Genomic DNA, 72,089 nt, shown 5'->3' with positions numbered 1-72,089 from the left:
AGAATGGATTATGAGTGTGTGAAGCTATCTTTAATTGCTACATTCAGGAAGACCCCTTCCCAGTACCTTGAGAGGTTTAATACCCTCAAAAAGCATGATGGTTCCCCTTGGGCTACCTGGGTATGTGACTGTTTGAAAAACGTAGATGGTTGGATTAAGGGTTACAGAGTAAACACTTATGAAGGAATGAGAAATCTTGTAATGTTGGAGTCTATTTTTGATGTCTGCTCTTCTGAGCTCTGACAGCACTTGGCTGATTCTAAGGAGATAGATCCAAAGAAGCGAGCTAAGGCTGCTGACTTGTGGGTTGCCAACAGGGCTACTCACAAGTATTTTGGTGCTACTCTGAAAAAGGATGAGGCGAAACAGCCAAAGAAAGACAACAAAGAGAATTCTAATACCTCAAATCAAAAAGAGGGCCACAAACAACAATATAAGGGTAAACCACAAGGAAAACCAAATCAGGGTAGTGCACCATCTGGACCCAAACCAGATGGAGGTCAGAACAAACCCCCATTCATGAAGACATTTGGGAAACGTTATGTTTGTGGGTCAACTGACCATGTGAAAAGGGATCCCAGATGCAAGGGTAAACCTTCAGGGGTCCACACTGTCCCCTTAGCCTTCTCCCCAGAGGAAGAAGTACCTATGGCAAGTGGAAACCTTCACCTACTGGCTGACAAACCCATGCGAGTCTCAGCTAGTGTTTCTTTAGTGTCCCTGGGCGTGTGGGAACAACAGAATTTAGATGTCTATAATTCCATCCCAGATAATACTAAAGAGTATTCTTGTGAATGGTCAGGAAACCCCTGCCATCAGAGACACTAGAGCCAACATAACTGTGGTGGATTGATCATTTTTCAGGGTGGATGATGTTGTTAAGGCACCTAAAGACCTCACCAAGTTAGCTGTAGACCCTGTGCAAATGCTTCCCCACTTGCCAGCTCTTATCCAGTGTAATTATATGACTGTCAAAATACCTGTTAGTGTGAAGAGTGAAGTGCCTGGGAGAGCCCTGTTGGACAATGACCTGAAAACTCTTGGAGTTGTGTCAAGCACACACAGGCTTCCCAGTAAAAGGAAACAGGAGCTCACTAGGTCTGCAAGGGAGAGAACCTCGAGAGGCTCTCCAGAGGAGTTGACAGAGGAAACTATCACCCCCACTCCACAGGAGTTGCTCACTACTATTTCTAAGAAACCAGAGGCAAAGGGGAAACCCAAGGCCTCCAGGAAAAAGACAGACAGCACCCATGTGCTACCAACATAGACATCACTGAGATTGTCCAAGATCACACCTGTGATCCCTCCACCTGCTGAGGCAGAGTGTGAGGTGCAACCTTGTGTGGTTGAGCCAGCTTCTGAAGAATCAGATCTGGAAGAAGACACTGTCTTAGTTGGGGATCTTGACCTTGTTGACCATCCTGAGCTGCAGTCTTTACTGGCAGAAGGTGGACGCAACAGGGCAGACTTCAGTAAAGGACAGAGAGGGTGTCCTACTCTTGAAGGTCTTCGACAACCTGCTGCTAACCAACTTGATGGGCAAGAAATTGGAAAGCACAGGTTAAGCTGGGAAGTTGGCCTCTTCTACAGTAAACCGACTGAGTCTACCCCTGGGGACTGCAAAAGACTTGTAGTGCCCCTTGCTAACAGACACCAGTTCCTAGAGTTAGCCCACGAGGTACCTTTGGCGGGTCACTTGAGTTTCAAAAAGACCAAGGAAAGGCACTCCCTTTACTTCTACTGGCCTAAAATGGGTTCAGAAGTTGACAAATTCTGATTGACATTGCCAGTGCCCTTTACCCTCCCACATCTTCAGGGAACAGGTTTATCCTGGTTGTAGTAGACCATGCTACAAGATACCCAGAAGCCATACCTATGAAGACTGCTATGGCTCAGGCTGCGGCTAAGGCTCTACTTGGTATTATTACCAGAGTAGGGTTTCTTAAGGAAGTGATATCCAACAGGGGATCCAATTTTAGTCTCACTACATGCAGGCCATGTGGAATAACTGTGGTATCACTTACAAGTTCTCTACAGCCTACCATCCACAGACAAATAGACTGGTAGAGAGGTTTAATTGTACTATGAAGAACATGATAGGTGCTTTGGAAGAACCCATTAAGATAAAGTGGGACCTTCTACTGCCATGCCTTCTCTTTGCATATAGAGAAGTCCCTCAGGAGGGAGTTGGTTACAGTCCCTTTGAACGTCTCTATGGACATCCAGTCAGAGGTCCATTGGCCCTGATCAAGGAGGGGTTGGAGAGTGTTCCTTCCCCCAAGCCAGCCAGAGTGACTGACTATGTGATAGGTCTCCAGAGGAGAATGTCACACATGATGGCAGAAGCAAGTAATAACTTGAAAGCAGGTCAAGCTCTGGTCAAACATTGGCACTACCAGAAGGCCAGCATGGTTGTGTTTACTCAAGACCAGCTTGTACTAGTTATGTTGCCAACAAGGTAGAGGGCCTTGCAGGACAAGTGGATAGGACCCTTCAAGGTTGTGGGCAAACTTGGAGAGGTGAACTCTTTGGTGGACTTAGGCAGACCTAAGGAGGCTCCCATAGACTTCCACACCAACTGTTTAAAGGCTTATGTCTCGAGACCAGAAGTGGGAGCTTTGCTTCTAGTTTCATCTCAAGAGGAAGAGGAGAGTGAACCGCTACCTGACCTCCTCAGAGGCCAACCTTTAGATGAAAACATAGAAGGAGTTAATCTATCTTCTCAGCTGACTTCTGAACAACAGGAGGAGTGCAAAGTTCTGTTGAATCAGTTTGCCTCCCTGTTTTCACTATCACCAGGCTTGACCCCTTGGGGCCAGCATGATATTCTCACTGGTGACTGTTTACCTGTGAAAAGCAGAGGTTACAGAATGTCAGAACATGTGAGATCCCACATCAAAGGCGAGGTCAACAAGATACTTGATATCAGTTTTATAGAGCCATCTACAAGTCCATGGTCTAGTCCAGTTGTTCTAGTACCAAAGGCAGGATCCAAAGAGTTGAGATTCTGTGTGGACTATAGAGCTATAAATGCAGTCACTAAGACTGATGCCCATCCTTTGCCAAGGACAGATGAACAGGTGGACAGACTTGGTTCAGCCAAGTACCTCAGTACATGTGACCTAACCTCAGGCTATTGGCAAATAGCACTGACAGACCATGCCAAGGAGAAAACTGCATTCTCCACCCCAGCAGGCCTCTACCAGTTTAAGGCTATACCTTTTGGATTAAAAAATGCACCTGCTACATTTCGAAGGATGGTTAACCAAGTTCTGAATGGGATGTAGGACTTCTGCATGGCATACTTGGATGAAATTGCAGTGTACAGCCCTACATGGAAAGAACATATTGATCACCTGGGATATGTTTTGCAGGCTCGTGAGCAGGCCCATCTGACCATAAAGGCAAGCAAATGTCAAATTGGTCCGAGTAAAGTGGTCTACCTTGGTCATGAGGTGAAATAAGGCCATTGCCCAGCAAAGTACAAGCTGTCCAAAACGGGGCCACCCCTACTACTCAAACCCAAGTGAAAGCTTTCCTAGGTCTCACTGGGTACTACAGGAATTTCATAGAGAACTATGGGTCCATTGCTTCCCCTTTGAATGTGATCTATTCTCCAAAATTCCCTAAAAAAAGTTAGATGGAATGAGGAGTGCTCTCAAGCCTTTGAAAACCTGAAAAAAGCCCTTTGTCAAACTCCAGTCATAAAAGCTCCTGATAACTACCAACACATCATTGTGCAGACAGATGCCTCCAACATAGGTATAGGTGCAGTCCTTAGTCAACTGGATGAGAAAGGTAGGGAGCACCCCATTTGCTTCATCAGTAGGAAACTGAAGGACCCAGAAACAAGGTGGGCAACCATAGAGCGTGAATGTTTTCGCCATTGTGTGGGCTCTGAAGAGGTTTAGACCATACTTGTATGGATCTACCGTTGTGACAGACTGCCAACCCTTGAGATGGTTAATGCACATGAAAGGGGAGAACCCAAAAAAAAAAAGATGGTAAATCTGTCTGCAAGGGTTTAATTTCACCATTGAGCACAGAGCAGGATGTCACCACAAAAATGCTGATGGTCTCTCTAGGATGTTTTTAACCAACTAGAGGTAGTGATTCACCCAGGAGTGGATTAAATCCTCCTGTCCCTTAGTCTGGGGTGGGCAGGGGCGAGTGTTAGAGAGAATTCTCATATGGCTAACTTTCCTTACCTTCTGAGTCCCTCAGCAGCTTTGCTGGATTTCTAGGGTTTACTTTTTTCACCTGGTAAGAGTGTGAAGTTTTTTCCCACTCTTACATGTGTTTTGCTCTGTGTATTTCTACTTTTTGTGTGATCTTGGGCACTGGAGCCTCACCTACTCCAGGGCACCATATTTTTCATGTGTGTTACACAGCTCCTTCAGTGCAATGACACAGAGTTGTCTTTTAGACTTCCCACTGACTCCATTTTCTGGGGCTGACTACTGTCCCCCAGAAAAGATAAAGTTGCCATTAACTTTATAATAGTCACTTTGACCACAGACCCAGTACAGCCCCTCTTACATGGAGTATTGGAAAGGGTTCATTTGTATCCCTTTTTGTCTGTGTCCCTTGGAGCATTGTTTCGCTCCATTTACACTAAGACTTGGCTGGTGGCAGTGGTATCTACCCTATTATTTATACCGCGGTTATCTTAAATAACCTTGGTATTGTTTTAGGCTATTATATTAGCCTCAAACACAAACCCGCTTGTCCATATATGTTTTATTAAGGTTCCGGCTGGGTTTATTCGCCATTTCTTTTTTGTAAATGTCTTTCTCGTGTTTTACTCTGCATGCCAAACCAGGTTTGGTCCCTTTGTTCGCTGTCTTTTCGAGGGCTTCTGCACAGAAGCCCTCCTTAAGGCGCCTGAAAATCTGGGTAGGCAGGATGTGAGGGAGAGGTCTTAGGACCCATGCCATGGGTTCCCTTGGCAACCCAAGTTGCACTCCTGTTTGATTGGCTGGGTGACTGTCCTTGCCAGGACAGCCACCCTGCTGTGTGATTGACAGCCAGGCTGTATGAATGGGGGAAAACTGCATAAATAGCAGGTGTCTGGGACTGGAAGAGCAGAGTCACGACTGGAACAAAAGAACCAATGAGGAACTGATGGAAAAGGACCCCTACAACAACTGAACCTCCCGGTGAAGCCCTGCTGCAGGTCGGAACCTTCAGAATCCGACGACAGAGAAGATCCTCCAGGACACTTCTTCCCTTGAGCTGGTGGGAGCAACCAGTTCGCCCAAACTACAAGCCAGGGCCCCTCCTTTGGTTGAATTTGCTGTACAGAGCTGCAGTGAGCCAGATAGCCAGGAAGGTCGGACCCTGCTTGGGTTTTAAGGAGCATACCTTTTATTCGTTGCTTTGCTCAGCTGCTGGATTCTTCCCTGGGTAGTGCAGGACCCTCCAGTCTTCCTACATCTGATCAGTCCGACAGTCACTTCAGGAACCGTGAGCCTGCAGGAACTATCAGGAACGTTTGACTCAGCTACAGCTCTCTCTCTCTCCGTTTTAAGGTACTGTGCAAATCCGGTTGTTCGTTTCATTCAGCTGCGGTGAAAGTGTTTGAAATCTTTCTCCAATCCAAGGGCTTGTCCTTCTCTTCTCTTTGAACTAACTTTTCTACCAACCAACCTCATACGGAATCCGTGGCATGAACTTTACCGTGAACTACACTGAACTGTTTTATCTTGAGCAAAACACTTTTGACCTATTGACTTTGGCCTTAAGCCTTTTCTATCTGATTTTATCATTGCAGTCTCTCTTGTTCAATTGCCCTGAGTACACCTGTTGGTGTGATTCAATTTCTCTTAATGTTGTCTTTCCCTCCCTTTTAAATTGCTGGAGTGCATTTTGCTCCCTCTTCATTTTTGTGAGCGTAACTTGTCTGGAATTTAAGGGAAGTGGTGTGGTGTATTAAGAGTGTGATTTTTAATCTGCTTATAATAGTGTAATGTTATACAACTGAAGAGTGAAATAAATGTATATTCTTTTACTTGAAAACCTCGAGTCAGTGTTTGCCTGAATCATAGTAATTGCTGTCCTTTCAGTAACTATTTGATACTGCTCACTTACTCTTGAGATAAGTTTGACTGCTCAGCCACTGCTACCACTTTATCTCTGTAGTACAGGCTTGTACCAAATGTGAAATTGTACAATCACTTGTAGTCTTAATTGTGTGTGGTGTTCCCAAAGGGTAAAAATATAATTCTGCCTAACACTCTTGTTCAAAGGAGGTTTGTCTGGCATTTTGGTGCTGGACTGCCTTGTGTGCAGGACAAAGTATGATATGCAAATGGAATATTCCTCCTTTTTGAAAAGTACAGTGAGCAAAAATCGATGGCTGCGGACTCTCAAAGTGGGAAAAAACCACATAACAGGTTATCATGCCATGTTCTTTCGAGAGACGGGCGCCTGCTACCTTTTTTACATGTATCTGGTGACAGTTCATTCACTTCTACCCATTTTCTATTGGGGGTTGAGTTCATTTTACATAGAGTTCCTTTCTGGTCTGCTGATGTTAAGGTTTTCCTTTGGCACTTGCTTTTCAATGTGGATGTGGCCACACTACATTCCCTGGTATAGGTATTTTGCATTGTGGGTGTTGAGGAGGGATGTAGCCTGATTGTGGTTGAGTGGGCTACACTCATCACCTGTGCACTCAATGGTGGATGAATGTATCCCTCCCAATGTATGGCCACCCTCCCATACACATCTGCAGTCAGCGGCTACATGCTCTTATATTGTGCTTCACCTATGTCACTGGAATGCAGCGAAGTGCCATGATTAATTGTTTGCTGTAGCTGGACACATTATCAGTCTCCTTGACTCGCACCCTCTCTGACAGCATTCACATTGCCCAACCACAAGCCTGTACTACTTTGGTCTCTACCAGGGTCTTAGCCACCTCTATCTACACACCTTTCTACTGGATAAAATACACACACACATGACTCAGACAAATCTTTGAATCCTCAGACCGAGGCCCTTACAAAGGCATTCACCTACAGCGCTTTGATGCCATTGCAATGGCAAAAAGGCACAATTGCATTACTTTGAATTACAATGTCACACATACATGGAGTGGTTAAAGAGTAGCTGGTGTAACAGTATGCTGTCCTGTTGATATGCAGCTGTGTGTGGTCACCAGGGAGTCATGGAACACGCTATGTTCCTGGATTCAATGTCAGTGCTCCTAATTATTCAAATTTGAGGAACATATGTGGCAGGTGTACTTCATGCTGGAGTCAGGCCAAAGGAGTAGAGGTGGGTTGTTGGTACACATTGGATTGGTAGGAAAGCGGACTAGCAGGGGACTAACAGGGGCTTCAGTGGGCTGCCTTGGTGTTTTGGTGTGGGGGTTAATAGGGGTAGTGGGAGGAGGTGGGACTTGAGGGGGATGCCTGTGGTTGGGGGCAGTTCGGGAAGAGGTCAGTGTAGGTGGTTGGAGGAGGGAAGACTAGCAGGGGGCCAGCTGGGGTTGGTGCAGAGATCAGTGTGTAGTGGGAAGAAGGCAGACTAGGAGGGTGCGGAATGAGGTTTGTGCAGAGGTTAGTGGGGGAAGCAGGAGGTGGCAGGACTTGAGGGGGCTGCCTTGTGTTGGGGCAGAAATCAGTGGGGTTAGCAGGAGGAGGGCAAACCAGGAGGGTGCTGTCTGGGGTTGGGGTTAAGGGCAGTGTGCATGGTGGGATGTGGTAGGACTTGAGGTGGCTGCCTGGGGGTTGGGTCAGATGTCAGTGGGGTGATGGGAGGAGACCGTTTTTTTTTTCTTCTTGGGGCAGGGGTCAGAGGGGTGGTGGGAGGAGACACGACTTGAGGGGGCTGTCTGTGTTTTGGGGCAGAGGTCAGTGGAGGGTGGACTACCAGGGAGCTTTCTGGGACTGAGGTGGAGGTTAGTGGGGGTAGCTGGAGGTGGCAGGCCTTAAGGGGTCGGCCTGGGGTTGTGGCAGTGGTTAGTGTGATAGTGGGAGGAGGGCTGAATAGAAGGGGGATATATGGAGTTGGGGTGGAGGACAGTGGGGGTGGTTGGAGGTGACACAACTTCAGGGGGCTACCTGGGGATTAGGGTAGAGATCAGTGGGAGTAGTGAGAGAAGGCACGACCTGAGGGTGCTACCTGGGGTTGAGGGTGCAAGTCAGTGGGAGTAGTGGGAGGAGGGTGGATTAGAAAGGAGGTTAAGGGGGTTGAGGAGGAGGTCAGTTGGGGTTGTGGGAGATGGCAGGGCTTGAAGGGGTGCCCTGGGGTTAGGGCAAAGGTAAATGACAAAGTGGGTGGTGGCAAGATTTGAGGGGGCAACCTCGGGTTGGTTCAGAGGTCAGTAGGGGTAGTGGGAGGAGGGTAGACTAGTAGGTTGGCTGTCTGGGGTTGGTGCAGAAGTCAGTGGGAGTAGTCGGGGGTGGCTGGACTAGAGGGGGCTGGATTGGGTTGGGCAGAGATCAGTGGGGGCTTTGGAGGGGGTGTACTAGTAGGGACTGGCTGGGGTGGTGTGGAGTTAAGGCAAAGGTAAATGAGGAAGTGGGTGATGGCAAGATTTGAGGGGGCAGCCTCGGGTTGGTTCAGAGGTCAGTAGGGGAAGTGGGAGGAGGGTAGAATAGCAGGCAGCTGTCTGGGGTTGGTGAAGAAGTCAGTGGGAGTAGTCGGGGGTGGCTGGACTAGAGGGGGCTGGATTGGGTTGGGCAGAGATCAGTGGGGGGTTTGGAGGGGGTACACTAGTATGGCCTGGCTGGGGTTCTGTGGAGTTCTTTTAGGGGAAGTGGGAGGAGGGTGGATGAGCAGGGTACTCCCTTGGGTTGGGGCAGAGGTCAGTGGTGGTAGTGGGAGATGGCAGGACTTGAGTGGTGTAAGTGATTTCAACCCGGCACTCCACCTAAGTCAATGCCTTGCATGTGATGCACAATTGAAACCCTTAATTATTTGTTTATGTCTATAAGTTCTTTTATTTCTGAATGCTGTACCCTTATATCATGCCCCTCTCTTTGAATCCACTGCGGTCACACTGAACCAGGAAGCAGGCTGTTTTGCAAAGTAAACAAATATTTATGTTAGGTATTTCACAATATATACATATATATCACACTACTTTACTGATTATACAATGATCACCAATGGAGTGATGTCACAATAAATCTCTTTAATCACACGGAGTAATGATAGGAAAAGTAATGCAGCATAGAATAATACTTTGTGTGGGTTCAATCAAAATGCATTGTGATTACTCTATCCCCCTGCACACTACTCAATCCCCCACTATGCAATATAAAGAGAAGGAAGGAGAGAAGGTTTCAGTAATACAGAATTCAACAAAGGAGTATCAATCCCAATTCCCCCCAGCAAACACAGAGAGAGAAACAGGAATGATTGCAAACGGATCAAAATGGTTTTAAATTGTGGCTTTGCATGAATGTTAAAAACACTGAACATGGATTTAATTCACTAAAATGGTTTCAATAGTAGTGGGAGTCGCTTGGGATGGTTTCAGACAAACACTAGCAATAATTATTGAGTAACTTGCAAGTTGAACACTTAAATCTGAGGTCGGGTGCAATGAACAGCTATTTCATACGTTATAGATTTGAGCCAAATGGAAAATTTGCAGCAAACTTTTCCACACACGGTAAGTGCAATTGCGGAATAACTATGCAGTTTTCGGTTAGTTGGAAAGCTGGGGATGTTAGCCTCAATTAGACACTTAAATTCCGTTCCTAGCATAAATGGTGAAGAAGTTATGAAGGTTTTTGTGGAGGTTTTTTTTTCCAGAAAGAGGCAACATTGCAAAACAAGAATGCACTTTTTAAACAAACATGATTTTTTTGCACTAAGGGAGACTATGAAGATGCAAACTACATGACAACGCAGCCACCAGCCCGGGATATCATTGGTTGATTTGGCCTGCCGAGACGGTCGCCTTTCTTCAGAAAATATATCAGCGCAAAAACGATTTTAACACTACTGTTACCAAGAACTATAGGGTAAGAGTTCAGCAAGACAAAATATTCTAACAATGCAGTTCTGGATATAAGAGAATGGGTTGGATATGGATGTCTTATGGACAATACATATGCTAGTGACAATCCTATGCTATGGATACTCACTACCAATGTTTGGAATGAACCCGTCAGGAATCTGGTCAGGGATACTTTCTGGACAGGAATTCTGCTAGCACACCGGACTGTACTCAAGGCGCTCTGGTTCTGCAATCAGCAAGGCACTCTGGACACCGCACGGTGGGACTGGACTGGATCTGACGGGTTCTGCTTCGCAGCTATCTGGTCACAGTACGGCTCTATTGGGTTGGATCTTTGGATTCTGGCAATAGTTCTTAGCAAGAAAGCAGCACAGCACAGCCAGGCTGTTCTTTTGTTCCCCTTAGAGGTCCGGGGTAAAATCTAGTTTGTGGATTTTTAAAGGCCAAGCTGAGAATGGTTCAGCATTGGAAATGGGCCTTTCTGCTTTCAAAGATCCGGAGTCTGGAGTCTGGAATATGGAATATGGATTTCTCTTTTAAAGTGCTCTGTCAGCAATCAGTTGGTGGATTAATGTGTGTGTGTTTTTCTAGGTCCTAACCTGTCTCTATTTATGTATTTCCTAAAGGGGTAGGTATGCTGAATTATACTAGGTAAACCCCTAGGTATTCTATTGGTTAGGGTCTTACCTCTCTCTTGATTTGAGAAGAAGAGTGTCATCATGACGATGTGTTTTATGATCCAGGGAAAACCTCCCCTATGAGTTTGCACATGAAATCTACTTTGCATACAAGACATATTTACGATTTTACAAACTTGATAGCAATAGCATATTTATATCACAGAGTCTGTGGAGCAAGTATTCATCCAAGCCCCATCGCGGTGAGAGCTTGGGTCTAGATTTGGCAATTTTTCGCACCTTTGGTCCAGTACCCAATGTCAGATTTGTCCCCTATTTTACACATATGTGCGCATGAGATCTGGGAATGATCATATGAAATCTCATGTTACTGGCATCAATCCAATTGCTACAAAACCACTCTGAGTACTTTTAAAACATGACCAAAAATTCCACATCAACAATACTGTCATTTTACAATGTTTACAAATTTGCACAGTCCTTTGTCAGTCCTTTTCAAAAATATACTTTTCTGTGCTTTAAGAATAAACAAAACTGTCTGTTCCCGCCCCCAAAGTTTTTCGTGGCTCAGGAGCAATCACCGCCTCTTTCCTTTGACATGGGCTTCTGTTGACACTTGCATCTGCATATCTTTTCAATCAAGGAAGTCCTTTGTCTCTCCCATGAGCAGCAGCTCAAATCTCATCCCCTCTTCATTAACACCTGAATGTGAGTTCCTGGGCCAGAGAGCAGAAGGGAGGTGCCTTTTGTTGGGCAAGCTGTGGAATTTGCTATGTAGTTTTGGCTGGCATCAGGCTGCCTTTAAAAATCACTTTGTTTAAATTTTTCTTTGATTAAAATAAACTTACATTTTCAAAACAGGCAAACAGAACTCTAATTCCAGTCTTTTAAAACATAGAGATTAAATAGTTGCAACCTATAATACTTTTGAAGGCAAGTCACTTAATTCCAACCATTTGATTTTAACTGCATAAGTTTAAGCTTCTAATGTACTTAAATGACGGCTGTCATGCAGGCGGCCAGTGGTACTGCGCCCATATTTTGACAGATTTTCCCAGGCAAGCACATTTTTTAATGTGGATGTTCTGCTGATAGCTTCTGTTTTTCCTGACATTGTGTGCTCATGTGGATTCCTTAAATAAGGTGACAGGTAACACCCAGCAGGGATGTTGGATATTTTCTGATGTGAACCATTATTTTGTAATTTCAGCAACCAAGGAAAAAGGTATTTCATAGCACTTCTGGGTTTCCTTGCATTAAAGCACCACCTTTCATGTAGTTTCCATTTTCACTCTGTGGGTAACCCAGTGACAGGTTTCAGCAGTGTGGTCTCCTGTTCCACCACTGACACAGGCAAAGTAGATTGGCAGCCATCTTTTCCGGTTTCACTGCATAGTTTTCAGAGGTTTAGTGCGCTTAGGGCTTTTTGCGGCCATTTTGCTGGTTCTGGTGCCACCAGCACACAGTGATGTCGCAGGGCAGAGCCTAGTGGGTCAGTACATCCCACAGTGGGCTGCCTGGGGTTGGGGTGCAGATCAATGGGATTGGTGGGAGGTGGGCAGACTATCAGGGGGCTTTCTGGTATTGGGGTGGAGGTTAGTGGGGGTAGTGGGAGGTACCAGGCCTTTAGGGGGCTGCCTGGGGTTGGGGCATAGGTCAGTGGGATAGTGGGAGGAGGGCGGACCAGAAGGGGGCTGTCTGGAGTTGGGGTGGAGGACAGTGTGGGCGATGGGAGGTGAGAAGACATGAGTGGGCTACCTGAGGATTGTGGCAGATGTCAGTGGGGGTAGTGAGAGGAGTAAGAGCCTGTGGGTGCTACTTGGGGTCTTGGCAGAGGTCAGTGGGGGTAGTAGGAGGAGGGTGGACTAGCTTGGGGCTTTCTGGGTTTGGTGTAGAAGTCAGTGGGAGTAGTGAGAGGTGGTAGCACTAGAGGGGGCTGGTTTGGTTTGGGACAGAGGTCAGTGGGGGTGTTTGTAGAAGGGTGGGCTAGAAGGGGCTGGCTGGGGTTGGGTGGAGTTTAGTGAGGGGAAGTTGCAGGAGGCCGGCCGAGCAGGATGCTGTCTTGGGTTGAGGCAGAGGACAGTGAGGTTGGTGGGAGGTGTCAGGACTTGAATGGGCTGCCTAGGATTGGGGCAGAGATCAGTGGGGGTGGTGGGAGGAGGGAAGAATAGAAGGGGGCTGCTGTGGCTGGGGCAGAGTTCAATGGGGGTATGGGAAGGTGGCAGTACTTGATGCGGCTGCCTGTGGTTGAGGCAGAGTTCAGTGGTGGTGGTAGGAGGAGGCAGGACTTGAAACGGCTGCCTGGGGTCGGGGCAGAGGTCAGTGGAGGTAGTGGGAGGAGGGCAGACAAGCAGGGGTCTGGCTGGTGTTGGTGAAGAGGCCAGTGGGTGTAGTGGGAGGAGGGCAGACTAGCAGGGTGGTGTCTAGGGTTGGGGCAGGGTTAAGTGTGGATAGTGGGAGGAGGCAGGACCTCAGGGTGCTACCTGGTGTTGGAGCAGAGGTCAGTGGGGGTAGTGGGAGGAGGGTGGACTAGCAGGGGGACTAAGGGTGTTGAGGAGGAGGTCAGTGGGGGATGTGAGGTGACAGGACTTGAATCGTCATCCTGTGGTTAGGGCAGAAGTCCTTGGGGGTAGTGGGAAGTGGCAGGATTTGAGAGGGAGGCCTCTGTTTCGTGCAGAGATCAGTGGAGGAAGTGGGAGGAGGGCAGACTAGCATGGGTCTGGGTAGGGTTGGGGCAGAGGACAGTTGTGTTACTCGGAGGAGGGCGGACAAGTGGGGGGGCTGTCTGGGGCTGGTGTAGAAGTCAATGAGAGTCGTGGGATGTGGCAGGACTAGAGGGGGCTGGCTTGGGTTGTGGCGGAGGTGAGTGGGGGTGGTTGTAGTAGGGTGGACAAACAGGTGGCTGTCTGGGGTTAGGGTGAAGATCAGTGGGGTGGTGGGAGGAGGGCAGACTAGCAGGAGACCGGCTGGTGTTGGGGCAGAGTTCAGTGGGGGTAGTGGGAGGAGGACAGAGTAGCAGGGTGCTTTCTGGTGTTGGGGTGAAGCTAATAGGGTGTAGTGGGAGGTGGCAGGACTTGTAGGTTGCCTGTGGTTGGGGTGAAGTTCAGTGGTGGGATGCATGGAGGGACGAGTTTTAGGGGGATAGTTGTGGTGGGGCAGAGGTCAGTGGGGGTAGTGGGAGGAGGGTAGGCTAGCAGGGGGCTGGCTGGGCTTGGGACAGAGGTCAGTGTGGGCAGTGGGAGGTGGCTGACTTGAAGGGGCTGTGCGGGGGTTGGGTTGGAGGTCAAGGGGGGTGGTGGGAGGAGGGCAGACTAGCACAGGGCAGTCTGCAGTTGGGTCTGAGGTATGTGGGGGTGGGAGGAGAAGACAAGACTTGAGGGGTCTGCGTGAGCATTGGGGTGGAGGTCAGTGGGGGTTGTGGGAGGAAAATGGACTAGCAGGGCATGTCTGGGGTTGGGGAGGTCAATGCAGTAGAAGGAGGTGGCAGGACTTGAGGGGTCTGGCTGGGGTTGACGTAGAGGTCAGTGTTGGTGGTGGGAGGAGGGGAGACAAGCAGGGGACCTGCTGGGATTGTAGCGGATGTCAGTGGGTGTAGCGGAAGGTGGCAGGACTTGAAGGGGCTGCCTATGGTTGGTGACAGGATCAATGGGGGTGGTGGGAGGAAGCAGAACTTGAGGATGCTGGTTGGGATTGGGGCAGAGGTCAGTGGGGTGTTGGGGAAGGGCAGACCTGCATGAGGCTGGCTGGGGTTGGTGGTGGAGGTCAATGGGGGTGGTGGTGGGAGAAGGCATGTTTTGAGGGTTCTAGCTGTGGTTGGGGCAGAGGTCAGTGGGGGTGGTGGGGAGAGCAGACTAGCAGGTGGCTGGCTAGGGTTGGGGTGGAGGTCAGCGGGGGTAGTGGGAAGTGACAGGACATAAAGGGGCTGCCTAAGGTTGGGAAGGACATCATTGGGGGTGGTGGGAGGATGTAGGATTTAAGGGGGCTGCCTATGTTTGGGTCAGAGGTTAGTGGTGGTGGTGGGAGGAGGCAGGACTTGAGGGGCGAACTGTATTGGGGCTGAAGTCATTGAGGGTAGTGGGAGGAGGGCGGACGAGCAGGGGGCTTGAGGGGTTTGGGTCAGAGGTTAGTAGGGGTAGTGGGAGAATGGCAGACTTGCAGGGGCTGGAAAGGGGTTGTGCAGTGGCAGTGGTGGGAGGAAGCAGGACTTAAGTGGGCTGCCTGGAGTTCAGAGGTGGAGGTCATTGGGAGCACTTGGAAGAGGGGGGACTAGCATGGGGTTAAAGGGGTTTGGGGCAGAGGTCAGTGTGCCAGTGGGAAGTGGCAGGACTTAAGAGGGTTGACAGGGGATGGGGCACACATCAGTGGGGGTGGTGGGAGGAGGCATAACTTGAGGGAGCTGACTTGGGGTGGGAGCAGAGGTCAGTTGCGGAAGTTGGAGGAGGGCAGAATAGCAGGGTGCTCCCTGGTGTTTGAGCAGAGGTCAGTTGGGGTTGTGGGATTTGACAGGACTTGAGGTGGCTGCCTAGGGTTGGGGAGGAGATTAGTGGTAATAGTGGAAGGAGGTAGGACTTGAGAGAGATGCCTAGGGTTGGGGAGGATATCAGTAAGGGTGGTGGTAGGAGGTTGCACTTGAGGGTGCTGTGTGGGGTTGGGTCAATGGGGTGATGGGAGGTGGTAGAACTTGAGGGGGCTGCCTTGGGTTGTGGGCAGAAGCCAGTGAAGGTAGTGGGAGGAGAACAGACTAGCAGGGGGGTTACTGGGGTTGGGGCAGTGGTCAGTTGTGTGGGGGGAGGTAGGAATTGATGGGGCTGCCTGGGGTTGGGGGAAGAGGTCAGTGGGAGCAGTGGGAGGAGGGAAGACTAGCACTAGGATTGGGGCAGAGGTCAGTGAGGGTAGTGAGAGTTGGTAGGACTTGAGGGGCTGCCAGGGGTTGGGGCAGAAATCTGTGGGGATGGTGGAGAAGGCCCAACTTGAGGGCCCTGCCTGGGGTTGGGGTGGATGTCAGGGGTAGTTGTGGGATGAGGGCGAACTTGAATGTGCTGCGGGGATGGGCTGCAGTTTGGATGGGGTTCTGCTCTGATTTGGGGGGGGGGACAATGTACAGTTTCTCCGGGGTGCTGCATTGAGTTAGGGGCACAGGTGTCAGTTTATCCACAGTGCTGCTTTGCAATAGGGGGTTCAGCCGCAAGTTTCGCTGGGGTGCTGTTTTGAGATACGGGGGGAGGGCCGCAGTTTAATCAGGTTTTGCTTTGAGTTGGGGGGATGAAGCACAGTTTCGCCGGGGTGCTGCTTTGAGTTAGGGGGGACAATGCATAGTTTCGCCCGAGTGCTGCTTTGAGTTACTTGGCACAGGACGCAGTTTTGCCTGGTGCTGCTTTGAATTTGGCGGTACGGGCCACAGTTTTGCAGTGGTGCTGCTTTGAATTTGGGGGTACGGGCCACAGTTTTGCAGTGGTGCAGCTTTGACTCAGGAGTACAAGCTGCAGTTTCACCAGGTTGTTGCTTTGAGTTAGGGGGTACGGGCTGCAGCTTTTCTCCAGGGTGCTGCTTTCACTTAGGGGGTACAGGAAGCAGTTTCACCAGAATATTGCTTTGAGTTAGGGGATACGGGCCGCAGTTTCACCATGGGGGTTGCTTTGACGCAGGGGGTAACGGCTGCAGTTTCGCCCGGGTGTTGCTTTGAGTAAGGGTGATAGTGAACACAGTTTTGCTGGGGTTCTGGATAGTGGTGTAATGGTGTAATGTTGATTACTTGTTTATATTTACCCAACGCAAAGGTTGATTGATGGCACTCGTTTTTGCTTGCTTGGGGTGTGCTGTGGACGTTCACTGCGCAACACTTTTTTTTGGCACTGCAGGTTATTTTGTACTTTAGAATCCATGAATCAATGCCCAATGCTAAACATGTTGCACACTCAATAATCTTTATAGCATAAAGTAGTTAGCACAGACTTTGCGATTTTTGTATTTATCGGCCCCTTCATCTTTTTAAATTTAGGGACAGTTCCAAGCCACTCTGAAGCAGAGCACAAAGATTGATATTGTTGAAATGGCTGGAAATGGAATAATAGGCTAGGTTAATTAATAGGATCTCTTTCCTGGACAGGGAGCCAGTGCAGACACTTATGGCACGTGACTGACTCTGGCCCAGTCCCCCCAGCTTTTTATGCCATGCTTCTGTGCATGTAGTCTGCAGCCCAACGACTAGCCTCTAGATTGCTGCGAGGATCTGTATGTGTTTTAAATCATTTTAAATTAATTGTGCATATGGTATGTTTATTTATATTTCTTTGTTATAATGTTTGTACTTTACTAGATTCAACCGACTCATCCTATCAGTCTGTCAAAATCCATACAAAGAGTTGCATATTTTTGGCCAGTACAAACACCTATGATGAGTACAACTATTTAGTTTGCCTGTTGCACCAAAGAAATGGTCACTTCCAATTGCTTCTATTCTTGGCCATAGTTTATCGTTTGGGTGATTGAACTGTTTTCCTCATACATGTACCATCACTTCTTTAAGCGGGCTACACATGTTCTTATTTTGTATTTGTGGACGTGTTGAACTTGGGTTGTAGGGGTAAAGACTCCTATTGAATCGATTCCCTGCAAAGCTTTTGAAAGGTGTCAGCTATGAATCTAAACCCCCGTGGAAGGTATTTTCTTAAGAGCTCCGAAAACAAGGGTTCTGAAAGTTATGATATGATGATTGCAAGGCCAGGAACCCAGAAAATGGCAACTTAATGAAGGTTTAATCTTCAAGGGAATACAGAGCCCCAGACTGTAAATTTAACGGCATGGCGCTACATTGTCCTGTCAGACCAAGGCCTATGAGTGCCAGCGAGCTGTACATTTAGCAGCGGGGAGACCCTGTGTCTAAACTGGCTATTTATAATCTTAAAAGGCCGCTTATGATGGCTGGGGAAAGCTAAGAGCTACTCCTGCTTCAAGGGTTCACTTCTGCTGACAGATTTATTGAGGAGTATCTTGGATATTTCTATTGCAATGCCTGGGGCTGGAGGTCTGCCAGGAGAGACCCCGGTGGATTAAGCCATGAGGACTGAAACACGAAACGCGAATACTGGAAGCATAGATAACACACATACCAAACAGGACTCACATACCAACCAGGACTGCTACTCTGTGCCCTGATCAAAACATGCCTGTTGTTTATATGTTGTCAACACTGGAGTGACTCCTCCCTGTGCAATTTCACACGCGTCTGCATGCTCCACAAAGACCTCTACAGCATCTGTCAACCATCTGAGGTTTCTAACCAGCACTAAATCCATCAGGTTACGTGTGTTGCTTGTTCATAGTGTTACTTTACAGGACCTAGTTCTTATCCATTGGTCAAGACCGATAAGATTAAATCCATGTATTATAACGGTTTGAAGAACAAATCACCAATAGGGTGAGGAAGGCTTGTCACTTTGACGGCCATGCTGGGTTACGGCAGACAGTTGAGGTGTGATCCATATCAAATGTTCCATATGAGTTGCTTGAGGGCCTGGTAATCCTAAATCCCTTCCACCTCATTTCTATTACCGAACACTGTTGATAACGTGATATTATGTCTGGCGCCATCGTGAGCAGTGCGAGGTGGAATGGCTGTGTCATTCAGTTTGCAAACATTTCTTGCTGGAGTGGGAAAGGTGATTATGACAAAAGGGATATTTGATTTGAATGTCTGCAGCTTAGGAAAATGGAAGGTGAAGTTGTGACTGATCGATGTGCATCCTCAATTGACCAGGTATTCAACATAGATTAATTACTTTCTACTGAACTTTAAATAATTTAATATTTTCAGGACTTCAGACATGCAGAACAGAATGACTAGTTAAGGATATGGAGGTTCATTTTGGGATGGTCGAATTTCTGACCATATTTCATTATGTGAGGGTCAGGATGCTAGGCTTGCATTGACACCAGTGCACTTGTGGGGTTAGGAATGGAATATTGTGATGGCTGACGAAACAAATCAATGATCATAAGCCATTGAAATCCATTCTCAGCTGAACCCAAGTAGTGACATGTCGTGTGCACTCCTCTATATAAAGAAGAAGTACACAGGTGCAGAGTGTTCTGGTTTCAACCCCCAGACTGACAATACTGACTGAGAGTCATGAGGAAATGAGCTTGATGACAGAAACTCTGAGCTGATTGAAGACAAAGATGGATACTAGTCTAAGTAATACAGTAGTTGCTTCTGCGAGACCCATTTTATATTAATACATTTTGACGCACATGTAGTTGGGGGGGTTGGGTTTAGATATAATTTAACGTGGGGGTGGTGCAGGCGTTGTGTGGAGTCTCCCGCTGCCCGGACATATGTTAAAAAAATAAGTAAATTCGAACAAATAGGCCTTGAGCAAATTGCTGCTAGGAAACCTCCTAGATCTTGACATTCACTCTGACCAACTAGAACTAGGCACCTTTTTTTATAGAGTAATTGCGTTGCATTTCCTTGAGAGGATTGTTCCATAGATCCTGACATTTAAGCAATGTAGCCATGTTTCTAAGATGGACCTAAAAGAAGACAATGCATGTTCTATCTTGAGAATCAGTATTGGTGTAAGAAATTGCCACCTGGTGAGGGTGTGAAATCCCTACCTTTATTGATTTTCTATTTAATAATATGAGAATTCAACCTCAGAAAAGCGTGGTCTTCTAATCATATCCCACCTTTAAGAATCTCCATGCCAAAAGCATAGTGTACACCGTGCCCTGCCACATCAGTCTCCCTAATCTGCAGCTCCTGCAGTCATTCTGTTCTCAGGTTCAGGGGTCACGGGTGCTCTGTTTGGCAGCTGACTGCAGCTGAAGGCAGATCCATTGTAGAGAGATTGCATTTCAATCCGAACCTCTGTTTCAAAACAAAATAATTATGATATACTATCACCTGGTGGCAGGATAATCTTGAAATATAATCCATACCTAAGTTCTGGTATGGTCGCAGGTTGTTCATATAATTATTAAAGCCACATACTATTTGTAGCATACCAGTGGCAGCTCTGTGAGCTCAGAGCAGTTCTGAAAATCCTTGAGAATTCCAAGCAGTCTGACTGTCTAAATTCCAGTGAATAAGACAAAAGGCAGGATGCCTACCCCTGTTGAATCTCTGGGAGGAATGGAAACTCCTCCATGCCAGGCCTGTTTGGTCCCACAAGAAAATCACTTGGGGGCCTGACTTCAAAAAGGACATTTTGTTTGAAAGGCCTGATTTACACAAGAGGGCTGTACTACAAAGAGTGTTTAAAGGTGATGGCTTGTGAGAGGGACAGATTTAGGGCAGTCAGAGAGGGGGATTGATTAAGCATTCATCTTTCTTGTTTATTAGTGGGATTCACTCTCCTTACTGCCCCCTCCGCTTCCTGTGAAACAAGGCACTATTGATATGACATCAAGCGGCAAAAGTAATTCGTCTCTGTGACAGGGTTTGGACTCTTGGTCATCTTCAACCTCTCTGCTATTTTGAACATGACTGACTACCTCACACTAGTCAGCTTGCTTACAAACAAAATGAGCTTCTCTGGTGCAATTTACTTCTCAGACACCAAGCTGTCCAGGCAGTCAACTTCATGTCTGACTGCTGCATGCTCACCCGCAGAGTCCACAAGGTATATTATGAGTACTGGTAATCTTTAAACTATATATGGAGCAGTGGGGAAAATGTCATAATGACCCCAACCTCTCACTCCATAAATATGCAGACAATACCCAATTATACTTAAAGGGCAGTGGTACCCACAATGGCTCATGCTTCAGGAATTGTATCACCAACATATACTCCTGGAAGACAAGCACATACCTGAAGTTTAATAACAGAAACATGTCTCAATTTGTTACTTGGTCAACCATCTAAGCAGGATATCATTCAATGGGGGCTAAACCTCATGCCATACATCTAAATGTCTCTCCTGGCCTTCACTTCCAAATCACTTATGTTCACTATAAACAACACTTTCGCCACCCAGGAAGATACCACCAAAAACGCTATGTGAACCTTCCTCTGGGAGGTATAATGCTTAGTTTCACCCCTAGACTTCAGAACCACAGTCCAACCGTGGTAATTTCTCACTTAGATGGGGGGCACTCCCTCCTCACTGCCAATCCAATGACATGCCTTGCCCAAATAAGAACCACCTCACATACTGCGGCACCACTCATAAAAGGAAATTAGAAAGCAATCCATATGTCTCCCAATCTAAGGGAGCTGAACTGTCTTCCTAAACCGGCTAGAATTTTCTGTATGACTGCCTATATCACCTATAAGGCAACCACTTCTAAGACACTCGTCTTCCTCACTGCAAACCTAGACCAGGTAGGTTGCAATCCCTCAGGAGTCAGGCCCTTGATAGGGGTGAGATGACTGTGGCGTTCAAGGAAGAAAATAGGAATCATGTCTTCGCTTGCTACACCACTGTTTTATGAACTCTCTAACAGGTGACAATTTGGTGCATGCCAACGCTGTTGAGATTCATGAAGGAACTCAAGACATTAAACTTTAGTCAATACCCTGGTGCCACCTTAGTTCCTTGCATTTCCACATTACATCCTGCTCAGCATTTTTGAATGTTTTGATATTGGCTCACGCAGATGTGATGTGCAAATCTAAAGTTCTAATTTATACAGCCCCACCCCCAAATATGGGTAAGGATCATACAGTAAGGTATTCAAAAATTAAAATGTATTTCAAAGGAGAAAATAATCTTAAGAAACTGTGTCTCCAGTTTAACCCTGGTATGTATACAAAACAAATACTTACCAAAACCGCATTTTACCTGTCTATATCAACCTCACTATTTTAAGTCCACAAAGGAATTATTTTCAATTATGCAGTCCTCTTAATATGATGGTAATCTGAAAGGCACTAGACGTTCTAACGTTTCTGCTTAGCATTGCTTTATTTATAAACATATACTAATTTTTCAATGAAACCATTTCACATAATGCATTAATGCAAGTATGGTTAAAACCTTGGATGTTCTCCACCCTCAAGACAAGTAAGTACTGAAGAAATTTAATGGAAAACATAATGATCAAGTTAATTTTACACTCCACAAACCCCGCCCTATGCAGGCGTAGAATGTATTAACTCTGTAGAGGCCACTTGACATATAGACAATGACCAGCTAGCATGGAACTTTGGGTTCAGTCATGTACATGCAAAAGGTAACTTATTTGCACTGGCTCATGTAAGTTTGAATTCACAGGTAATGTCTTTGGAAATGTATATGTTCTGATCTGAGCCCAAAGATATCCTATATGTTCTGGATATGTGGGCGCAACTGTCAAAACATGTGTGTATGTGGCTTTCATTAAACATACATTTGCTTATTTTTCTTTATTGGTGTGTGTGTGTGTTTGTGTGTGCGTATGTGTCTGTGAATGCAGTGTTTCTTTATGTATTCCTTCAATTCTAGATGCATAACAGTTTTCAAAGGGCCTGCATATAATGCTTTTAGTCTCTTGGATTTCTGGGCTGGAGATAGAGTATTCTCCAGTATCAGATAAAAAAACGTATTGTAGGACCCCCTTCCATCCCATATTATACTCGACTTTGACTTAGCACTGAAAGACAGGGGAATGTATGTCACATGGTTCTTAATGAATAGAAAACGTTTCTTTAAGCATTGCATTCCATTGCACAAACATACAGTCTAAACTGTGGCTCTTCCTGGCTGTGTTAAATTCATGATATTATCCCAGACAATAGTACTTGCCATTGAACTATGATCCACTGCAACTCTGAAACAGATTAAAACACTACGTACATTTTAAACAACACTTAACTTTACAAAAACAATTCCACTTTTCATTGACAGGCAAAAGACTTTCAGATTTGGATTGTGTTTTTCAAAGCAAAGTGGACTGGGTCTAAAAGAAATCACATCTCACTTTGTATTTGATATAAATGAGAAACACATGGCATTGGGATATTAGCACCTGTGTCCCTGTTTTCAAATTGCCCCTCCCTGCATTCCTAGTCCTTTTGTCTTCTCAGACTTTACCGTAATCAAATTAGTTAATTTTGTGGTTGGGGTGGATTTACCTTTCCAGATGTAACTTCTGGTTTCAGGAAAAACAACAGAGACCCCAATTTGCTGGACATCATCCCTAGAGCAAACCCTCTTTTCAAGTAGCTTCTTTCAAAATCAATCCTCCTAGTGCCACTGGTCTTCCTTCTATGGGCTGTTCTCGCCATTTTTCTCTCAATGGACAAGTCTGCTCTTCTACTCTTCAATGACCAGTTTGCTCCTCTTCTGAATTTATCCCGCCCAATATTTCATTATAATTTTCTGTTCTATATGTATACAATATTTACTGTATTTGCCCCTCTTCTGCCTTATGACACAGTGCTGATTACCAAGCTGTAAGGAGAGAGTGAAAGCACTCCTGTTAAAAAGATGTTAATTTAGTTTTTTCAATAACTTTTGAATTATATGCGTTACCCTGATTTTATACTCTCAGCTTCTACAGTTCGGGGCAAACCCCTATAGGTGTCAATAGATATTGTGCCTTTAAATGAGACAATTTCGCATGTTTTTACTATTCTCTGACAATTTGAACATGATGACATGTACTGAACTAAGTTGTGCATCACAGTGCAAGGTCGGATTAACACCAGATTCGGATAGTTTATAGATAAGAGTGACCTCAATCACAATCTTTAGATGTATAGATAGTTTATAGATAAGAGTGATTGTGATTGAGGTCACTCTTATCTATAAACTATCCGAATCTGGTGTTAATCCGACCTTGCACTGTGATGCACAACTTAGTTCAATAATTACACATTTTTGGTATTTAAAAAAAAAACATTTTAAATGCAGTTATTTGTTTGGTGTGCAATTGAGCTGTTCTCCATAAGAGGGCAGAGATAATGCATGCCTATATATTCAGTTTCCATGTTACCACTATCCAAAGTAAAGTGTTCTTGGTATGCATATTCTCAGTGACCTTTCACCATGACTAATCCAAGGAAGATGTCTGCCACCAGGCACCTGAATGTCAAACTCCTTCTCATTGACCTCTTGAGCTAATGCAATGTTTACAATCTTATGGGAACTGATTTATGTGAATCATCTTCTTTGAAGCCTAAAACTAATTCCAATAGTGAAGGCCCAAAATAGATGTATATAGCTTACCTGCTTTGAAAACCTGCCTTACCTATGAAGTATTAGCCTTTTGGGGTTGCCTAAAAGCTGTTTGGGTTGACCATGGCATTTAAAAATCTTCTAACAGTTTCCAACAGAACGGGAGGGCTTTTGGGCATTTCTGTATGCCCCATGATTGAGAATTTCAACATGCTTACTATTTTGATTCTATTCTTTCATTTCAGAACCTCTGAGTTTAATGTCTCAATTTTTGCAATGCTGACCTGCCTTTTCAATATACATGACACAGTAAAACAAATATAGTTTGAAATAAATTACTAACATGGCAGAATAAAGGAGCATATTACATATGGATTGATCTCATTTAGAATTGCACATCCTCTCCGCATTATAAGTACATGTAAAGAAATCCAATTCTTGATGCTTTTCATTTCATGGTTTACATTTTTCTGATAACTACTTCAGTTATGGGCCTGCCTATCAAATGTAGCATTGTTAAATCTTTGAAATAAAGGCCATTTGTGTTATATTTAGGTTTGGGTGCACTATGTCGTTTCATGGGCATATTTTTAATCTTGACAGCAAGCAAATGGCAGACCTCTCCAATAATGTACAGTTTCTATACATATGATCCCTCTTATTCTGCCAATAAGGTCTTTGCTGTTTTATTTCTTCTAGGCCTCATTTTTATTAGTTCTACTATCTCTACAATCCCAACCAAATGGCTGAAATACACATTGCAAATATTGTAACATCCCTCTCCTTAGTTCACATATTACCCTCAATGACAGGTATACCACTTGGTTGCTTTCTAGCTATGTTTAGCTTTATATAAACCCAAATACAAAATGTAAACATTGAAAAGCACAGACACAGCCACAAACCCACACACACCACTAAAGCAAAGCATGTGTGAGGTTGTGATACCAGCTGTTTGAAAATAATGTAGACGATTACAACACTCTAATTGCATTCACATTAATCGAAAATTAACATGACTGCATTCATTGTTAAGAAATAATATGAATGTGTGAAATGGTGGCAGATCTCCAATGAGCATTGTAGAAATGCAAAATATAAGTGTTTGATACAACAGCATTGTGGGCAGAAACTGAGCAGTGTTGATATTACATCATCATGGCTGGATTGTCCACTGTCTGCACATGCAACAACCTAGAGGTACCACTGAGTCATTATAGATTTTCATTATATGGGCACAAGTGTAATGAGGTACTAAAAAGCCTTTCTTGTGCTCAGGTGATCCAGGGATCATGCTCTTCCAAGCCAAACACCCAGTCGTCTGCTGTACATAAAAAATCCCTAAATTCAGAAAACCTCAATTTGGGTGCAGAGTGCCATGCATGTTTATTCATTCAAAGCTGGAAGCACTCTCAATACATTCCCAGCAGTGGAGCAGAACATTGATATTTTTTGAGATACCTCACAGCACTCAAAATACTCAGTACTTTGCATTTCTACTACTGTCAGAATTAGCCTAATTGAGAAGTGCCACAATGTGAGTTTTGGTTTAATTTGTATTTTGAAGGACTATGTATTGGGGAGTACTACATTTTTACTGATTATTTGTAATTTAAGACTGACATTTCCAACCTTTATTGACTTTACATTGTGTTCCCTCACTTAGTGTACCTCAACATTGGCCTTCTCAACTTTTGCAGATTTCACATTATGATATGTAATAACTGTAACTCATTATTAAAAACTGTATTTTTCCCATTGAAATGGCTTTTAACTTTCAAAAGTTACACATTTAGCTCTCAGTCACCAAACAATGAGGTTATGTCACTTTTGGAATTGACCTCATAAGCCTCTGTAAGGGCAGTCTGGGAAAATGATTCCCACTTTGCACCATGCATCTAATAGACAGCTAAGCCGGCTATGAAGTGTTAAACATGTTGAGAAACGACGACCCTAGGGGAGACGTAGTTTTGCCGAGGATCACTGAATATGCTCAATTGGTAAATTGGTAAAGATTCTAAATTTGGTCTCCAGGATCCAGTGTCAACAAAGTTATCACTACACAAAAAGCCCTAATGGGTGGAAGAAGACTAAGCTGCTGGCCCTGCTTCAGAGTCTCCTGCAAACCTTTACATCATAAAAGAGAAATAAGTTTAAAAGTGGTACTGCAACCCCAGCACCCTCACATTTTCATTATGTTATGAAATGTATTATTTATGAATGATTAGCATCCATGACAGCATTATAAGACAAGGAAAATACGCGGAACGTGGGCTGTATTCACCAAGGACCACCGCACTCTGAACAACCAGTTCCCCTTGCCTCCCTGCTCACGGAACCAACTCACCTCTTAGCACCCGCATATGGTCCTACACAGGTGCAAAGAACGTTTGCCCACAAAAGAATAGTATATTTCCCTTTGCATAGAGGCCCAGGGCCACACAGTGCTGTCTCCCAGGCAGTTTCTCTTCAAAGTTCATAACGTCAGTCATGAACATTGAAAACAGGCTTCCCTCGACGAGAGCACTGTGCTGCTCAATAATGGTAAGTTTCATATTTGTTTAAACCAAACAAAAATAAAACCTTAGCACCCATGTAGGCATCTACACAGTGCTAATGGAAATATGCCCTTCAGTGGTGGGCCGACCATTTAAGTAACAGCACTGCCACCCTCATTAAGGTACCCTCGCTATACTCAGGCCCTTAACTTGGGGGCAGGCCGTTACCTACAGGGTCGGCCCTCCACCTCAGAAAATATTGCCTCAGTATTGTTATATCATATATTGCCTGCTGTCCTCTATGTGCATGGAACCCTGGGTGTCTGGCTGCTGCACATCCAGCTCAATGCAATGTTCCATGTTTCTTCGCCCCCGGTGTCCTTGAGTGTATTTTGGTGTTAGTTATATTCCCCATGCTGCTGGATGCCCAGTATCTTTGCCATCCATGTATTCTTTTACCTTCAACCCGCCTGTTACTTGTGTGTTCCTGATATTGCCTGCCTACCTGTGTGTTCTCGAGACTCACAAGAAAGGACACTGACCTGGACCATCTGACTCCTGTCATCCTTGGACATCCATACCTCAATATAACTAACATACTTGAATTTGGCACAACAAAATTTACTTTGCAAGCCTGAAGCATGGCACAGATCAAATCAGATCCCAACCAAAGAATCACAATCACTCGAATGATACAATGCTAATCCTGTGTCAATGTTGTTGTTGTGCATTATTTCCATACAAAGCTACCAGTGTCCCAGAAAACGTCCTGAAACGGATTAAAGACGAAGGATACCTCGTGGTGAAGGGTCCTCAAGGAAGGTTCTCCAAGATGGTTTCTATGTAAAGAATTTGACTCAATTGAAAACCTGCAACATCTGGTAATGGATTTTATGGCCCTGTCATCACAAAGAGAGCTTCTAATGACTGATGTAATAAACAAGCATGGGTATAGACCCAAGGACATATGTGGAAGATGCTGGTGTCAGGTGAGAACATACCAATAACTTGTTAATTGTTATCCAGGAAAAGTTAGTTGACGATGGATGAATTTCTTTTAAACACTGATTTTATTTTATTTTTTTGCTTTTTCGTAACAAAGGATACATTCTGATTAAAGGTTGTTGATTGTATAACCATTTAAATCAAGATAAATAAAAAAAAATAAAAAAGAAACGTCCTAAATGCTGTAGCCTCCTAATGGCATTTTACAGCAGTGAAATATGGACATTATATTCCACTGTCCTGATGCTCTGAAAAGGTAATAAAACATGTCCTCTGCCTCTCTACGTCTAGATAGACTGGTTTGTAGCAGTTGCAAAGTGTCCATTATAATTTCGTTGTGGCACATTCCCTGATTATTTGGGGTCACTTCTGTGTCAGTTTTGCAGAGCAGTGGCTCCCGCACTGACAAGAAACAGTGATGCTCTTTGCTTTTGACTTATGAGAGTGTAAGCGTTGTGGTTCTGAAACCCCCAGAAATTACCACTATCCAGCAAAACGTAAAGGACAGGAATTTCGAAAGCATATTGTGTTCTTCAGGTGATCCTGCTACAGAACTGTTATTTTAGAATCAGCGTATACATGTTTGATCGCAAAGGTAAAATTATCCTTTCTACTGATAAAATGGAATCAGCACAAAATCAGGCAATGTAGCTTATTATCTGTTTTAAAGAATTAGAAACTCCACAGGTACTCTCCTCTCCAGTGTAGATCTCCAAGAAATAGATTTTCAATTTTTGTATACAAAAAATTGAAAAGACATGATAGATTGACTGCATATTCAATTGCCTAATACAGTCTGCTTCAGCTAACATCTTCCAATTGAGTACTTTCTCTCAGCATGTTTAGAACATACCAACGTATTAGTTTCTGCTGAACGTGCTGATTCTCCATTGGAAATCTCTCCTCTCCACTTTTAACATCAGTGTATCACTTCTATGTCAACCAGCTGTCTGATAATTATAACCTATTTTCTGTGAAGGGCATGGTGCCATTATAATGGAAATGTATTGTGATTCACCCCCTAAACACAACATCCCTAGAACCCAGATTTCAGCAATTATAGACCAATCTCTCAACATAATTTCTCAGCAGATGGAGCAAATTCTTAAATAAACAAGTAAGTGCCTTTGTGGAAGAACATGTTCTTTTGGTCCCAGACCAGCTGGGTTTTTGATCTGGGTGTATCATTCAAGTGATCACTACATATATGCTTAATCATTTGAGGATTTGGGGGATGGAGGTGGTGCTGTGTGTTTGATCTTTTTGCATCAGTATGTAACTTTTGGCAGTGTTCATCGTAACACCCTACTGGACCAGCTGAAGATAGTGGGGGTGGGAGGGTTGATACTTGAGTGGTTATCCTTTTTTAACAGATAGAAGGCAGATGTTTAGATAGACAATCTGTCCTCATAACCTTGAACCTTTATATGCAATGTCACCAGTATTTTTGTTATGTATATTAAACCCCATATCTCGTTGATTAGGCAGCAAAGGTTGCAGGTTCCAAATCATATAGACCGTATGCCCAGTTGATAAAACATCCAGTGACAGGGTTTTGACATCTGCTAAGGTTCGATGTTGTCTTTTGGAAATAAAGAATTGACTGGATGCTTATTCCCTGAAGATTAACCTGAAACGTTAGAGGTGCAGACAATGAATGCTGTATTGGACCGTTGGCGCTCTATGCTCTGTATGCTCTCCTTCAGTAGATGTCCTACATCGAGTCCAGTGATCAGAAACCTGGGATACTGGTAGACTCGCACCTCTTCCTGGAGTGTCAAGACTCACAGCTGGTAAAGTGTTGCTTTTTCCAATTGAGAAAGCTGCAACGCCTGCTACATGTTCTGTCCTTTCTTCACAAAGCCATGGCCATCAATGCCTTTCCTACCTCATGAGTGGACTTCAACAACAGTCTCTATTTTTGTCTTACTACAATAAATCTATCAATTCAGTAGAGAGTGTTGAATGATACAGCAAGAATGCTTCTGAAGCTAAGTTTGACTGTCTCCTCAACTGTAGCCTCACTTCATTGGATTCTGCCAAAAAAGAGAATTGTGTTTGTAAGTGCGTATGCGTAAGTCACTGAATATAACAATTTTTTGTTCTACCTATCGAAAGAGATCCTTTGCAAGTTGATTGCTCAGATCGGCTTCCAGTTGTTTAGTTGCAGTACCTAATGAATAAAGATGAGAAATGTTGGCAATCGTTCCTTCTCCTACCTTGCAGCTATAGAATGGAACACACCACTGTTGTTATTGAGGTCCGACACCAATCTGATTCATCTGAGGGACATTTAAAACCATATCTGTTCAGAAAATATGTATGATCGTTATGCCCTTATGCCCTTGAGGTGGTACACTTTGCTTTATAAAAGAAAAACACATAACAAAAGAAAACTGTCAAACTTGCAGCTGCTCACGTTCCTGGATCTGCTCTGGGAGGGGCAGTGTTGCAGATGCACTGTGCGGTGGGGTTTGGTGCAGAATCCTGCTTCGCTTTTGCATCTTTGGAGAGACTTTGCAATCATGAGGACGATGGAGGATGGCGCCAGGATACCACATACTTACATTGTTCGGTTTTCAGAAGGGCAGGAAGGGGCTGGCAGAATGGCTGGATAGTGAGGCGAAAACACAAGTGAGGTAAGGCATGGTGGTTGCAGTAAACTCGCATTTATTGAGGGGGTGATGTGGAGATGTGGGTAGTGCCTATCCATGTTGTGTGTACTTCCCCTTTACCACCCCTCTCCAACCCCTGCAATACTGGTCAATAGGGACAGAACAACTGGTAAACAAGGGACATGGGATGTCATAATGCGGGCGCATCAGGAACCAATTGGTAGGTCACACAAATGGTGAGACTGGACACAGCACATTGGCTGTAGAGAGCACCCCATGAACTGATTTTCGATTACTTAGAGTGCACAGTATCACAACATGACACTGTAATGTATTTCATTGTTGTCATCACTGGCACCGTACTTGGAGAAACTAAATCTCAGCCAACCTATATGACCCATAGAGCTGTCATTGGCAAGGATTTGTTTAAATAGTCTTGTGTGGCTTTCTATGAGCCTCAATGGCCCTATTTTATTGTGAACTTGGGGAAATGATGCAATAGGTCTGTGAATGAGAGAGGTCATGCCAGATGGGCCAAGGCAGTTCGATGGGCAGTTTAGTTTAAGAGGTTACATACCATTGGAGATGAGCAACATGCTAAAGTTTCTGAAAATCTAGTTCAGTTGATTAGGCTCCTGACTCTGCCCCTGACAGTGACCGTGTATAAAACCACCCAGGGAGATCTCTAAGCTACCGACTTGAATACATCGGTTCAAACCGCAAGTGTGAACAAAGTGTTGGGTGTGAACAATCCTGTAGGTGTGCACGAGGACACCACACACATGGAGGCTATTGGCCTCAACGGCTTCTGGATGACATACACCTGAGCTAAGCTAATCTTTTCAGGAATGCCAGACATGAAACTGTGTATAGCTTGTGGCAAACATGTCTGCCTTTCAGTAGCCTGGGTGTTCCCTCCCCCGCGGCCCTTCATGGTGCCCGTCCCAACAGAAAAGTATTCTGGACTCTCCCAATTCTTGCTCCACCCTTGGCAAAGTTAAAACTTAAAAGATCAGGGAAGATACAAACAGATAATGTGTCTCTAAAATTATACTTGACTGATGTGCCCTGACATGGTAAATGTGACTAATTGTTCCATTCAATTTTGTTTTGATGCAGGTGGTGTAATACCAGTTGCAAACAGCCAACTAAATGATGAGTCACTTTCTACATTTTTTGATGGTCACGTGCAAGTAATGTTACTGTAAAGATTGTATTGCTTCATTGCAGCAACGCACACATGAGAAATTACGATATCAATTTGAATAGAAAATGTATTTTAGTTTTATATATGTGTAGGCTATGAGAGAAGCTCAGCGATAGCATGGTCGCCTTAGAAGCCAGACAATTTTGTGAAACATGGGTTTGATCACCAGTTTGCTACTTAGATGGTGAAATAGTGTGGCACAAAGTGAGATAACATTATTAAATCATACAAATGTAATTTCTAAAATGTAAACTCACCAGAAAATAGCAACACAAATGCTGTACATTTCTTTTATTTCTATGTGTTATTATTCCTCCCATTTTCATAATTTCTCATTCGGTATGTGAAGCACTGTAAACCAAGACCCAGGTGCAGGGGGGTAAGGCATGAAGCTACCTCATCACCCAATTAGCCCAACATCTCTCATCACCCATGCCTTATGCCATGACATTGTCTTGTACTTGGCCTTGCAGAGTATTCTTGTCCTGGGAATGCACAGTAGTGAGGCAGTCGCTATCATGTCTGGAACTCCAAGTTGAACTCTATTTCCATCCTTGGCGTAAGTAACAAGAGACCACAATTTGGTCCAATCTTCAGCTTTTAAATGCTTTAAATGAATTAAAACTTGGCATCCTTTGTGTTCTTTCTTGCACCTTAACGTGAGAGGATTCATTCTCTGCACACATGTTCTTCTTCAGAGTGGATAGCTGAACTGGATTCCAGGGATCTTGACTACAGGCCAGACAGCCTCACTATGCAGCTTCAGCAACCTGTTATTCTACTGCAGCACAGCTTTTCATTCCCCTTTCATTGTTTCTCACTTATTTATTTCATGATACCAATGTCCAGTTTATATACAATGGCGGCTTTGCCTGCATTCTATTCACTACTCATATAGCCTATACAATGACTTGATCTCCCTTGCATTTCAGCATCTGTACATTCATTGAACTTCTGTTTTCTGCAGCACTTTGTTAACATGTAATCTTCTTTTACACTTTATGGTTCATGGGATTCTTTTAGTTTGTCTTTTCTCCTCTAGGATCCAAACATCATCTTCATTCAATATCTCAAGACAACGTCATGCATACTTTCTAATAACGTCATCAGTTCATTTTCTTAGCTCTTTCTCCTATTCCTTCAGGGAGTTCCCCCTGTAGGTTGTCATCAATTGGAGGGTACATTCAATAGGGTTGTCTCAAGGGATATCTCCTTCCAAATACGTGCTGCAGTATTGGTACAATAGCTGGTGACAGGCAAGGTATCGTCTCATAGCTCTAATACAAAGCAGGCATTGGGGCGGGATCTCCTACGGATGTATACATCTGCTCCTCTACAACCAGGTCACATGTTGCTGTTTAATACTTTTTATTACATAGTTATAAATACACAGAATAATGCAAAAATACATATTAACAAAGTTTGAATGCGACATTTGAATTGATAAAGAAATGTTGATAAAGTAGAATATTAGCATATTAACCAATTGACTGGTATAACATAATTAAATGCAATAAATAACAGAGAGGTTATGACAAGAAAAGGACTAATACAAGAAGAGAGAAGGTGAAGGTCAGTGGAATGAAAAATATGATCAGGGAAGCCTATTTTAATTAAAATGTATGGCATTGATGAGCATGTGTAGCAATACAAAATGCAATTCTATGCATAGAACAGAATGCATTCCACCATTTATAGATATTAAGTTGAATTAATATGAGTTAAATATGATGTACCCAAATAGTTATTTGGAACGTTCTCCAATGTTAGAGGAGCTGGAAATTGTTCTTCCATATTTATTTCCAACATTTAATAGAGATGTTAAAACAAACATCCAATTGCCATGCCAATTCGGTTTTAGGTTTATCATCAGGTATTTATTGAAAATATATATATTCATAAATAAATGATGCTCTTATCGATATCGATTTTAAAAAGAAAGAATCATGATCTGGAATCATTTTTGAGAAAATGGGCCAGAATTCAAATTCGATATCGCATTGATAAAATTAATATATGCCCTATGTTCGGTTTCATCAAGATTATATTATGTTTGTAGAGAGGTTAAAGGAATGGGAGAAATAACAAGGAAAATGCCTTTGTTAATCTAGCAGTGCCACTATAAACTTGTATTAACATTTTCCCTGTTGAACCAAATAGTAGTGTTAGATTGGACAACACTGTTACACGTTTTCCATTGTAAAGCATTATGTTTTTTTTAATGTTTTATTTAATGTGCATTTGTTTAACAAAACACATAAAGACACAGACAGTATTTAATTCAGCCAGTAGACCAGATTTCCCTCTTCTTTCCACTTCCCCCGCCTGGTGTACCAGTGAGCTTCAATGAATATGGATGAGCGATCAGAAAAGTTGAATTATTCCAGATCTGTAATCCCTATGTACTGTACTATCTGTTTCAGATCATTAAAGTATTAACTTTTTGTGTGCACATGAAACCTATGAGATAAAGCTAACATGATTGGAATTCCCTGGAAGGCAACTAGGCATTGGTTGAAGTGCAGTCCAACTGGCTAGGATTCCCTGGCTAATTTGGACTCGTCTGATGACTTGTGCATTGTGCAGTTGTTAGTTTGGAGCAATTTTACTGAACCAATTGCCTTTAAAATTCTGCATTTGTCACACATGTTCTCATTTTCTGATCTTTGCCGAATGTGTTTAGTGGCCAGCCTTATTGCTTGTTCTAGATAACCCTGAAGGGTCTCCTCCCATACAAATGATAGGAAATGAATGAAACAAACAAAAATAAAATAAAGCAAGTACACTTTTTAAATTTGAATCATGATACGATCTGTAATTGGAAAGCCCTATAATGTGGATATCAACCTCATGCCAATTTGATTAAGAAGTATATGTGAATCTCTTGCAAAGCTTAAATCACCCTAACCCTCTGTGGGCCACATCCACAACTGTCGCTGACAGGTTCTGCTGCTGAGAGGATCTAATTAATTTGAAGGTGTGCATGGATGTGCCAGCACTCAATCTCATTTTACTGCATTAGCAAAGCTCTATGGAATCATTGCCAACAACGTACTACATTTTAAAGTTCCTCTGTTCCTACACACTTGTTAGAACTGTTTAAAAGATGTGTCTTTGATTCGGCTGAGAAGTACTGGTAAACGACCCTCAAATATCGCATAACCTGGTGTTATATCTTGTGTGTCTAGTGCGTGTGTGTGTTACTGGAGGGAGATGTTATTGCCTACTGTATGTCAGTGTGTGTGTGCGTCTGTGTGTCTGTGTGTGTTGTTTGTTGGTGTCACCTGTGTATGAGTGTGGTTGGCATTAATGACAGGTATGCATGATTCTCAATTGAATGTTTAGAGTGTTCCCAAGTTCAATATTCCATGAGAGTTATTTGGTGCCTGGGACAATATGGTGTGCCCAATGGGCTGCTTGTGTGTACGGAACATGATCCTGCAACCTGTTAATAAAGTTGACTCACCCATAAAACCAGGTCACTTCATTTGGAGATGGGTTAATCTCAATGGAGCCCACTACATCAACCCATGATGTGAAAGATGCCAGGCAGTGAGGCCCACTACCCCTCAAGAAGATAAAATAATTATATTCAGACTAGAAGTGTTACACAGTGTGAAGCATTACCATATGGTAAGACTGAGGAAGCCAGAACCTCAGAATGGGTAATCTGATAAACAGACCCCCCCCTTCCGAAATCTCCTTGGCAAAAGCATAGTGTACATTGTTGTCCTGCTGCATTAGAATCCTTATGAACTCATAAAGGGTGATCTGCTAAACAGCCCCCTTCAGAAATCTCCATGCCAAAAGCATAGTGTACACGGGTGTCCTGCTGCATTAGTCTCCCGATTTGCAACGTCTTCGCTTGATTGGCACAGAGCAGCTTCAAAGTTTGCAGGTGCCCTGTTTGACACCTGATGCAAAATGAAAGACACCACAGATAGAGGATGCATTTGAATATGCATCTCTAATGCAAAGCCATAATAATTATGATGAACTATCTGTCTGGTGGTATGGTAATCTCCAATAACAAGTCACACCTGGGTTTTGATATGGTAAATAATAGTTTACACAGTTATTAAGGTCACATATGATTTTTTATATGCATGTCAATCCTATAAGCCCAGGCCAGCCAGGAGAGGGCTATGCAGATTCTATTCAGATTTCAGATTCAGAAAACAAGACAATAGGCAGGAAAGATATGTCTTCTATGATCCTGTGGGAGATAGGATAACACAGCAACAAGTTTCAAAGTGGCACACTAATACAAAAGGGCCAGTCTTACACCAGAGTTTTTAATACCAAAAGAAGAGGGAAGAGTTAGGACGGTCAGACAAAGGAAAATGGCTGCAAGAAATGTTCCTGCATTGTGGTTTTCTGTGGGCATCTCTTCCTTCCTGTATTCTAAACAGTGGTGTAACACAAAATGTGGGGCTCTCTGTGAGCCATGATGAGGGCCCCCCAACTCTGCAACAAATCATGGTTCATACTCTGGGCCGGTCTTGTTTACCACGCTTGCACAATACGCACAAACGTGATGCTGAAGGGGTATGCTGCACACTGTACTAGAGGAAAGATATAAATGTATTTGAATGCAATTTAAACAACACTTTCTGAGAAAAATTGGCTAAAAAGCCAGTGTATGTGCAATAGTTGGTTAGGGTAACATCAATTCAATGCATGCAAGTCACCAACAGTGCACAGGAACATTAATGCTTTGCTATTAAAAAGTCCATGCCACATTGAAAACATGCCCCACTGGCTGCACAATCTAGACCAGTGTAGACACATAATAACATTACAGTAAAGCATGTCAGGCCACATTTAGACATACATAGACTGTTTGCACCAAAATGCCAGTTGAAGCAATAACATTCATCAAGAAGAGAGCATGCATTCAAGCCCAGGTCTCTGCGGCCTCTAACAACATGGCTAAATTCTTTAAAATCTGCAAGGAACTGGCCAATCCTGATGCAGTCTCTACCTCTCCTGTTCTATTCCATGCCCTATGTATGACTCTGGCCTCTCACTTCTCCACTAAAACTCAGGACATCCTGTCCTCTATCTCCTCTTCCTCTCCCACTTCCTCTCGGCCTCTCTTTGGTCATCTCTACCTCTCCTTCTCCTTTCTCCTCTTTCTCTCTGACAACACCTGATGAGGTTTCTAGACAAGTCCGATCTATGAAAGGGTTGTCCAAACAGGTGCTCCCCTGCTCCTCCAGAACCATCAAGGACCATATTGACACCCTTGCTCCAGCCTTGGCCAATTTCTGTAATCACTCTTTCACCAGTGGATTATTCCCCTCTGTCCTTAAGCACTCCCTTGTGCACCCACTCCTCAAGAAGCAACCTGCCGATCCTACCTGCCCGGCAAACTATCACTCAATCTCCATCACCCCTTCCCTGGGAAAACTCTTGAAAAAGCTGTCCATCTCCCAGCTTACTCTCACACTGAATCAGTTGATTGTCTCCATGACCATCAGTCTGGCTTCAGAGCTGCCAGAGGCACGGAAACTGCTCTCTTTAACACCTGTGTAGATCTGCTCTCTAACCTGGATTCCACCATTACTTCTGTCCTAATGCTCCTTGATGTTTCCTCTACTTTTGAAACAGTCAACCATGCCATCCTGATCAATCGACTACATGAGAACCTGGGCATTACGGAGCAGGTCCTGGAGTGGCTGACCTCCTTCCACTTGGACTGCTCATTCCAGGTCCAACTTGGCCCCTTTCTCTCTGCCACCTCTCTCTCTCTACCTGTGGCATTCCCCAGGGCTCTGTCCTCTCACCCTGGTTTTACAATTTCTACTTGGCGCCTTTGGCCAAACTGACCTCTACCTTCTCCTCTAACTTTCAGTGTTATGCGGATTACACTCAGCTTTCCTTCAGGCTCCTCTCCTCTCTCGCTCATTCCTGACTGTCTATCTGTGATTCAGTATTGGTGCACCTCCAACAATCTCTGTCTTAATGCCAGTAAGACAGAGATGCTGCTTATTGGGGTTCCTTCCCCTGCTTTCCCTCTTTCACCCTGGCCGCACACCTTGGGCCCCCTTCTTTCGCCTTCCTGCGAGGCAAAGAAATTTGGTGTCATCTTCGACTCCACTCTCTCTTTCTCAACTCACATCTCATATGTCGCCAAGAAGTCCCACTACCAGCTGCTCCTCCTCTTCCCTTTCTCACTTCCCCCAGAAGCTCACTGTCTCCAGAGCCCTGTTTCTCTCTAGGCTGGACTACTGCAACAACCTCTTTCTCAATCTGCCTTCCTCTACTCTCCGCCCTCTGCAACCAATCCAGAACAGGACTGCAAGACTTATCCTTGACCTCAAGCCCAGGGATTGTATGTCTCCAGCCCTGAAATCTCTCCACTGGCTCCTGGTGGCTGCAAGGATCAATTTGAAGACCCTTTGAATTGTCCACAAGGCTTTCTGGTGTCGGGGTCCACACTACATCCAACGCTGCCTTCCAAAATACCTTCCTTCTTGAGCCCTTGCCCATCTATCTCCAACTCTCTAAGGGTTAGATGCTGCTGCCTACCTGACCTACCAGTCTGCTGTACTGACTGGTTGCTTGGCTCACTGAGTTCAGGCTCTTTCTTGATCAGTCCCCCTTGCACTGCCTCCGGGCCTACCATCCATGTAGGGGCTGTAACTGTAACCCTACAGTCCCTTGTTCTCCATGCACTACCTAGAGCCGCGCTGCCCTGGCTGCACTTACTCAGAGCATTACTGCCCTGTTTTCCCCTCCCCTTTTCCTTGCAATTCCCTCCACCATCCCCCCCGCATTTCTCATTCTCACACTTGCACAATCTGAAGGACACAAGGCCTAGTAAGATCATTTGTCTTGTCCAACCTCTGTCTTCCATCCCTTGTCTTGTCGCACCTAGAAACACTTGTGTACAGCCGTGTTATAAATTACTTATACCATATCATATTATAACATTTTATTACAGATGCCCAGAAAAATGTACAGTGCCACAGTAAGAAACGGCTAGTCTGGCAGCACCTGACTGCCAGTCTACCCAGGTAATTACACTTAGCAGGACAGTTTTGTGAGAAATGCCCAGTTAAAAAAAGGCATCCCAAACTAAGAAATTACAAGACTGGCTCTACCAAAATTCCTCTCTAGCCTCTAATACCACATATCATGCCTGCTTAGCCTGGACATGGACAACCATTATGATTCATTGCAGAAACCTGCCCCCCACACATCCACTCATCCTCCGACCCCAACCCCCAAAATCAGCTCCTTGACCAAGAATTACTTTCATGTCCCTCTTCCTTGTCCCAGAGCTTATGTATGAGGCTCCTTGTCTCATAGGTAAGTACTGGGATGAGGAAGAGTGGGACTAGGAGTAATGAAGATTACAAGTAGCTAAGTCATGCATTACCTCCATGTACCTCTCCCTCATCCCAGTACTTGTGTATGAGGCAAAATGCCTCATACACAAGTACAGGGACGAAGATGAATAGGGCTAGGAGTAATGATGATTACCAACAAGTAATCAAGGCCTTAAACACAAGTAGTGGCATATCACCATTGAGTTGACTGGGCTTCAGCACCCCCCCTCCCCTGAAATTTTGGACTAGGTTGACTCATCCTGGCAGACCTTCAGAGCAGTTGCCGGAAAGAACAGGACACATATGTTAAATGGCACATGGTTTTCGCTGTTAACAAAGCAAAAACTACCATAAAGCATTTCACTGTTAGTACCTGCATTCAAATGGCACATATCTTATGCAATTTTAATTGTGATGTGGGTTTAAGACTTGCATGCCTGCGGAGCGATTGGAAGGGTAGAGAGGGAAGAGGAGACTGCTCATTCTCACAGCAGTCCATAAGTGGGTGCTTTCAGACTTAAAGGAGAGAGTTAATTGCTTGTAACATTGAAGCCACACTAGAATTGTTTCATTAAAATGCGTAAAGAAGTTAGATGCCCCCACACAAATAAGTGTGCCCCTCCCCCGCCGCCCGTGAAGTTGGAGCCTCTCCCAACATTTGAAGGATTATCCCCCCTGAAATGTAGGTTTTGATGCACCCCTGAACACAAGCACATACACCATTCACCATACACACACACCCAGTCATCCATGCATTTAAGTGTGCACCCTTTCACCACACAGGCACAGCGAAGCAGACACCCATACATTTAAGAGTACACCCTTTCACCATAGAGGCAAACACACACCCAGGCACCCACCCATACATTTAAGTGTGCACCTTTTCACAATATACTCACACAGGAAGCCACCTAGATATTTATGTGTGCACGCTTTCACCAAGCAGGCACACACAGGCAGCCACCCACACATTTAAGTGTGCACCCTTTCACTGTACATGCACACCTAGCCACCCATACTTTTGTGTGCACCCTTACACCATACACTCAAAAGGCAGCCACATACACAGTTAAGTGTACACCCTTTCAAAATACACTCACGCACGCATCATGGAGTTGACGGGAGCCCTAATACTTGAAAAAGAAATGGGGTCTCATTCTAAGTGTGTCAGCCTAGAAATCATGGTGCAGGTAAGCTTGCCGACACGGTTGTTTCCGGACCGGCACACTTCATGGCATGTCAGACCTGCCAGGTGGGACAGTACCCACCTGCAGAGTTTTCACAGGAGCACTGGCACGTTAGCAATGGTGCCGGTGCTCCAGTGTCCCCATTTCCACGGGAATGGGGACTAACGAAATTACTGATGCCTGACTTCCCGGCCACCAGACTTGGAATACCCCAGTGGCATCGGGTAGTCAGGCCCCGGTAATTGTTTAAGATTTCAAACTCTGGACTCGTAATGAGGCCCATTGTTTCTTTTTGAAATCACTCTCATTTCGTAAAGACATTGGGGGTCATTCCGGGTAGGGCGCAAAGGGACACCGGGCACTGTTAAGGACATTGGTGCCGGTAAACCCTTTGCGCCCTACTACGAGGTCCCTTTGTGGCCCCGTCCTTAACACCTGCTTTTACCAGGCGTTTTGGACGGGATCCGCAAAGGGACTTCAGAGCTAATAATGGTACCGTAATTTACGGTACCGTTATTAGCACCCTCCCCATTCCCATTGAGCCCTATGAGGGCTAAAATGGGAATGGGGATTGACATTTTCAATGGGGACTTACCGGTATCGCAAAGGTCGGACTAAACCGGTAAGTCCCCATTGAATGAGGGCGGACACGGTACCAGTAATGGTGCTAGTCATGGCACTAATAGCGCCATGACTAGCACCAACCTCAGAATGAGGGCCATTATTTCTGTTAAGGACCAAGCCATAACAGAACTAATTTCTTTATGAAGGCAGAGTGACTTCCAAAATAAATTATTTCTTTTTCAAGTCATAGGGATCCCCCCACTCCATGACATGGAGTCCTCCAACTTGTGGTCTTCCATGTCATGGGGTAGGAGGAGCTCTCAGACTTCAAAAAGAAAGTTTCCTTTCGTAGTCACTCTGCCTTCATAAAGACATTTTTTTCTGTTGCAGAATTCTTTATGAATGCAGAGTGAATTCAAAAAGAAACCTTGAAAAACTATATTTGAAAAAATAATTTGTTTAATTTTGTTTTCTCCAAGTGGGGCCCCCTACCAGGACATGTGCTAGCGGCAGCCACCACACCCCAGGAGGTGCGGGGACCCACGCTACACCAGTGTTTCTAAACTTCTTGCAGGGAAAACACTTTGGGAAGGTCTGTCACACTTATACCTTGATTCATCTTGGACACTTAAGGCCATCTTGGACCTTGTTGGGAGAGCAGTTCTTCCCAAAGCCTTCCATAGGTGAAGACAAGTGTTCTAAGGAAGAGCAAAGCTTTACCCCCTACCCATGCACAGGGCACATTGGAGGTGACCTGCTGCGTGACCAATACCTGCACTCTCTGCAAGCTGCACTGGTTCCCACACTCCTCAATGAGGATGCAGGACTTCTGCAGGTATCATCTATCCTCCCCACGTGGGTGTGAAGAAGAATAAGACCAATTGTGTCACTGTGATGTGACTGAGAGTCTGTGTGGATGAATGTTCTCGGTGCTTGTATGGAGAATGCAGTGTGAGCGAATGTAAGAGGTGTATGGGTGAGTGACTGGTGGGTGAATGGGTATGGATCTTATTGTGTGTGTGTATGGGTGAATGTTCTGGTTTGGTGCCTGTGTGATGAATGCAGAGTGATTGAATGTGAAAGCTGTGGATGAGTGACTGGTTTATCAGTTGAAGGAGATTAGGAGTATCTCTTGTCATACTTTCTTTATACACAGAAGAACGTCAAGGTGGCACTTTTAAACAATGCGTGTGCATGTGTGTGTGTGTGTGTGTGAGTATGAGGAAAATAAAACAGGGGTTTATCTACAATAGGACATGCTAGTCATGTGTAAAGATGCACTAAAGTGTATAAAAGGCTGGCGGGAAAATGAAGGGAGCCACAGAGGTCAGAAATCACCAACGTATTGTGAGTCTTCACCAGTTCAAAGAAGTTTAACAGGCAGGACAAATTTGCTCTACACAATGCCTGATACTAGGTGGAACCAATGCAAGCTTTTGGTGAGTGGAAAAAGGTAAGAGACTGTGGAATAGAATCCTTCCCCAGTCAGGTTTGCTATATGCCTCATGGTCCTCACAAGAAAGCAGCAGTTCCACAGCAGACCAGGTGCTTGTTTGATTTTCTTGACACAATAAGGAATTAACAATGTACTGCAGAAGACTACCGTAGGAGGAAACACTAGATCCATCACTTTGATGATCACAGAACACATTCCTGAAATGTTCAAGATTCATTTGCAAGCCAGCAGCAGTCCTGTGATTTATGTGACATGACGAAAGTAATTTCGGATATAGTGACAGCAGTTGCTGATTGCATTACTAAAGTAGATATATTGAGTTTTTCCTACATTCTCAACATATTTGGCTCTTCCTATCATCACTGCCAATATATAAGTCCTAATAACACACTCACAGACTGGAAAGTCTGCTCCCATTGATTTGCCTCTACCGATCTAGTGGAGCCACACTACATCCTCTTTATAGCGTTACATTTCTGACTTCATCAGTCAATTTAACATCAAAATTGGCTTAGTGGTGGCTCTGCTTCATTTTATGTGTCCTGACCAACCCGCATAGGCACTCTCTTAGTCTTAGTACCATGCTCAAAACGTGGATCGTCTGCGTTAATTTGCTTTGCTCGACCAACCAGCTGAGACACTACTCCCTTTTTTATGGACTCTACCATTGCACCAAGTCCCCTTTTTTTTGCTACCCCTGTACCAAGTCATGTAAAAAAGTATATAGACGTCATGCACCACACATAGTATGAGTTTGAATTCCTCACTGATCTGTCTCTCAACGAAGGATTCAACCACTACCTACAGGAGGCTGTGCTACGAGGGTTGGTAAAATGGCTCTGATTGTCAATGGTGCCGCTAGTTGTGGCAGTTACGGCACAGACATGGGAGGTCGGTGGTTGGTCTAGCCCAAAGTCAGGGAGCATGAACATTGCTTACTAGGGTGTTACAAGGAATCCCAGTGATTTGGCCGAAGCCAAAATTATCGAGGCTGAAATGACCGAAAAAAAAGTGTTCGAATAACCAAAAGTTCGAACACTTAGTTTTTGGACATTACAGCCACGATAATTTTCAAAAACACACACACACACATACACACACACAACACCCCCCCCACCCACACCCCAGCACACCCCCACCCACACCCCCAACATACATAAACGCCACTTACCTTCATCTTCACGCTGGTTCCTGCAGCGCAAGTTCCCTTTCACTTCCGTGAAAGGGAACTGGCGCTGCAGGGTCCTTTTCTTCTTGTTTTTTTTTTAACAGAAGGCTGCGGGGGTGTATGAAGTATAGTGAGCGGGGCAATGCGGGGGACACCCCCGCGGTCCCCGTTTCTTTTTTTTTTTTTGAAACACGGACGGCTGCGGGAGTGTCCCCAGCAGCCCCCGCTCGCTATACCATAAAGTATAGTGAGCGGGGGAATGCGGGGGACACCCCAGCAGCCCACGTTTTTTTCTCCAATGCTACCACCAAAGGATCGAACTTTTGGTGTTCGATCCTGTGGTGGTATCATTTTTCGAACATTTGGTCCTTTCGACCATTACAAGCCAAGCAATATAGTGTCACCTGATGTTCACTTGTGACCTCTGTCACTACTGTAGGAAGGTGATGCACTAGCTACATCTGTGGCATGCAATGTCAGATGTGCATTTCTTAAACAGGTCATTGCACTACAGCAAAAATGGCTTGCATATCAAGCACTAGGTCTAGGGCTTGCATGATTTGGGTTATTCTGATGAACTCTCCTCTGGCAGAGGTTGCATATAATGCTGCCTACCACCCCCATCATAGTCACACCCTCCGGCAAGCTGTAGTAGTCCAACACATGTGACCAGATGGATGGTGATGTCATAGATGGTTTTATCAGTTGTCTTCACCCTCTTGGGGAAACTCTGTGCCTGCCTATTCCCTCTGTACAGGCAATGCTATGGTGGCACAGTCTGCTCCTCCTGAGCCAACTGCTCGGGGGACCGTCTCTGGTTCATCAACCTGTTTCTCTTCAGTGTCCTGCAGGAAAACCTCTGAACCCTTATCGTCCTTTTAATCGAGGTAACACATCGCATGATGGAGGGGATGCAGAATAACTCATACCCCAAATAATAAGACCGACTCAGTAAATTGGCAAAATGTCTCTATTTTATTCTAAATTGTCTGAAACAGAGAGTTACAACGGACATCAACGGACGTCGCACAGCATAGTCTCAATGCATGTTAAAAAATACTTCTTTTATAACAAAAACTCATCATACTACGTCATACTACGAAAACCTATGTGAAATTGCGGTTGGTTCAAGGGGAATATCTAAGTATACATTCTATAAGGGATTGGATTGTGATTGGGTCTCTTCAGTCAGGTGAACAATTTATGCCCATCCCTGGTGCAAGTCATCTTCAACAGTTATTAAGTACACAGCATCTCATTGGCTCTCAAACTATAAGGTCCTTTGTTATATAGCCCTCTACGATTGGTTGGCGCGATTGTACCCTTCTGGAATATTCGACTCACTGGCAGCATGTAAGCTGGTACCCTAGGTGCTGGTGGTTGGACTTTATCGTGCCTCCACGTCCAATTAGTCCCACCATCTCTCATCACTCATGCCATCTGCCATTCAGATTGTCTTTGGACTTGGCCTTGCAGTAGCTTCACTTCTCTGGGAATATAAGGGAGTGCGAACATGTTCTTATTAAGATTCAGGTCTGCATTCCCACTTCTATTTCCATTCTGGACTCACGTGACAATAGACCATGAGTCGGCACATATAATAGCATCTAATAGTCTTGAATAAAGAAACTTGGAACTCATGGTGTTCTCTCTTTGCAAGTTAATAAGGGATGCCGTGGCATCTCACATTCACTGTTCTTCAAGGACTGATAACCAGTTTTGGCTGCCTCAGCCTTTGACACCAGGCTTATAGACTTCCTTGGTCCATCTTCAAGCTTCAGTTATTTCTTTGCTACGCCACATGCATAGATATCAATCCTCTTTTCTCCACTGGTTAAAGGTTACTAAAAATTGTGACATCAAATATCCAGATTATATATAATGGTGTCAACACCTGCTGTCCATTCACTAGGTATAGCCAGCCTTTATGATTATTTAGTCCATTTGCGTTACAGCATCTGGAAAGTTATAAAACAGCATGCATTTTCTGCAGTCTTTCTTCACATGCGCAATCCTCATTCCATATGTGAAAGTCTTCTCAGTTCTTTACTTCACCATCAGATTCTATAAGGTTTATACAGTCTCTTCTTCAGCCACTCTTCCAGTGGATCATCCTCCTTTCTTGTGATGTCACCAGCCACTCTTTTCCTCATCTTCACACTTCTTCAGGGATCTCCTTCAGGAGACCATCATCTCTATGGGGATACATCATATAGGGTTTTATTAACGGATATCTTGTCTGGAAGGCTCTTCTAGGTATAGGCATCATTACTGGCTTGGTGCATGTCGCAATTTCTGGTTTCTAACATACAGGCAGAATGGGTGGGACTTCCTGCAGAGACATTCAGCTGCTCCTCTACACCCCCCCCCTCTGGTTGATTCACCAACCACTCCTCACCAGTTTCCACATCTTGATTTCTTCTTTTGAAGAAGTGTTTCTTCAGGGTCCAAATGTTCACTACTCCCTTCAGTGAGCCTGCTGAATTTACATTTCCAATGACGCTCCAGGTCATGTGTTTGCATTGTCCATTCAGACTACATTAGATCCATCATCCCACATACTTCCTGTGATTTCTTGGATGCAGGAACTTTGTTCCCTCAGGTGCTAAGATGCTGGCCTCTATATATTTTCTGATTTATTCATCTGTCAACTCCTTGTTTCCAAACCCTGATTTAACATTGATCATGATCTTGATTCCTACTGCCTTCTGTGCTGTCTTTTTATACTGTGGTATTATTATCCTGATCACACAGAATCCACACATCACCATCAATACTACTGCTCCCAGGAACTTAAAATGTTTGCCATCCATTGTGGAATCCATGAGAAGATAGATGCGAACCAACTGTCATTTGCAATATCTTCTATCTCATCTTCCATCTGATCATGTAGCTTCTTCAGCAATGTTGTAGCCTCTGTCAAGCTCCCATTCTCGTCATCATGAGACGGTATGAACATGCAACATGATTCCCTGATTTTGGCACAAACTCCTCCATCCATTGCTGTGATCATATCAAGGACATATCTGTTCTGGAGGGTCATTAAATTTATGGCCCTCAATTCTTCCTTCCTTGATCTCATTAACTCCCTTTATAGTATTATTGATTGTCTGCAGGAGCTCCCAGTGAGTGATTTATAACCACTTTGCATTCACCATTGTCTGAATTTCTGGCATAAAGATAGTCGCAAATATTGCTGGCATCTGGCTGAACAACCTGTGCTCATGGAAAAGAATCAAAGGCTTCTATCGACTTAGCTGGGAAATCATTCTCCCTCCTTATTCACTTGAGAAATCTGAATGATCTTCTCTTTCTCAAATGAACATCTGCTTTTGGAAACTCTCCAATGTTTTGGAATCACTAATGGTGGTAGGTACGTGAATAAGCACTATGGAGCACATCCCTCCATAATCTTTGGGCAGCTTCATGTAAGCTCAGGACCCACAGGCCAGTAGTGGTCCATCAGAACTGCTGTCCCATCCTTCATGCCTGGTACATTAAAAATGTGGCCACAATGATGATTTATTCCAAATTTCCTTGTGCTGTTTTTTCTGAAACACAGAGATCCATTTGCTAGAGATACTATCTGCAACAGTCTTTCTTTCCTCCTTTATCGTTGACCCATGACAGCAACTTCGTGATTTTCGACCAATGATCTATACATTGTCCTTCTGCATGTCCCACAATTGCTTCAGGTTGTCTGGTCAGCGCTGGTGTCTTGCACACAATCAGGCCTTCAGCCCATCATTCCGGAGACAACACTACTCCTTTGATTTGCAAATTACCTCTTTCCTTACATTCCCGTATTTCTTCTTCATTTTTGCCTTGACAATTTAGCATCTTGTTTTCTTCTCTTCTGATTCCTGCTCCATTCATTCCAGACTGTTCATATCTTATTACTAGATTACTTGTTTCTGGCTTCTCTCTTCTCTTCAAATCTTGCAAATAGTTACCTTCTCTTTGGGATGTCTTTTCAATCACCCATACTGATGATGTTGTTCGACCCTGGAACTGTCCTCTTGTCTGGCAGAGAACAAGATGTGTCAGGCAATGAGCTTTTTGTGCTGGTAATTCTTTTACTATGAATATCTTGGAGGTTCCCATAACATAAGATATGAGAGAACAAGCACAGCAACTCTCTTTGGACGCACTTTTGCCCGCCTTCTTTGTGTGCTGTACTGTCTGGATATGTGTTGATCCCATTATCATCTTCCTCTGCACTTATCCTGTGTCTTCCCCTTAAAATGCTAGCAGCCCATGGAAACAACTCTAAAGCAGCTCTGCACTGGGAAAGAAACAGTGAAGACCTGGGCTCATCTATAATGGGCACATCTACATGAGTTACTGAAGTGGGGAGATTCAAAGGAACTTCTACTTTCTTTGGATCAATAAAGATAAGGGTGTGAACCAGGAGAAACAGGAAGACAAACATAGAAACTGAGCATGCATATATTGCACACCGGAATATTAACCCAAACCATTTATGGCATTCTGGAATCTGTTTGGCTTGCTCATTCCTCAAAACCATACCATTTTAAATCTTCCTCATGTTTGCTTTACTCAATTAAGGAAGGACAAACACGTTTTAATCAGATACTTTATAATAGGTTTTGCAGCTGCAGGATTTCTGCCACTATCGCAGTAAGCAGCCTTCTAATCACAGGCCCATTCTTAGGATCCTGTAAAAAAGTGTGAACGTCCACACCTCTTCTAACAAGGGCAGGATAAGCTTGAAGAATAAACACAAATACAGCAAGTAGAAGTCTATGGGCATCTCCGACTGACAGGACCATAGACTCAATTAAACAGGTATTCAGTAAGAAATGAATAGGGGTACTGCTCTCGTTTCCAATTATTAAAATCAAACTCAAAATCCAGTTCAGGCATATTTGTGATGCATCAACAACTTGCTAAAGTTCATTTTCAAAGATTCCTGTGACTCAAGCAATGAGTTTGCACGCCTGCTATAATATCTATAAGGAGTATCCAAGGAAAGCCACAGTCAAAATGCAAACTTGCATTTATCAAGTCTTTGCCTTATCACCCTTCTTACTTGCCATCGATAGAGTTTGCACATGCTGAAATTCTTCTTCTTGTCTTGCTTCTGGATCAATCCCTTGTGGTGTGACGGCCTCACCGGTATGCAGCGTCATATTATTGAGGTGGATCTAAGCTCGCCTGCCTTGAACTTTTACTGTGAGGGAGTAATGTCCTCCACTACATAGGGTCCAACAAACCTTGGCTCATGCCACTTCCTAGTGAAGTTTCTGATCAGTACAGTGTCACCAGCAAACAGTCATGGTGTTGATAGGAATTCTGAAGATCTGGTTGCTGAATGGTGTTCTATGACCTACCCCCTTGACGTTTCAGTTGATCTGAAATGACAGACATACTAGTGGTCACACATGTCAAATATTCATTTAACCCTTTAAGTGCCAAGGACGGGTTTTACATAAACTTCAATAAAAGCCTTGCACTTAAGGTACTTGGTTAATGATGAAATTCTTAATTCACTACACTAACCATAATTACTTTCTCCTTGACATCTGGATTATCAGAACTTGAAATATATGGTAAATATGCAATCCTGTTGGCTTCTGCGTCTATGTTCCTGCAAGAAATAAAATCAGTTTGTTTTGTGTGCGCTGCATATTTAACTATTGCTATGGCTACTCGGAATGCTAGTGCCTTAATAAGTCTATGCAACAATGATGGATAGGAAGTCCGTCTGCTCGGAGGTAGCCCCTTTTTTCCAACGTGCTAGTCTTGCATGTACGGTTGACGTCACATAGGCAGAGTCACTGTACACTGTCACTTCTGTCTGCATGATTTTTGGAGGTCAACAAAAGGCACTACCAATTCTGCTGCTTGCGCTGAAAAGTGCGACGTAGTCTTGCACTTGCTACCTCAAATTCACCATTTGCTCTATGCCTTACTACAGCTGTGCCAGAATGCCTTTCTCCACTTGTTTGAACAATTTTCGAAGAACCATCAGTAAAGAGAATCTCCCCTCCTGAGAGCGCATTCTCTTTTATGCGCTGTATATCATCATAAAACTGGCTTAGCTACAAAGGTGGTAGGGTTCACTATTTTACATCTGCCAATTTTAATTGCTGGATTTGATATTATTATTTCATATGCAGAAGCAAATAAAGCATGCTCTATAAAAAGCGTCATAGAACAACCCATTACAATACTTGTAGATTTCTCAATTACAAACACGGCGGCTGCCAATGACTGTTTGCAAGGAAAGTGTCCTTTCATAATTGGATCTAAAATCACACTGTTATATGCCAGATGTTTATTCCCTAATGTAGTCCTCTGTGTAAGCACTGCTGTCATAACTGCTGTCATAACTGTCTCATTTGTATGTGAAAACAAGAACAACTCCTCTTAATAATTGGTTCTATTCTATTCTATGATACTACTATACACTATAACAGAGGCGATGCGATGGTTATGATTGTTGTTTCCATCATTATGAGGTCTCTGTTACAAAATAACTCAAAGGCAAGACTAAAGTGCCAACAAGCTTCGTTTACTTCACTCCAACGAATAGTGTCCACATCTCTTTTGGACCACCGATGAATATACTACGGTCAAGATAGACACTCATTGGAAGGAAGGAAATAAAAGAAAAATCAAGTTAGTCAGAAGATGGTGATCATTTCTAACACTTCTTCTGACTGGCCAATGTTGGCCCATTTCAAGGTATTTAAGACTTGCATAGGACCATGGATTAAATCCCTATATCTGATTCACCTTTGCCAAATACCAAGTGAAGGTATCACGGCTTCCCATACCCACAAGACAGAACATAGGCAGATGGGGAGCAGGTGCAAGTGGATCTAGGTCACCTGGCCTAAGCCTCGCCCACCTGGTGCCTTCTTGCCTGCTGCTCTTTTTCACCACTTAGCAAGCCCTGCCCACCTGGTGCCTTCCTGCTTGCCGCTCTTTTCCAAAAATTAGCAAGCCCCGCCCACCTGGTGCCTTCCTACTTGCCGTTCTTTTTCACCACTTAGCAAGCCCCGCCCACCTGGTGCCTTCCTGCTTGCCGCCCTGTTTCCTTACCTAAGGAGCCCTCCAGCCTCTTTTCCTTTGCACATGGGGAGCAGGTGCAAGTGGATCTAGGTCACCTGGCCTAAGCCCCGCCCATCTGGTGCCTTCCTGCTTGCCGCTCTTTTTCACCACTTAGCAAGCCCCGCCCACCTGGTGACCTCCTGCTTGCCGCTCTTTTCCACAAATTAGCAAGCCCCGCCCACCTGGTGCCTTCCGGCTTGCCGCCCTGTTTCCCTACTTAGGGAGCCCTCCAGCTTCTTTTCCTTTGCAGATGGGGAGCAGGTGCAAGTGGATTTAGGTCACCTGGCCTAAGCCCCGCCCACCTGGTGCCTTCCTGCCTGCTGCTCTTTTTCACCACTTAGCAAGCCCCGCCCACCTGGTGCCTTCCTGCTTCCCGCTCTTTTTCCCCACTTAGCAAACCCCGCCCACATGGTGCCTTCCTGCCTGCTGCTCTTTTTCACCACTTAGCAAGCCCCACCCACCTGGTGCCTTCCTGCTTGCCACTCTTTTTCACCACTTAGCAAGCCCTGCCCACCTGGTGCCTTCCTGCTTGCTGCTCTTTTTCACCACTTAGCAAGCCCCGCCCATAATGCCTATCTCTCCGCCTCTGCTACACAGCATTAATCTACCAAAATCTCCTTCTGTAACACACTCTTCCTCACTCTATCCACTTCCACTCTCTCTCTGCCACACTCCCCCTCTTTCTCTGCCATGCTTCCCTTTGACCACATTTCCTCTCTCTCTACCACACCTTCTCTCTCTACCATAACTCATCGCCACACTTCCTCTACTCCACAGTCCCTCTCTATACCACACTTCCTCTCTCTACCACACTATTGTTTTATTGTTATTGTGTTCATGGTTTACAAGTAAACCTTAAACAAATGCCATTAATGTAAAAAATGTATACATGTAAAATGTTACGCGGTTGCACTATAGAATTAAAATTAAATAAATGAAAAACACACATTGCACTGTAAACTAATTGTTATTGTTCCACGTGATATAAGAATACAGTAAAAGAAAACTGTGTACTGCTATCCCACAGTTGTCCAAATGTACATGTATTAAACCAATCTTTTCATGCAAACACCCTGACAGAAGGGAAACACGCCCAGTGCATCATTTATAAGATGGGACTTGCAATAACATTTAAAAATCATACTGTTTAAATAAGACACGTTCATTATGTAGAGAACATTATAAAATAGAGTTTGTGAATTCAATACAATAGCCACTATATATCCTTTCCCAAAGACACTCGATCAGTGAAAAAGAAAGACTATTCATTAATCTGCGAAAACACACGATTCCTAGATTCACAAGTACTTCACAGTGCAGAACCAAATGCTTTAGGATTCTCTCTTGCTATAAGGAGATTTAATCTAAATCTCATTATAGTAGCTCTAAGTCTAGGTGATGGAAAGTGCATCAAGTAGGGCGGCTGAGGATCTAACTGTTTATATGTACTCACAATATCTGTTATACGCTTCTATTTTTTCATGCCTCAGCAAGTCCCACACCAATTCTGTTGCCAGAGTCTCTTTTTCTGTTGGAACACATTTTCCATAATGTTTTCAAGAGAGTACCCTTCTTCACATTTTGAAACAAATGCATTTCTTGTTCCACTTATATAAGAATTAAAATCTTCGTATAATGAGTTAGGTGGGGGTTCAATGAATCTCTTACACAAGAGAAGCTTTTTCCATATAAGTCTCATATGAAGTGAGATAATGCCTAACTCATTTCGAATCACTGCCATCCGAGTCCATAACCGTTGAATGATGTTAGGTCTTCATCAAATTGTAGATGGTAAATTTTGTGACCAAAAATAAGAGAAGGAATTACTTCACCTTCATAAAATGTGTACACTGGAAGCATGGACAATGTTCCAAATCTAGTATTTATTTATTTATTTGTACACTTCTAAATCGCACCTTCACCAACAAGGGCATCATGGCGCTACTGGGCTGAAAAGGAAGACAAGGAACTATAGATTTTTTTAAAAAAAAAACACAATCTGGGAAAACTAGAACAGGAACATTTTCAAAGCTCGGCAGAAGGTAAAATGATCTTGTAACAAGTGCGAGGGCAGCGGGAGAGAATTCCAAAGCCTAGCTGCCACCACTGAGAAGGCTCGTCCTCCAGATCTCAAATGATGGAGTCCGGCGACCTGGATCAGAAGCACACATGCTGAACAGAGAGACGGAGAGGGGACACAAGGCAAAAACCTTTCACCTAGATACTCAGGACCACCACCATAAAAAGCCTGGTGTACCAGGTAAAGAGAGTTAAAATCAACTCGCTTGCCTACTGACATCCAATGCAGAGAGGCCAGAAAAGCGAAGGCAGAAGCACGAAAGTGAGCCTCTGTGGCTAGTCGTGCCGCAGTGTTTTGCAAGACCTGAAGGCAGCAGAAAAGATAAAAAGGCTGAGCGAGGTAAAGCGCACTGCAATAGTCCAAACTGGCTGCCAACATGGAGGATATCACAACAGGGTCCAGATGGGGAGGTAGGTAAGGAAGAACTTTCTGAAGTACCTTAAGTTTGAAGTATACAGACTGGCACACTGCAGTAACCTGAAGCTCGAAAATACAGTTTAGAGGAAAGTTTATAAAAGATGATAAAAGTGTTTAATTTGGAGAATTAAATGTTATGCCTTATTTGTTAAATGAATCATTAAGAATTGTTTGTTAGGTCATGCAGTGATCATAAAACCATTTGTAACTTTTGATCTAACAATCACCAACTATGTCTAATCGTTTTCCTCCTAGATGTAATGAAAGGACTTTATCTTTCTAATTATTTATTAAACAGTCATTTGTGCTGGTACTCTTTTTTTTAAAAGTGGTTAATAATCTAGGAAGACCAATTTAGGTGCAGTTTGGTAAAATAAGGACAACCAGAACAACTTAGTACCATAGATGTTAGGGGAGATAAAGGCAGACTTAACTAATGCATCTCCCATATCAGACCGGTATAAGTTATAAAGACAAGGGGAAAAGAAGCAACTTTGAATTAATCCTCTATAGGTGTTTATTTCCGTTATAGGGTGCCCTTCGAAGTTAAGTATGATTTTCAAATTTATATCTGAATGCAGATAGATCAGGATAAGAAGTGTTCTGGATGCCCCAAACCTTCAGTTTAGACCATACAATGTTTCTGTTTACTTTGTCAAATGTGAGTGATAGATCTATATTCGCCACACAAACATTGGGGAACCGTTTAATTTCATGTTGCTCTTAGTATATTATCCAAGATCAAACCTGATACACTAGTGCTGATAGCCCTGTAAAACCTGTTTTATTTAGTGAGTATACCCATTCTATTGGCCCTTTCAATCACATATTTTAACAAGAGTGACGCAAAAACCTTTGGAACCGAATCTCATAATGCTATGGGCCTATAATTCATGGGATCAATAGTGTTACATTTCTTAAAAGTAGGCACACCATGCAAAGTCTTCCATGTAGCACAGGTTTGTTTTTCTGATAAAATTTTCAGAATGGCATATTAAGTATATTTTCCCAAATGATAGAGCTATGATTGAAAAGCCTGTTGCATAGGCCGTTCAGTCCCAGGGCTCGGGAACATCCACTATTGTTTATAATGAGTATATCGTCTTCTAGATCAACGATCAGAGACCATGCTTCGTCTCTCGCCACCAATACTCTTCCACTGATGGTCACAGCATATATATTTGTATTGTAAGTTACCCAAGACGATTCCAGGAAAAGAATGTCTTAGAAATCTAATTAAGATGGCACTTGGAATTTGCCATTTTCCATTAGTTAATATCACATTTATCTATCATGCATTTCAGCATTTTCTTCCTTCATATCTCGGGAGGATAGCTCGGGGGCTACGCACTTGCCTTGAAAACAAGACGATGCAGCACAACACAGGTTCGATCTCCTGGGTCTGCGCTTTTAAACCTCTGGGCAATAAGCACATCATAAATAAACATTTACAATTATTATAATTATATTGGAGAAAGATTTTGTGTAAGACTTTAACCTTATTTTTATATATTGATGATGGATCTGAATAGATTCCTTTTTCTCATCCCTAGCCATATTGTTAATGACGACTAGCTTACTGTGTGCTCTCAACTCTTTCATATGTTTCGGGACTTCATTGTTGAATAAAAAGGGGCATTTAAAATAATTAGTTGTGGTAAAGAGCTTACTCTCTATTGTATTGCAATAAAGGTGGGAAAATTCAAGGAGATAAGAACTTCAATTTTTTGTTCCACAGGGATAAGGTAAAAAATGTCATCATCTTATTGTCAAACCTATTAATCTTATCTGGATACCGGACCGGTCTGTTTTGTCATGTGGAGACTGTAACCTCCGGTTGGACTCCCTTTCTAGTTATCTCACCGTCCTGTACAGAAAAATTGCAATATCTTTTAAACAACCTTCTTAGCTCAAAATGTAATGAATACATGATTTTTGGTTGCCTCTATGGCAGGTATTTCTGCCAGCAAGTTACCAGCGATGTTACCATTCAGTCAAAACAAAGTCTGTTTGTTAAAAAAAAGTGTACTCATTTATTTCCCCTCATGCGTAATTTGGCAGGCTAGTCCATGCCAGACATCCTTGAGGAAAGCTGTGGATTGTGTTCACCTTGGCAGTCTGAAATACAATAATCTGCAATCATTAAAACATCATTAGAAAATTCCTCGTTTCCTTTGGTTAAAATAGTTGCCAAGTTAAAAATAAACATAATTTAAGTGATTATCACAACATTCCAATATGCATTAAACATAAGGGAATAAAAGGAAGACTGCATGATGGTCATATGTAAGGCCAAGAGACCATGGATTATGCCATCAAAGATGGAAACTCATGAGGCCCAACTAGAGTTCACTGCTATAAGTAGACCACCATGATGTCGTCCATATGGGCCATGTAAGGCCCATTGGAGCAGTGTTAAGTAACCATACACAGTTACCTCCTGTCAATGAAAAGCTTCTTGTAACATAATAATGTCAAACTTCTTTAACCTAAGACAAACATTTAAATAATTCAGAAGGTGAACGTGGCATCTCGATCTCCAAGAAACGGCGCCCGTCATTGTAATATTGCTAAAAAACTGTTTGTTTCACCTATCACTTAGAAGTGAGAAAGGTAAGGATTCCTGCTAACCGTGACCAGGTATTACTTGCTGATTCCCATGTTGGAGAGGGTTCCTCAAAGACAATGTTGCGAATAGGATGTAATCCCGTATCACAGAATATTTCAAAAGGCAAATGGGGGATTGCTTTGGCAAAGGCTCTACATCATGTATGACCTTGATGTTTGAGCTGACCCCCTTAATTTCATCAAATCATAACGAAAGTCATTTACGGCAGCCACAATAATGTCACTAATGATCCGGAAAGGCACATCACTTGCTATGATATTGGTTCTAATACCATTCACAAATTCCACTAGGTCAATGTCACTATAAGTAAACAAGCGAAGTGAAGGAATGTTGTGGAAAAGAGGCACAGTATTTCTCTGATTTAGGACTTTGTTGTGCTCTGCTGAAAACACAGATTCTAATATTATACAAGGCTTTTGAATTGTATTGTATTGTCATATCTACCCTGTAAATTGGACATGTTCTTTAAAACAGTGGTTTCCCCGCGACCTGCACACAATCCTAGTAGGAGAAACAGAGCACACTGAAATCTCTACACTGTAATTGTAATTGTAATTCTTTATGTATACAGTGCTTATACACAAGTGGAGTGCTTCAAGGCGCAACTAAAATAGCATGTGATTCCCTCTGTGCTTTTACCCGAAACACAAACTGTATTGCTGAAGAGAACTTGCTACATCTCTCTTGGGTTCCCTGCCTCAAGACACTGCACTGTCTTGAGCAGAACGGATCTTCGCATTCCTCATCTTACATCACAGCACAGCTTCAATCCTGCATGTTTAATGTTGTCCATTCCAGAGCATCATGCATTTCCATTAACCTGCATCCAGTTTATATAATGGATTGATTTGCACTACATGTTATTATGGGGATTATATGTTAAATGGACAGGGGTAAATTAGTATATTAGTTTCATGTTAGTTTCATTTTTAAGTGCAACTCGGCCCATTGACATAGCATCATGGAGCAAAGTGATCATTTTCTAACGTGTTCTATGCATTGGCATCTATTTAAATTCAGCCTGAATCGCATACTCTTGAGTCCATCTATGAGTCTCACACCCTTGGCCCTAGTTAGAATTCAAACCTTTGCTAAAATGTGACTGATGAAATGCAGAGTCTACATGTTGAACTGCAGAGCCTACATTCCTCCTACGTTCCTTATAGAATGCTTCAAAGCGCTACAAGGTGGGAAGGGAGCAAGGGAATACAGTAATCATTCTTGGGCCTTGAAGCTTCCGAATTATACAATCAAAAAATAACTATCGTACTAGGCCTGGCGGCATTAATCTAAGTGCAGGTGCATGAAGTGTTATAGTGTTACAGTCATGACCAAGCTAGGGAGGGGGACAGGGCAAATAAACTTACTAGTTCTAGTACATTCTGGTCATGCATGCATACAGACGGAGGTGCGAGGAAGGGGGGAGGAGGGGAAACACGTGTGCCCAGTCCAGCAGGTGACTGGTTTAAGTGCAGAGAGGTTGCCCCGCTCATGGAATGTAGGCTATAAGTGCCATAGTGCTGAATATAGTGTGGAAGCCCAGAGGCAAGTGCAAAAGACTAGTGGGGGAGCCTGGGACCTGTAAGGCTCTGGAGGTAAACCAGGCAACCATTCAGCACAAACTGAAGAGAGCTAGGAACAGAAGGAGGAAGGAGGCTGGAGAGAAGGAAAGAAGTTTAGCAAGGGAGAGGGAGAGAGAAGGTGGATGAGAAGAGGAAGGTCTTGAGGAGTTTCCGGAACTCAAGGTGCTCCTGCTCAAGACAGAGAGAGGCAGGGAGTCTGTTCCAAAGGGAGGCACCTGCAGACGATAAAGATCTACCCCCAAATCTCTGTTTGGAAAAATTGCTCACTTGCAGAGAGTTTGAGGAGGATGAGTGAAGGGCTCTAAAGGGAGAATAATTAAGAAGAGAGTGTTGTCGATTGTGGAACCCCACCCCCAGAAAGCCTTCTGGTATATGCAGAGAATCTTGAACTTGATCCTTGCAGCCATGGGGAGCCAATGGAGGGATTTCTGCACCAGAGAGATGTTGTCCCTGGGCTTGAGGCCAAGGATAAGTCTTGCGTTTCTGTTCTGGATTAGTTGTAGAGCAAGGAGAGTATAGGTAGGAAGATTGAGAAAGAGGCTGTTGCAGTAGTGTAGCCTAGAGAGAACCAGGGCTCTGGAGATGGTGAGCCTCTGGGGGAAATTGAGAAATGGTTGAAAATAAAATCCTCCAGAGTCTCCATTACTTTGTTACTTGGAAGGGATGAGCCACAATCTGTCACCCCTACAGACTCAGTCTGAGAGCTGGTACCCAGGATGCCATAGAGCTTCACTTGAGTTTGATTTCCCCTATTAACTCAGATTATATTTCCTTTTTGTTTTTGTTTGTTTTCTTTGCCCTTTTTGAGCTAGGTTTGTTAGTTAAGGCTACATTTTGCTTGTTAAAATTTGTCTCAGACTTATCTCTTGGAGTAGCCAGTGATTATTTTTGGAATTGCCCTCTGTCCTTATTAGATAGTGCACAAAGAGATTTCATAGATAGAGGAACTTGTATTTAGTTATTTATTTATTTATGTATTTATGTATATATTCAATTGTATAATTCCCATTATTAAATGTTGTTTTATTGTCTCCACTTGAAAACAGATTACAGATAGCAAAACAAAATTGCTCAGTTCCTCTTCACATGGTAGGTTGCTTACCCCCACAAATACATTTGGAACTCCTTCTTTGTGCCGGAGTACCCGGCTCTTTAAGTGAAATGTTAGGATCATTTGTATTGATTATTAGAACCTCCTGGTCGAAAGCAGGTTCCCAAAAGTGTGTTGTGTCATGTGATGCATATTTTTCAAGGCTAGCCATACCATCTTCAATCCTTACCTGAACAGCTCTCAACTGGCACCTGTGAAATTTAACTAAGTAGCTGGAAGGGGGAGCTGTTGAGGGAAATTTTTTTAAGGACGCGGTTTGACTCCGGTGTAGTGTCCTGGCTGAGATGTACCTTGCTGCAGGAAGGGAGCTATCAAGCCAATAGGTCAACAAATAATTAGGTCCCCCCTACTGGCTAATTGGCAAGATGTCAGACTGAACACAAAGGGTACCCCTTCTTTAATCTTTTAGGTACCCAAAGAGGAAATGGAGTAGCCGAATCGAAATCTTTGAAAGGGAGCTTGTCCCTGTAGTGCAGAAGGGGTAATAAACTAACAATCCATCTTATGATAAGCAAGGGAAGGAGAATAATCAAGAGCTGAAACCATATTCATATGTTCTTGCTTTTATAACAAATGAATGCTGGTTAGGGTGTCCGAGGTTAGAAATACAATGCATATGTTTGAAATGCCATGCTGAAATAGAGTGGGTTTTTGCACATGTGCCTAAAGCAAAATCAAAATGTTTATTACAAGTGTTTTCATGTATTAAAAGTGACCTAGTTAAATAGTCTGTCTGTTCTTGCTGATGAAATAGAATATATATATATATATACATATATATATATATATTAAACGGCCACGATAGTGGCCGTGTAGTTATGGTTAAGTTGCTGTTTCCATGGGAAGAGCACATTTTGGGTGGCTTATAACTTTGCTCCCCCTGGACGAATCCTCACCAGACTTTGCAAAAAAGTATATGGTCCACTCTGAATCTCTTTGCAAAGCTTGGTGATGTTTGGTCCCGGGGGGGAAAGTTATAGGGTGGGTCCCAAAACGTCTTTTTTCCCATAGACTGAATGGGGGAAAAACTTTGCGCACGGCTACAGGCCAAACCGTTGGATGGATTTTTACCAAATTTGGAGCAGAGGCTTGGACCCGAAAGTGTGCTTTAGTAAATTTGGTGACAATCCATCCAGTACTTTCCTTTAAAACGACCAAAAAATATGTCTCCATAAATTAGTGATATCTATGTCCGCTCCGAGGTCACATTTCCCTGTTCGCTCCATGGACATGATACCGATTGGCCAGGGGGGGTGGCGTCATCACCGCAGACACACGACGTCTTCGCCGATTGGTTAGAGTGAGCCATGATGAACGTCAGAATGTGTGGATGCGCCCGACATCTTGGATCCGAAGGCAGCGCGCTACTTACCAGAGGCGAAATTCTGTTTTCAAAACTGTTTTGCTCTCCTACAGTGCGTGGGGAGGATCACAGAGTAAGAGACTGTTAAAATACTGTATTTGTTTGGCCGGTAGATGTCAATGATGTATTTGCCATGAGAAATGGTGTTTGGGAAATTATTTTGATTTCCTACAATGCTTGGGGAGGTTTAAACAGTAAGAGACGGATGAAATACTGTACTTGTTTGGGCGGCAATTGTCTATTATATATTCTGCATTGGCGCCTTCTTCAGGATGTTTGTACGTGCAGAAAATGAGAGATCTAATAAGGCTACTATTTGAGTCTGTGCTGTGTACAGGCACCTTGAAAATGTTTGCAGGACACGTGTGGCGTTAGTGACCATTGCTTTTGAGTGTATTTCCCTATTATATTACATTTTCCTGGGTGTGTTATTGCTTAGTACGCCACCATGGTCGTGACATGCTGCAGTGGTTGTGGGCAGGGCCTAGAGTCTTTGATGCATGGCCCTAGGCCGTAGGCCATACTTCCAGGACTGTAGGCCCTGCCCGCAACCACCGCTGCATGTCACGACCATGGCTACACGTGTAGTATTGATTATCGCTTACATGGTTGGGGGGCGAGTGTACAGTGTTGGGTAGATGGCCAAAGGCCATGAGTGCAGTGTCTGGCCAGAATAAGTGAAGCATAGCACACCTATCAATACACCCATACTACTGTACATCACTGAGGTGATTGTGGGCAGGATGTAGAGTTTTGCTTCCATGGCTGCAGCCCGTAGACCATACATCATACTCCTAAAACCCTAGGCCCTGCCCAGAAACATCACTTCATATTACTGCAGTGCATACACTCGTCCTATAGGTTAGCATGTCAGATGGTTCTGGGGAGGGTGTACAGTCTTGGCTGCATGGCCGAAGCCTATGCACCCAGAAACGACCTTGTTAGCGGTGGAGGTATAAGCCATTGTACACCTATACATTCAAAAGTACTTGGCCATATATCTTAACCTCTAGGTCCTGCCGTCACCCACTGCAGAACATTAGACAGGTACGTTAGTAACTGTGTTGCTTTGGTGGAGTGGCTGTTTACATAGAAAGAACTGTTTTTGGCTGCCTTATAACTGTCCTACCCTTGGACGAATCGTCGCCAAACTTTGAAAAAAAAAAAACATATCGGACATTCTGACTTTGGTTGGAAAGTTTGGTGATGTTTGGTGCAGGGGGGCGAAAGTTATAAGGGAGAGGAGTTCTCAAAACGTCTTTTTTCCCCTTACATTGAACGGGGGAACTAGGTTGCGCTCACAACCATGTGGCTGTTTCCCAGATTGTTTGCAGAGAACAGCGTGCAGTAACGTGGCTTTCTTCGGTGGCCCCCTATCTTTTACTAATGTTTTCGTGTGCGCGGATACTGCAAGAAACACCTCCAAAACAAGAGATCATTAGACTTCTCACACTCAAGTAATAGTATTTCACAAGGTGACATTTGAGGGGGGCCAATGAGCTGTGGAAGCACAAAGTGAAAAAGTGCAGTTTTCTTGTCTGCAAAATGATATGTTTAAATGGATGTTCGTGCACACTGCACCGCGACCAATTACAGTATGTGGAATAAAATGTGTTTTGGACTAATATTTCCCTCAGATTGGCCTCTTCAGTTTTGAAAACTAAGTCCATCATCTGCACTGTTTGCTTGAAACAGTGCTTCTGAAGCTGTATGGGAGTAGAGGTTCTCATAATTAGATTTCATTATGTTGCTTCAAAGCAAGAATGTATTTGCCTTCTGAGTGAAGGCCACACGAGTTGTTTTTGTGGTTGACCGCTCAGTACGCCTGCGCATCCGAGTGAATGTAAAGGGGCAATTGTTTTTTGACCTTGAGCCCAAGAGAAACTTGCTCGCTATTCATGGAATGAAAGGTAAAACAAAAACAGCAATTGATAAGGTTATGTTTTAAAAAGTTTGTAAGGGACATGCATATCAGTTAACGAAGATTCTTCGCTGCGAACACATTCGTGACTGATTTGCAGGAAAAGAATGGAGGCTGTAAATATTTTGTAAGTTTACTTTAGCCTACTGTACAGCGAACGGTGCTTTATTTTTACATAACTGTTCATCTAATTGTGCTAATATAATTGGCTTATTATGTTTCTGCCCTTTTACAATTTTCCTGTAATGTTGCAGAGTGCACAGGTTGCTCATTTGCATGGTATGACTGCACTCAACCTTTGTTACCATTAATATTTCTAATTTGAAACGTTTACTTTGTCCACATAGCTTTGTGTATAACTTTGCACGTTTTTTTGGTCTTCTTTGAAATGACGAGACATAATTTTTTTTTTACTTGTCCACTCTTTTTTATTTCATACCTAAATTATCGTCTTTCTGTGTACTTGCCATTTTGTTTTCTCTTACGGTGCATGCAAAATCTCACCCTTTCTAAACTCTACCTATAGGTACACTTGGACATTAGTAACATATTACTAAAATGTGAACTTTGAGCACATATTTTTGTATAGCACTTTGAACATTTTCTGTTTGATTTTTTAAAAAATGTTGGTACAGGTTGGTTACTGACACATATTTTTTGTAACCTTTCCTGCCTAGGTATATTTTGCTGTACTGTGCATGACATGGTTTTCAAATCCCGAGTAAGGGCTTCTTCGGATGGCAATTATAACTGCTGGTGAGCGGTTGCCTGTCCATAACAATAATGTGGAATGACACTGTAAGCCCGCTTTGTCCGTTCACGGAACTCGCTATTCGGAGCAACGTGACATCATTTATGGTGCTGTAGGCTCAACGTCATAACGACTTCTGGGAAATTACTGTGGAAACAAAGCGACTTCTTCAACGAAGACCACAAAATGTTTGTTTGAGCAAAAAAAAATGGCCTCCTCATCTTCAACATTTGCAATGCCTCCCTAACCAGCATTGTAATCATTGCATTGATTATGCAATTATTCCGATGGTCTCTGCAAGTTTGTTATTAAATAAATCTACTTTCTAAGCTGTAAAATGGTCACATGTTCTTTACCATTACACTGTTTTATTTGCAAATGTAACTTATTACTTTGTACGTCGCTGAATGTTTATTTACAGGTTCTGCGTCACGCCACGTACTTGTGCTTTTTGCAACCTACAATGGAAATGGAAGAGGGGCTATGTATGCAATAACCGCTGTTTGTGCCCTCCCTGACTTACACGTGTAAAATGAATAAAACAGACACTCCCTGGACAAGGAATAAGGCACAACAGAGCAGGCTGCGAGAGTTCAAGGAAAAGTTTATCTAGATCTCTGAGAGCGCTCTGACCACATCAAGGTTACAACACATTATATAAGCACATTGGCATATCTAACATATGATACTATGTTGGACCCGGATTGGTCAGCCAGGGTGGAGTCTTAGGTGTGGGCATCATCTCTTCCTCCGGGTTGGTTGCTTGGTTGGCGGGAGGATTGACTTCAGACATCTGTGCTCCGTATGGGTGAAGGTCAGGTCGCTGTGAAGCACGGTGGTCACTATCTAAGCTAAGAAAATGCATTCTAAATAATGCATGCACTAAATAATGGTTGATCAAAAAGACCCTCAGTAGTTTATCATGTCATTATACAAATCACACAGGTATCTATATCATCTGTAACATTTGGGTTACACAGATCACAGGTTTACGGGTCTTTACCACTATAATACTCTCATTGAACTGTGGGGTTAGTCTCACAAGAATCTCAGGTATGTGGCATTTGTTAGTGTTAGGCACGATATACTGCAGCAGGGGTCTAATATTAGTTGGGGGTCTGTTGGCTGGGCTTCATGGCATGGTCAGCGGTCTGGCACATGAAAGGAATATCTTGCAGGGACACAGGGTTAGAATGCCAATAAGTAAGAGGGCAAGAGGGCAAGGACACTTTTGTGGAGATGGACGAGCTTTGTGCTTAGCTCATGTTGGTTCACATGCAGTACAGTGATCTCAGGGAAAAAAAATGTGTTACATTTATTATTTGTTGCAAGTATCTCCGGCTGCTGCGGCGGGGCGAGGGAGAGAGGCATTTTGTACTATCGCAGTGAGGCCTGGTCACCAAGATGGAGTCGAAAGGGGGTACAAAAATTGATGCCCTGTGTCCTGCTTAGTGGTCCCATCAACGCGAATGTAACCCAAAGTTAACATTGCATAAGGGCGAGGGGCGTACCCACCACTGGAGGCACTTGGTCCGAGTTTTGTACTGAGAAGTGATGGCAGGGAGGGGCCCATTGGCCCCTCATTCCCACACATTCCATCCTTTTGTTACATCTAAAGTAACGAATATTTTTATTTTTTATTCTTTTCATTCTCCCTTCAGTAGTACTCGGCCTCCGTCACAGCCTCGTCCCACGCGAGGGTGCCTTTTATTGGCATCCACGCTCTGCATACACTTCTTAGGCTATTTCCTCTTCTGGCATATTCGTCTGGTGAACACATTAAGTAAATTCCTCCGTCCCCATCTAGATCCACCCATACGTCTTGGTACCATTGCAACTCCCTTGGTTCTTTTATCATTGTATGATGCAAATTATCAACTATATCCCCATATTGCCTGTAAATTGAAGTCATTCTGTATTGTGGTGTAGTGTACTCCCCTGTTTGTATTTGTGCATCTTTCATGGTAGCTATTGTTGTCGGTCGGCCCATTGTTACCATCATCATAGCTGAGGTTGGCATACTTTTCTCACAACACCTGAGTCCCAGTTGGCACACACAGAATAACAGGAGCACAAAGACGATGATGGGGACCAGTAATTTCATTGCCACATTTACCCATGATGGTATCCAATTGAACATATTGTCGAACAAAATGCTTTCTTCTGCGCCTCCTTCTGTTCTCATCCTCTCTCCTAGATTGTTTACTGCTGTTATCACATGTGAGAGTGTCCCGTTATCAGCATCTTAAGTTGGCTCGAAAGTGCAACAAGCCCCCCCAATTTTTCGGCAAACACCACCGTCAATCGCCGTGAGGAGATCTAGGACATATCTGTTTTGCATTGTAATTATGCACAGTGTGCGGAGCTCTATTTTTATCACGTTGAACCCTTCTTCAGTGTCGTTAGCCAGTTGGATGAGCTTCCAGCGCACTACCTGCAACCATTTAGCGTTCGTTCGTGCTTGCAGTCCCGGGACCAGGAGTGAGGCGAAAAATGTCTCTGCTGATGAAAAGAGCTTGTATTTCTGCGGGATCTCAGCAAGGAGCTTCGATGATTCGGATGAGATGTAATTGGAGGATCTTTTACTTCATGTCAATCTTCTCTTTAGTTCATATTCTGACAATAGTTCATATGCTGGAGCTTCTGTTATCATTAGTTGGGGCGCTGTCGATGGTTCAGCCAATTGCCCTGCTGCAAATATGCCAGCCGATTGCCCTGCTGCCAATATGCCAGCCGATTGCCCTGCTGTCCCTTGGATATGGCTCTCTGGTATTACCATCAGGGCTGTGTCGAGGGTGGCTAGAGCACAAGTTCCTGTCCATGATGCGGGGAGGTGCAGGTAGGCTTGTTTGCCGCAAATCCAGTACATATCCATTAGTGCAGCGGTGCCTTTCTTTATGTCAGGTATGATTACCGTCTTGTTACATTTCCTTGTCTCCCCCATGTTCACTCTTCCTTCCCCATGGAAACACAGTTCATGTGGCACTTCTTTCTGTATTTTGATAACATTTTCTAATGCTGTGACCCACGTTAGCTTTGTGACCTGTTGCGACCAGATGGGGTCACATACCTCCTTTATCCATTGGAAAGTGTCATTGGATAGGCCTCAAAGTGCTTCTGCTTTGCATTCGATAGTTTATTCGTGCCACTTATTTTCTGCATATCGTGTCCCCTTGATGACAAGAAATGGTTCCGTAAGGCAAATTACTCCTTGGCGTCTGCTTGTGCACGTTCTCTCATTCTCCAGTTTTTTCAATGTGACGGTGTGCGCTTGGAACGTGCTCTTTATTCTGCACAAAACCAGATGAATGAAACATTGGGCCTCCGACAAGGACACTTCCTGCGGTACTAGCATTTTCGGTGTTCCTGAGGCATGCGGAAAGAGTGAACAGACGTAGCAGCTTTCATTTGTTGCTTGCTTTGCCATGGCACTCATGTCGGAATACCATTTATTTGATTGATCTGGGTGGCGGGGATCTTCTATTTCGGCTAACCCCAGGTCATGATAAATGTTGTATCTTTTCCCTCCCGCCCCCCTTTTTCTCCTCCTTCTCCCTTCCTTGTCATTGTTTTTCACCTTTTTGTAATGTATTGGAAACATTCCAGCCCAGGTTGTATCATTGTTATTCAATATGACAGGTGTATCTTCATCAGTAGCAGCAATGTCGCGTGAGGTAGGGTGTGTGGTTGTCTGTGAATGTGTACTGATGTTAGTTAAATCATTTGGCCAATAATAATCTCCATCGTATTTGTTAAATTCATAAGCATCACTCATATTTATGTTTGGACGTAACAATGATACACTTGTTGGTCCTACAGTGGCGTGTTCCGAAGGTTGCATCACATCTGTATTGTTAATTTTAATCTCATGTAATTCTTTCCACATAGTCTTCACCCCAGTCCATATCAAGTGCAACCCTTCTCGTATCATATTAGCCCCGCTCCCCCCCTTGTGCATGTCATTAACCAAAGGCAGAAGGGTATAATACCAAGCCATGAAAAACAACATTACTGACAACAAAACTGCAGCACATTTTAAAACACATTCAACATTACTGAACCTATTAGCCCTAACGGCGTCCATATCACTATCTAGCATTAATTGGTTCTCGGCGATTGTGGTTTGTTGGGCCATTTGTCACCTGGAGGGGCAATATAAATGTGTTAAGTCACTACAATATATACATGTATTTACATTTCTTGTTCATCTTCACATTTAATCTTCATTTTTAGTCATGTTTGCTTGTTTTCTCTATTACACATTTGCTTTCTACTATGGGGAGGAGGAGAGTGAAAGAGGGATGGAGAAAAGCGTGGAACAATAATCGAAAGGAAAGAGAGAGAGAGAGAGAGAGAGAGAGAGAGAGAGAGAGAAAGAGAGAGAGAGAGAGAGAGAGAGAGAGAGAGAGAGAGAGAGAAAGAGAGAAAGTAGAGAGAGTAGAGATGGTAGAGAGGTATGGAGGGGATAGCGAACAACCAAAAAGGGAAAAAAAGAAAAATGGAAAAGAAGGAAGTAGGAGATACATTGTGCAGAACAAGATGCATTTCATAACTTTTATCTGTGGATGTTCTCTCTACCGACAATTTTGTTATCCTTTTTCAACCTCATTTGTGGTACCAGTGGCACCATCTTGCTCCTCCTGGGGGATTGTACTATCGCATGCACTCCCCACATCTGATAAGTGCACCCAATACTTCAATCCCTTCACCTTCACTGCAGTGGGTGTACTATAGATGACCTCATAAGGGCCATGAAACCTAGGGGAATTCCACCTCCTTACAAAGCTGCGGACGTACACTTGTGCTCCTGGCATCAGTGGGCCGCTTGTGCTGTCTGTGGCTGGTGTGGTAGTATCAGTCGCCACATTTTCAGTAAAAGACGGTGCTATTTGTTGCGCTATGCTGCGTACTGCGCGTGTCACCTAGGTTAGGTATTCCTTGAACTCTTCCCCCAGCACTGTGGCAGTCCAGTGTGCGTCCGATGCTCTTCTAATCGGGGATACTGGTGTGTGTATTCGCCTCCCAATTACAATTTTGTGGGGGCTCAGATGGTGGTCTTTACATGGTTGCGTCCTCAGTTGGAACAGTGCTAGGGGCAAGCAATACACCCAGTTCTTCTTCAGTGTATTACATAACTTGGATTACTTACTCTTCAGCAATCCGTTGATCTTTTCTACCACCTCATTCGCCATTGGATGATAAATTGAGCATAGTTCGCGTTTTACCCACAAGAGTGATGTCACTTCCTTAAAGAGGTAATTTACGAAGTGCGTACCGTTGTCTGATCTTATCACATTGCATATTTGACATCGGGAAAACACTTCCCGAACAAGGAACTTTGCCGCACACTTCGTGTCTTGGTGGGGACATGGGCCCGCTTCGACCCATCTCGAAAAGGGGCATACCACCAAAATCAAATATATTGCTCCATTACACCGCTCTCCCATATCAGCATAGTTGGTATGGAGCTGCTCTCTAAATGGTCCTGTTGGTCGGGGCAGGGTACCGCGCAGTGTTCTCAATGTCATCCCTGAATTATATGTTTGGCATGTTATGCATTCTACGATGAATTTTGACAGGTGCTCTTGCAAATTGGGGACAAACCAATGTTCCTGGATGTCTGCGGCAATGTGTTGTTTTGCTACATGGCCAGGGAAATGCAGCTGTTGAAATGCTATTTCTAGTAATTCTACAGGCATTACTACCTTTCCTGTTGTCTCCTGCCTCCAAATGAGGTCTGTGGCTGATTGTTTACATCCCCGCTTGCTCCACAATTCTTGCTCCTCCTGTGGTGCTCTTCTTTGTAACTCTATTATCTGCGCTATTGGTGTATTACTGTAGGTTTCTTCTAGTGGGTCTGTAATGGTTGCCTTTACAACGTATTAGAGTGTTGGTGTTACAATGAAATACGAGGCGTCCTTTGCCGCTGCGTCGGCTGCCGCGTTTCCCAATGAGATTGCATCTGTGTTGTTGGTATGGGCTTGGTATTTCACCACTGCCACTACCGATGGTACTGCTGATGTGTCTATTAACTCATTCAACAATGTTGCATGCTGTACTGGAAAACCTTCTGGCCTCCTGAATCTCCGTCTACGCCACCGTGACAACCCTGAGTGGACTGTGGTAGTTTCATATGCTGAGTCTGAGTATATTGTCACTGCACATCCTTAGCTGTGTGTAGTGCTTCGATCAGCGCAGTTAGTTTGGCTGCCTGTGCAGAGTAATGGGATGGGAGGCGGTTTTGCACAATCGTCTCATAGTCATCTTCTTCCATGCGCACTACCGCCATCCCTACATGTTTTTCTCCTGTTTCGGGGTTTATTGATGCAGACACATCTATGAAATATATTTCTCCCTCCTTTAGGGCATTTTCACTTGCTTTTGGGATGTGATCACCTTCCCCCTCATATGTGGCACAATCGTGTTCCTGTATGTTCTCTGTCGTGCATGGCTCTGTGATGAATGTTGCTGGGTCTACTGTTTTGCACCTTACAACGTGTACGTTGGGGCTCGAAATTATTATTTCATATGCTGTTGCTCTCTGTGTTGTTAGTGTTGATTTTGATCGCTTAAGAATGGCGAATAGGGAATGCTTTGCATATAGCGTTACTGAACATCCCATGACAATGGTGGCGCTCTTTTCAATCGCGAAGGCCGCAGCTGCGGGAGCCTGTTCGCATGCGAAATGGCCTTGCATTACTGGATCTAGTGTCCCACTGTAATAAGCCAATGGTTTGTGAACTAGTGATGTTTTCTGTGTCAGTACTGTCGTCATCAGTGTTCCATTACAGTGTGAAAACAAGAAAAATTCCCTCTCATAATCCGGGTTCGCGAGGACTGGGGCATCAGCAATGAGGTCCTTTAGTTTAAAATACTGGGCCTCATCACGAGTTTGGCGGTAACGCCAGCGCTATTAGCGCTGGCGCTAATAGCACTACCGCCAAACCCCCCGGTGCTATTAGCGCCAGATCACGGGTTTGGCGGAAAGGTTATTGCCCATTCCCCATTGGGCCCATTCGTGAATTCCTCATTCCCCATTGGGCCCAATGGGGAAAATTCACGCTATTACTGCCGGCGGATTTCCCGCCGGCAGTAATCACGCCGAAAATCAGCAATTTTGCCGCGGATTTCCCCCAGCTAAAAGCTGGGGAGAAATCAGCCAAAGCCATCATCTGGCGGACCCTTAAATGCGGCGGTAATAGTGCTACCTCCGCATTTAAGGGTTACTGCTAGACTCGTGATGAGGCCCACTGTGTCATCATTTCATGTGTTCATTTTATTGTGTCTCTATTTTTCTGCGCTTCTTTTAACGCTTGTAGTAAGGGACGTGTGTATGCTGCGTAATCAAGGATCCAAGTTCGGCAATAGTTACAAATGCCAAGAAACATTTGCATGTCTTTCACAGTTTTTGGGATTATTATGTTGCGTATAGTAGCTGCTCTGTCTGGGAGTATTCGCTTCCCATCTTTTGATATTAACTGTCCGAGGTACACAACCTCAGCGAGGCAGTATTGCAATTTTCCTTTGTCCACCTTGTACCCCTTGGTAGCTAGCACATTCAGTAGTGCTATCGAGTCTTCTCTGCACTTTTCTTCTGTATGGCTGCAGGCGAGTAATTCATGTACGTATTGAATAATGGTGCTCTCTACATCTATGTTTCCAATGTCTTCACGTAGTACCCTGTTAAAAATGCTGGGGCTCTCGCAATACCCTTGTGGGAGTCTGCGATGTTCATACCTGTTGTTCCCTAATGTGAATGCTGTCAGGTATTGGGATCCCGGGTCGAGTGGTATGGAGAAGAAAGCATTCTTCAAATCAATTATAGTAAAACATGTTGATTCTTTCGGTTCGCTGCACAATATTGATGCCGGGTTAGGTACTAATGGGAACTCTTTTAGAATGACGTCATTGAGTGAGCGGAGATCTTGGATCATCCTCCACGCCCCTCCTTTTGCTTTTTTGATCGGGAAAATTGCCGTATTACACAGGGAGTTTGATGGCACTATGATACCTTGTTTTAGGAGTGCATTTATGGTTTCCCTAATTCCCTCCTCTGCTTCTCTCGATATGGGATATTGTTTTACCCTCGGCGGTATTGCACCTGGCTTTAGTTTTATTTTTATTGGTGTCACCTCATGCAGTAACCCTACATCATGGGGTCCTGTGGTCCAAATTTCAGGTGTTACCTTTGCCATGTCTTGCTCAAATATAGTCAGTGGGGCATTAACGCTAGCCATGTGTGGGTTGTGTACCTCTCTGTACTGGATCATAATATCACATGGTATACTTATTTCCATGATTTTTTCTCCGTCATCTTCACTATCAGTGAATAATTCCTCATCAGTTATGTCTCTTAGCATTATGTTTGGGTCTATGCATAACATAGTTCTCCACTCGCACCCATGCGCGTCCGGTCCTATGACCACAATACGTTTGCTGGATACCTGAACTGTCTCGATGTCTATGGACATTATCGTGCCTGGCACGACATCTGTGTGTGTGCAATTGGGCAGAATATGAAATCTGATGGTGTTCTCCATTCTTTTCTCGTTATCTCTGGTACCACTCGTGCTAATTACTTGATGCCATAAATAAACATGCTTATATCAATGGGTATTCCTCGCACCACAACTTCATTCATCACTGTGCTGATCATCAACATGACTCGTACTGGGCACACTCCTGGGGTTGAGCATACTATGCCCCGTTCTGTAAACGAGATGGTCATATTTAATTTACTTAACAAATCTCTCCCCAGCAAATTGATTGACGCGTCTTCGTGGTACAGTAAGTGTGCGCGCACGGTTTTTCCCCGCACCGTTATATCAAGATCTTTAGTGTAAGGAACTTTCAAAATAGCCCCAGAGAACCCCTGAATCTCCAAATTCCTAACTGAGAGCGGAAATCGCCCTTCCATAAGACATGACTTCTCTGCTCCTGAGTCTACCATAAAGATAAACTGCTTATTTCCTATCTCTGCCCCCACTAGTGGTTCCTCTTCTGCATTTACGGTGGTGGATAGGACTGGACACGCAAGTGTTCCCAGTGGGATTTCCTAATCTGAATGTCTTTCTTGCCCTGGCACTGAAAAGACATTAGGCCTCATTACACGGTATGCAGTAACCATGGCGCTATTAGCGCCATGGTTGCCGCCGGTATTTTACTGTGTCCGCCTTGGTGGATGGCGGAATTACCGACCTACTCCAAGGTGAGCAGGTGCGGTAATTCCCCATTCACCAAGGCACTTCCCCATTCCCATTTTAGCCCCCATAGGGCTCAATGGGAATGGGGAAGGAGCTAATTACGGTACTGCAATTTGCAATACCGTAATTAGCACCAAGGTCCCTTTGCAGGCTCATTCCTTAACAGCTGGTAAAACCAGCCGTTGAGGTCGGGTCCCGCAAAGGGACCTCGTAGTAAGGCGTAGTAAGGCGGTAAGGGTTTACCGGTACTGGTGCCCTTACCGGTAAACCCTTACTGCATTCCGTGTAATGAGGCCCATTGTCTCCAACCACGGTCACGCCGCAGTATGGTCCGGGCGCACCGTTTGCGGCTGTTGCAAAACAATTATTGTTTGCGTTTCCTACCGCGTCTTGTCTTGCCATAGTTTGTGGCGGTGGTTGCTGTCCTTGCTGCATGTGTGGGCACCCCCAGCCTTGTTCGTTCTCCATGGGCTGTTGCCCCTGCAAATACCCTGAAGGCCGCATTCTGCAATCTCTGGAATAGTGTCCCCATCTCCCACAGTTCCAGCATGACCCTTGTGGTCTGCCTCTCATTCCTTGACCACCAAATCCTCTATTCCCCATACCTCAAAACCCCCCTCTCTGGCCACGGTGCCCACCTCTTCCTCTTGCTGGTCTTTCTTGCCACTGTTGTCCGCCGTATTGCTCTTCTCCGTTCCACGGTCCTTGTCCTTGTGTTGTCCGCAGTGCCGCTATTGTGACTGGTCTGTTTCCCACTCCTTCATCCCCCTTGTTTTCTCTATCTGTGGCTACGCTGGCGTTGATGGCGGTGACCTTCACTAATTTGTTCTGTACCAGCTTTGCCTCGTCTGCCAGCCTTTTTTGTGCTATCTCTTTTTCTCTCTCTTTGATCCTTCTGCAGTGGTGCACAATTATGCTCTGTATTTCAGGCCAACCCTTGGCTTCTATCCCAGCTATTTTATCCAAGGACTTCTGTACCTCCTTCAGGAGCCCCTTTTTGATGATAAAATAGAACAAGGCGGTGGACTGGTTCTACGCCGTGCCAGTTTCGCTTCTCCACAAATCCTGCAACCGCAATATGAATTGCGTAGGATCCTCGTTCTCCTCCATTGTACACTGCATCACTAAATGTAAATCTGGAATATCTGGAAACGTGCGCCACAATGCATCCCATACTTGTGCTCGAACGTTGTT

Source organism: Ambystoma mexicanum, chromosome 3q (genome assembly GCF_040938575.1).
Source record: "Ambystoma mexicanum isolate Mex_15411 chromosome 3q, UKY_AmexF1_1, whole genome shotgun sequence".
NCBI lineage: Eukaryota > Metazoa > Chordata > Amphibia > Caudata > Ambystomatidae > Ambystoma > Ambystoma mexicanum.
The sequence above is the reverse complement of the archived record's forward strand: the minus strand, read 5'-3'. Positions refer to the sequence as shown.